Source organism: Manis pentadactyla, chromosome 10 (assembly GCF_030020395.1).
Source record: "Manis pentadactyla isolate mManPen7 chromosome 10, mManPen7.hap1, whole genome shotgun sequence".
NCBI classification, from domain to species: domain Eukaryota; kingdom Metazoa; phylum Chordata; class Mammalia; order Pholidota; family Manidae; genus Manis; species Manis pentadactyla.
Window position 1 is genome coordinate 30,254,074 of NC_080028.1, and position 72,089 is coordinate 30,326,162.

Genomic DNA, 72,089 nt, shown 5'->3' on the forward strand with positions numbered 1-72,089 from the left:
GAATGGATAAAAAAGCAAGATCCATCCATATGCTGCTTACAAGAGACTCACCTCAAACCCAAAGACGTGCACAGACTTAAAGTCAAGGGATGGAAAAGATATTTCAAGCAAACAACAGAGAGAAGAAAGCAGGTGTTGCAATTCTGGTATCAGACAAAACAGACTTCAAAATAAAGAAAGTAACAAAAGACAAAGAAGGACATTACATAATGATAAAGGGCTCAGTCCATCAAGAGGATATAACCATTATAAATATATATGCACCCAATACAGGAGCACCAACATACCTGAAACAAATATTAATAGAACTAAAGGAGGAAATAGAATGCAATGCATTCATTCTAGGAGACTTCAACACACCACTCACTCCAAAGGACAGATCCACCAGACAGAAAATAAGTAAGGACACAGAGGCACTGAACAACACACTAGAACAGATGGACCTAATAGACATCTACAGAACTCTACATCCAAAAGCAACAGGATACACGTTCTTCTCAAGTGCACATGGAACATTCTCCAGAATAGACCACATACTAGGACACAAAAAGAGCCTCAGTAAATTCCAAAAGATTGAAATCCTACCAACCAACTTTTCAGACCACAAAGGCATTAAACTAGAAATAAACTGTTCAAAGAAAGCAAAAAGGCTCACAAACACATGGAGGCTAAACAACACGCTCCTAAATAATCAATGGATCAATGACCAAATCAAAATGGAGATCCAGCAATATATGGAAACAAATGACAACAACAACACTAAGCCCCAACTTCTGTGGGACGCAGCAAAAGCAGTCTTAAGAGGAAAGTATATAGCACTCCAAGCATATTTAAAAAAGGAAGAGCAATCCCAAATGAACGGTCTAATGTCACAACTATCAAAATTGGAAAAAGAAGAACAAATGAGGCCTAAGGTCAGCAGAAGGAGGGACATAATAAAGATCAGAGAAGAAATAAATAAAATTGAGAAGAATAAAACAATAGCAAAAATCAATGAAACCAAGAGCTGGTTCTTCGAGAAAATAAACAAAATAGATAAGCCTCTAGCCAGACTTATTAAGAGGAAAAGAGAGTCAACACAAATCAACAGTATCAGAAATGAGAAAGGAAAAATCACAACAGATCCCGCAGAAATACAAAGAATTATTAGAGACTACTATGAAAACCTATATGCTAACAAGCTGGGAAACCTAGGAGAAATGGACAACTTCCTAGAAAAATACAACCTTCCAAGACTGACCCAAAAAGAAACAGAAAATCTAAACAGACCAATTACCAGCAACGAAATTGAAGCGGTAATCAAAAAACTACCAAAGAACAAAACCCCCGGGCCAGATGGATTTACCTCGAAATTTTATCAGACATACAGGGAAGACATAATACCCATTCTCCTTAAAGTTTTCCAAGAAATAGAAGAGGAGGGGATACTCCCAAACTCATTCTATGAAGCTAACATCACCCTAATACCAAAACCAGGCAAAGACACCACCAAAAAAGAAAACTATAGACCAATATCCCTGATGAACGTAGACGCAAAAATACTCAACAAAATTTTAGCAAACCGAATTCAAAAATACATCAAAACCATCGTACACCATGACCAAGTGGGATTCATCCCAGGGATGCAAGGATGGCACAACATTCGAAAGTCCATCAATATCATCCACCACATCAACAAAAAGAAAGACAAAAACCACATGATCATCTCCATAGATGCTGAAAAAGCATTTGACAAAGTTCAACATCCATTCATGATAAAAACTCTCAGCAAAATGGGAATAGAGGGCAAGTACCTCAACATAATAAAGGCCATCTATGAAAAACCCACAGCCAACATTATATTGAATAGCGAGAAGCTGAAAGCATTTCCTCTGAGATCGGGAACTAGACAGGGATGCCCACTCTCCCCACTGTTATTTAACATAGTACTGGAGGTCCTAGCCACGGCAATCAGACAAAACAAAAAAATACAAGGAATCCAGATTGGCAAAGAAGAAGTCAAACTGTCACTATTTGCAGATGACATGATACTGTACATAAAAAACCCTAAAGACTCCACCCCAGAACTACTAGAACTGATATCGGAATACAGCAAAGTTGCAGGATACAAAATCAACACACAGAAATCTGTGGCTTTCCTATATACCAACAATGAACCAACAGAAAGAGAAATCAGGAAAACAACTCCATTCACAATTGCATCAAAAAAAATAAAATACCTAGGAATAAACCTAACCAAAGAAGTGAAAGACTTATATTCTGAAAACTACAAGTCACTCTTAAAAGAAATTAAAGGGGACACTAACAGATGGAAACGCATCCCATGCTCATGGCTAGGAAGAATTAATATCGTCAAAATGGCCATCCTGCCCAAAGCAATATACAGATTTGATGCAATCCCTATGAAACTACCAGCAACATTCTTCAATGAACTGGATCAAATAATTCAAAAATTCATATGGAACCACCAAAGACCCCGAATAGCCAAAGCAATCCTGAGAAAGAAGAATAAAGTAGGGGGGATCTCACTCCCCAACTTCAAGCTCTATTATAAAGCCATAGTAATCAAGACAATTTGGTACTGGCACAAGAACAGAGCCACAGACCAATGGAACAGACTAGAGAATCCAGACATTAACTCAGACATATATGGTCAATTAATATTTGATAAAGGAGCCATGGACATACAATGGCGAAATGACAGTCTCTTCAACAGATGGTGCTGGCAACACTGGACAGCTACATGTAGGAGAATGAAACTGGACCATCGTCTAACCCCATATACAAAAGTAAACTCAAAATGGATCAAAGACCTGAATGTAAGTCATGAAACCATTAAACTCTTGGAAGAAAACATAGGCACAAACCTCTTAGACATAAACATGAGTGACCTCTTCTTGAACATATCTCCCCGGGCAAGGAAAACAACAGCAAAAATGAACAAGTGGGACTATATTAAGCTGAAAAGCTTCTGTACAGCAAAAGACACCATCAATAGAACAAAAAGAAACCCTACAGTATGTGAGAATATCTTTGAAAATGACACATCCGATAAAGGCTTGACGTCCAGAATATATAAAGAGCTCACACGCCTCAACAAACAAAAAACAAATAACCCAATTAAAAAATGGGCAAAGGAACTGAACAGACGGTTCTCCAAAAAAGAAATACAGATGGCCAACAGACACATGAAAAGATGCTCCACATCGCTAATTATCAGAGAAATGCAAATTAAAACTACAATGAGGTATCACCTCACACCAGTAAGGATGGCTGCCATCCAAAAGACAAACAACAACAAATGTTGGCGAGGCTGTGGAGAAAGGGGAACCCTCCTACACTGCTGGTGGGAATGTAAACTTGTTCAACCATTGTGGAAAGCAGTATGGAGGTACATCAAAATGCTCAAAACAGACTTACCATTTGACCCAGGAATTGCACTCCTAGGAATTTACCCTAAGAATGCAGCAATCAAGTATGAGAAAGATCAGTGCACCCCTATGTTTATCGCAGCACTATTTACAATAGCCAAGAATTGGAAGCAACCTAAATGTCCATCGATAGATGAATGGATAAAGAAGATGTGGTACATATACACAATGGAATACTACTCAGCCATAAGAAAAGGGCAAATCCAACCATTTGCAGCAACATGGACGGAGCTGGAGGGTATTTTGCTCAGTGAAACAAGCCAAGCAGAGAAAGAGAAATACCAAATGATTTCACTCATCTGTGGAATATAAGAACAAAGGAAAAACTGAAGGAACAAAACAGCAGCAGAATCACAGAACTCAAGAATGGACTAACAGGTACCAAAGGGAAAGGGACTGGGGAGGATGGGTGGGTAGGGAGGGATAAGGGGGGGAGGAGTAGGGGGGTATTAAGATTAGCATCCATAGCGGGGTGGGAGAAAGGGGAGGGCTGTACAACACAGAGAAGACAAGTAGTGATTCTACAACAGGTTGCTACGCTGATGGACAGTGACTGTAAAGGAGTATATAGGGGGGACCTGGTATAGGGGAGAGCCTAGTAAACAAAGTATTCGTAAGTATTCGTCATGTAAGTGTAGATTAATGATTAAAAAAAAAAAATGCAGTTCCTATGTGGTGACCTCTAATGAGTTCTACACAATAATATAAAGGACATATAAAAGTGTAGGCAAAGGGTCTGTTTGTGTTTATACAGAGGATCAAAGCCTAATTTGGCTACCCCGAAAATGAACTAAGAAACGATATGAAAGAGAACTTCCAACATCAGCACTCTCGGGAAGACTCATGCCAGAAGATGATCATCAAAAAACCCCAACAATGATCCACGCACTGCTACAGCTGTAGATGCACTCATCCCACCAGCTCCTGGACTTGCCATGGGAATGAAGGAGATATCTAAGCTGGCCTGTGCATACAGTAAAACAACAAATTTGACTGGATCTATACTGTTGGAACTCAACCAAGAATTAGGAGAAGTGCAAATTGTAGCGCTCCAAAATCTTACAACTACAGACTATTTACTGTTAAAAGAACATATGGGATGTGAACAGTGCCCAGGAATGGGTTGTTTTAATTTGTCTGATTTTTCTCAAACTATTCAAATTCAGTTAGATAATAACCATCATATCATTGATAAGTTTTCACAAATGCCTAGGGTGCCTAACTGGTTTTCTTGGTTTCACTGGAGATGGCTGGTAATTACAGGTATGCTTTGGATATGTAACTATACTCCTATTATGTTAATGTGTGTGCGCAATTTAAGTAGTAGCTTAAAATATATACATGCTGAAGTTACTCTACAAGAAGATATGTCAAAGAAATAATCAATCTTCCCATGTTTTCTCCCGCCTGCTACTTCTATAGCTTTTCTTCTTCCTTCCTAATTACAACGAATTCTTAAATAGAATTCGTGCCTCATATCAAATTTACCGAGTATCATAACTCCTCCAAGTGGTAAAGATACCTCAAGACAAATGCTGGGCATAGAAGCCACAGGGCATAAATATGCAAAGAAATAAAAAGCTAACCATTTCAAACAATAAGGCTTCTCTCTCACTCACCAACTTAACATTTCCCTGTGTGGCCCCGGAAGATGACTGGTTAGCCAGAGACGGGTAAGATTCCTCAAGGGAGGAACAACCTAAGACAGGCACAGTCGCTGGGGGGTCATCAGGTGAGAAATTGGGGATCAACAGAGGTGAGGCTTAGAACCTCACCCCCCCTGTTCTGAGAGAAATCTTCTGCATATGTGGATGTTTTATTGCCCTTGTCTAGCTTGGATTAACACATAGTCTACAGGCACACACCTGATCATCTACATTTGCTCTCTTACAACACTAAACTATGTTTTCTACCTTTATGTTGTATCTACCTACCACTTCAGCATCTTATTAAAAATAATAAAGAGAGAAATGTGGTATCCACATATAAATCAAGTATAAAAATCAAATGTGTATTCATATTTGAACTGACTGTTTATAGTTCATAATGCATGAGCAAAACCAAAAGTTTCTGTGATGACTGCCCTTGTACTGTTCACCATGTAACTTATTCACTATGTAAGAATTTGTTCTCCATGTAAGAACTTGTTCGTTATGCTTCAGAAGATTGGAGACTGACGAAAATTAGGCTTGGGGTGGATTAATGATTGTGCATTGAGCATTGACTCCCCTATACAGAATTTTATTGTTGTTAACAACCATTTGATCAATAAAAATGAGAGATGCCCTAACAACAACAACCAAGAAAAAGTACACACTTCCAATTGTAAAATAAATAAGCAACCGGGATGTAATGTATAGCATAAGGAATATAGTCAAAATATTGTAACAACTTGGTATGGTGATAGCTGGTACTTAGAATTATCATGTATATAAATGTTGAATCACTGTGTTGTACACCTGAAACTAATGTAATGTAATACTGTGTGTCAACTACCCTTCAATAAAAAATAATTATCTAAAAAAAAAAAAAAAAAAAAAAAAAAAAAAAAAATCTTCATGTCTGCCTGTGTTTTGCCATAGCGTATTTGTTCTGAATTTCATTCCTATGTATATATGAAGAGAAATGAGTATACTGTCCACCTTCAAAATAAAATGGCCAGTTCTTTTACTAGCAAGACGAGTTTATTCAGGAATAACAAAGGAATTTGGCACAGTTGCAGAGCAAGCAGGTACACACAAGTCACAAAGTGGTCTGCGGCTGCTGCAGCAAGTCACATGGGCGCCCACTAGTGGCAGCAAGGTGCGCGGCACCGGGCATGGCCACCCCCAGGGAGGAAGGAGCTCTCCAAGCTGCCTCCTGCAGGTGTGTCCGGTGTTGCGTTGAGACAGGGCTAAGAAGGCTGGGAGAGCCTTCCTCTGCCGACCAGAAAGCAAAGTCTGACGCTGCTGGGCGGGGTAAGCTGCCGTGACAGCAGTGCCAGGGAAGCAACTCGGGGCTGAGCCACCAGTGAGTGGGAGGGAGCACCTGGGTCCTCAAGAGGGTGCCCGACCTTTTGGCCACGGGAGGGCGGGGGAGGGATCATCCACCTGCCCTTTCTCCTGAGGAGGGAGCTCCATCCAACGCTCGCCCTTCTGGCACCCTTCCCTCTGCTGGCAAGTCTCTCAAACTGCTGCCTGGGTTTCGGGTGCCATCAGGACCCGCAGAGTATGCCTGTCTGCCACAGGCAGCTGGGGTCTCAGCCTCCCAGACGGCTCCGGCTGCCCCTGGTGTCCAGCCCCGCTCATCACCAGAACTCAGTGTAATGTGGACTCCGGGTGCTGGAGCAGATCTCAAGGGCCGGGTGTGCAGAGTCCCTGGGCGCCTATCCCCACCCCACTCTGTTCCTCTTCCTGTGCCTACCCATTACCTTCAAACTACCTTCTGCAAAACTCGGACTTTTCTCCTACAAGACATTTGTCTGAAAGTCATCATCATTATGGACGATTTTTATCAATCATAATCATGGTTGACTTTTGTCAATATCAATTCTTCTTTCAAAACACTTTGTTAATATGTATAATTGCCAAACTTTAGAATTTCACATAAGATAAACATGTACAGTCTTACTTCAACATTTTGTTTATTTTTAATCTATTTTCCAGTTTTGATTCTTTGAGAAGATTTTACCCAACTTATCTATTCCTTTTATTGGCATGTTTTAGCAGGTTTTATAAAATTAGCACTATTCATTTGTGATTTTTCTATGTTTAGGATTCTTATGTCTTTATGATGTAGTGAGTCCCTTATACTTACAATATCTCCCTGATGATCACTAATAATATATCTTCTTCTAAAACCGAATTTCTCTAATACTCATATACTCATTCCAACTTTGTTTTAGTGAGTTGCATTGTTAATTCTTTTCATCCTTTATTTTACTCTATGTGATAACATATTTGTTTGTAAAGACATTTTTAGAAAAAAAAAATATTAGGTTCACAGCAACATTGAGAAGAGGGACTGATATTTCCCATATATACCCTGCATCCACACAGACACGGCGTCTCTCGTTACCTACAGCCCCAACAGATGGTACATTTGTTACAGGATGAACCTATAATATCACTTTATACTTACCCAGGGTCCATAGCTTTTAACATATTTTTAGACATTTTGAAAATATGTTCTGAAAACTATTTTTAAATCAAAAAATTTTGCAAAAATAGTACAGAAATGCCTGTGTACTATTCACCTACTTCTCTGAAATGATACTATTCTACACAGTCAGAGCACAGTTATTAAATCTAGGAGAGTGACAGTGACACAAAACCATTCAGCTTATTTTGATTTTACTACTTTTTACATGTAGTCTTCTCTTGAGGTGAGTTTATTTTTAACTACAACCACTACAATACTAGGAATGGCTAAAATTAATGAAAAGTACAATAACAGTATGGTCAATGTTCCAAAGTAAAATGAATCCCTCATATATTTCAGGTAGGAATATAAAATGGTACAGACATTCTGGAAAACAGAATGGAAAAAACATTTTTATTAAGTTAAACTAACATTTACAACATGCCACAGCAAATCCTCTCCTGCGTGCATGCTCTCATGAAGTGAAAACTTATGTTCATACAAAAACCTGCACATGTACGTTTGTAACAGTTTTAATTGTAATAACTAGTAACTGTAAATAACCTGATAATGTTCCCAACCTGGTAGTATATAGGCAAAACATAGAAAAGCGTTAAGATGGAACACAACTCAATAAGGAAAAGAAGCATTCCTCTCTCTCATTCTTCATATTGCTCACATCAATACCTGAGTAGCTCTACGAATTTCTAAGATTCAGTTCTGCATCCAATGTCTAAAGCAACTAGGAAGAACACTAACTGTCAAGTTACCAGAAAATCATGCTGTAGTAAACTAATTCTCTGCCATCCTCTGACTATGGTCAGCTCCTGAAATATTGGCGATATTTTCTAAAGGTCCTTCTCATGGCTGCTTTCACCTCATTGTTCTTCAAGCTGTAGATGAGGGGATTCACTAAGGGAGTGACCATACCGTACAGAACAGAGAACACTAACTCCAGGGGTGAACCTGAGGTTGGTGTGAAATAGCGAAGGAAAGCTGAGCCATAAAACAGGAGGACAGCAGTGAGGTGGGAGGAGCAGGTGGAGAAGGCCTTGCTTCTACCTGAGGATGAGCTGATACTCAGGATGGTGGAGACAATAAGAGTATAGGAACAGACAATTAGGACACAGGTTACAAGCCCATGCGGGAGGCTGGAGCAGAGCAGAATAGTAAAGTTGGTGGAGACATCAGAGCAGGACAGAGGGAAGAGAGAGGGCAGCTCACAGCTGTAGTGGGGGATGGACTGATCCTTACAGAAGTCCAAGCTCATAGCTGGTAGGATGTTAATAAATGCATCCAGAAACGCCAGGCCCCAGGAGCCCCACACTAGTCCATTACAGAGCTTGTTGGTTACCTTCTGGCCATAGAGCAGAGGGTGGCAGATGGCAACGTAGCGGTCATAGGCCATCACTGAGAGCAGGCAGGCTTCAGTGCCCCCAGAGTCAAACACAAAGAAGACTTGAGCCAGGCAACCCTGGACAGAGATGGTTTTCCTCTGAGACAGGAGGTTCTCCAGCAGCTTGGGCACTGTAGCCGAAGAGAAACAAAGGTCCAGGAAAGAGAGGTGACTCAGAAAGAAGTACATGGGGGTGTGGAGGCGGGAATCAGCCCTGATCACCAGCAGCAGCGTCAGGTTCCCCAGCAGGGTCTGGAGGTAAATCATTAGGAACAGCACAAAGAGCAGGGCCTGGATGTGGGGGTCTGCAGACAGCCCCAGGAGGATGAACTCAGTGATGGCACTGTGGTTCCCCAAAGCCATTCAGTTCCTTTGTTCACTTGGAATAAGAACAGGAAGTGGGCTGAGCCTTCAGTGCCCCTACTAAAGTCCCAAGACGTGCCCATCCTCTCCCTATACAATGTTTTGTTTTAAGATTTTAAACTCCTCACTGGCTCCCTCAGGTATTATTTCTCCCCCAACCATCCCTCCATACACCTCACAGGTCATGAAGCCCTATTGTCAGTCCTCCTGTATTTGAGCTCTTTTCATTATCTGTTCTAAAAGCTATGCCCATCTTCTCCACCTTCTTCAACTGGGCTTGGAGCCCTCAGCTCCATCATCTCTCACACACTCTAGTGTACTTCTGAGAGTGGCTGCCCTCACCCCTTCTCTGCTGTTATCCCTCATTCAATTATTTATTCAGTGTCTCTCCATATCTAATTAGTGCTAAGAGCAAATTGTGTTTGTTTAGATTTCATCATTTTTGAAATTATTGTGGCAGTTATATATATTGTCAGTTTTAATTCTCAGAATCAGATTGAGATGCCAGTGTGTGCAATAGTATGTGTGGATAAGTGGACAGGAATTTGACTGCAATGAGAGAGATTGCTTATTTTACAGGTGAGAATATTGGAGGTGCCTGAAAGAAATCTAACTTCACACCTTAGTTGGTTTTGCATGTATGTGATGTCTCTATGCCCTCAGTCCCTACCCATGGATGTCAAAATACCTCTCAGTCCCTGCCCATGGAATAATTTTGAACTTGTTGCTTGATTTTTAAGAGCCTCCATCATCTAATGTTAACTTCTTTCTCCTGTCAGAACTCCCGCCACTCCCCCAATGGCCTCTCCGCCATCCCAAATGAGGCTCACAAAGAATAATCGCCATTGGCAATGGCTAAAATTCAGTCACTAGAGGTTCGTTCTATTAAAATAAGTGTGGCCCTACAGAAAAATTGGAACAACACTTGGAGACACAGCACATGAATCTGGGTTCACATGTAACTTCTTCATGCGCAGAAGATGTGTATGTTTCCCAAGGCACCAGGCAGTGAGGTTTCCTTTTTGGAAAAAGGAAATATAACAAGTGTTTGCAACTTCATCCACTTAACTCAAAAAGTGCTAGTGACCCAGAAAGTGTTAATTAGTGATTGAGTGAGTGAATTAATAGCAGACTGAGGTCTGGAGACTAAGGAAAGTGAGAACATCTCTTCTCCCAGGAAGGACTGGACAGATTGACCAGAATGGGGGCTTCCATGGGGGCGGTGTGCATTCCTATGTTCATGGTGGCAGGGATCCATAAAGAGGAGAAATAGGAGGAAGCTGATGCTAATAGAGTAGGGAAGACAAATTTTTGCAGTCAATTTCCCACCCCGCAAACCTGCAGTATCTCTTACCCACTTTCCTGGTTCCCCCACCACCTCCCTCAGCAGAGTCCGTAGTTGAGGTCGGCAGTAGTGGTTTTCAATAACATTAGATTCTGGGTCTCAGAAAATAGGATACACGTGGTCCACCATGAACCCGCTATTGGTGTTTACATGTTCTCTGCTCTTCTACTTAGAACGGAAGTTTAAGCCAAAGGAATTTCACTCTGCCTAATCATCCAGGGCCCCAGGCCAGACAGCTTTTGCACAGAAAACAAAGTCTCCGTTATCAATGCTCAATGTCACTCAGGAAAGAGACGCACTCTTCCTGGGCAGCTGAGCACAGAATCCCACCTGATCCAAGGCAGCAGTGTGCTGAGGCAGAGAGAGGTGGACATCGGGAGGCATGGAGGGAAGGAGATTCTGGGCGAAAGTACATACCTTTAGAGGTCAGGAGGAGACCTGAAGAGGAGAGAAGAACAGAGCCAGAAAAAGCTGGGAAAAAGGAAGGAAAAACCTTCAGAGAAATATCTGACCCACCGAGTTGCCTGTTTTTTCTAGTACAGAAGACATCCGTTTCTCTCTCCTGCCCCAGGTGAATTTGTCTCAAGCCACTAATTCTTCACACATAAGGGTACCAGTTCTTCTAAAAACAGCACAGATTATTTTCTTTCTCATAGAACACCACAAATGTGCAAGAAAACACCGTGGACAGACTCTGGATATACTCAGGGAACAATCTCCCTCATCCTCACCTCCCCAATACCTCTCCACACGCCAGTCTCCACCCTGGGAGTGCAGATTCCTCTCACCTGATCCTAGGTCCTGCCTTGCAGATGTCTCTGCATTTATTTCTCACTGTGAATCTAAATAAAGTGCTACAGCTCTCTGCAAATGAGTACTTTAGAATCTAGTCTTTCGGGATGGCATCTCTGTTTAGGTGGCCATGTGTTGGCCACTGGAGCCTGGCCTTTCAGAGACATCTTGCCAATGATGTCTGTTCCCTGGAGTCACAGCCTGAAGTCAGATCCAATTCAATGCCTGTGTAAAATTAACTTTCTAACCCACAGGGAGTTCTTTGGCATGGGGGCTTTTGGAGCTTCTGGGTTGACATCACAGTTTTAACCTTGGGTAAATACTCCTGAAGACCTGTTGCCCTTCAGAGAGGAGGCGGGGCTGGAAGAATTTCCCTGGGATACAAGATCTCATACATAGTAGCTGGCTGCCCCATGTGTGAATTCCCTAGGAGCTGGCTGAGCACCCTCCTTTCATCCATATTATTGTCCTGTGGTCACATGAGCTGCATTTCTGAATATAAAAAGCTTGATGTGAATGAATGAAGCAATGGAAAACACAGAAATCTGTTTGTAGAGATTTTATGGGAAAAGTCTGTGAACCCTCAACCTACCCTCTGGTGCTGAAAAGGGCAGGTGGGAAACCAGCCTTTAAGCTAACACACCTTTCCAGGAAAAGCCTTATCTTCAGGAATGAATTATCATCTAAAAAAAAATGCATCTTCATGGGCAGGATAAACTACATTTTTAGATTTTTTTTGACATGACTATTTGATGAAAGAAATGTCAAAACGTGTTATGATTCAAATAATTAACACACACAGGACTAAGAGGCTGAGTTACTTAAGAAAACAATGGAAAAAATTTTTAATGTTAACAAAAAAAGCATATGTTTCCTTTCCAATATATTCTTAGTCCTGTAAAATAAATTGGAGATTCTCAGTAAGATAACATATGCTTGTACCTGGAAAACTTACCGTCTAGGCAGATCACTCAATTTACTGACCCTGATCACTAAAATGTTATTCTTCAGGAGAATAAATTCTATCCCATTCATCTGTTTAATGTCTGACTTTATCTCACTGTATTGACTGAATGGATTAGTTCAAACATTTTTCTATAGGTGGTCCTTTAAAAATATGCTATCTTGCTGTCAATTTATATTATATGGCACATATTAGACTTTGAAGATGGGTACTACCTTTGTAGGCTGCTCTGCAAATGGGATCTTCTATCTAATGATTTTGGAAACTTTCAAATGATTGAACTTGGTGACAGGATTGGCCTTGTCCAGCTGAGCCGGGTGAGTGACACACTGGCTCATAAGGACCTGTGAGGGATGTTTGGAAAACTGACACAATCTCCCTCTGAGTGATCCCTTCCCACTTCCTGTTCTGGTCACTCAAGTACATATCTTGGGTCTAGATAGAAGAAAAGACTGGTCCTAACTTATAATTTATGACAGAGCTAGGACCACATTTTCTTACAAGATTTTTCTAATTCTCATTATGTTCCTTATGTGTAAAGAGCCAGGTACAGTACCTAGCCTCCTCTAAGTATTTAGATGTATAATTCTCTAATACACTTACATTAGAAAGCTAGTTTCAAATTATGATGTTTTATTGTTGTTGGCAAAGATCATGCTGACTGACAATAGTGGAATTGGAAATACTAGGTAAATATTTGAAACAGACTAAAGAGAGAACATGCAAAAGATAAAGATACATATAGATATAGATATACACATACATACACACACAACTTTTCAGCACATATGTTATCTTCCTCACGCAAAAGCTATTTTCATCACAATTAAGATATTAAATTTTTACTGGAGCCAAAAGAATAAGAATCTGAACTTGTGACGTCTCCCTAAGATAGTAGGGTTTATAAAACTGTTTGATTTCGGGACTTGAATAAGCTCAAAAAAAGCACACTGTCTTCATGGCTTAAAAATACGCTAATAAAAACTTAGTCAAGGGTCATAAGTAAATATTAGGGGCTACAGTTTTATATTGAAATAGAATGTTAAATATGATACTAAAAGAATTAAATCTGGGTTGTAGATGGTGTAGCGTTTTACCTTAATAGCATTTTTATGTGCATTTATTAATAGCTATGCAATTGGCTTTAAAATTAGAGAACTTAACTTCAATTCAGAAACATAAAGAGGTATTTTCTGACTCATGTATGTGAAAGAAATTACTTTTCTTAAGTCCTGTGGTGCCAAGATACCTTCCTAGGCATCTATATAGCAAAGGGCATTTCAATGCCCAGAATGAGCTACAAACACAATTATGACAATGATTATGGCAGAGTCCCTGGCCTACAGAGATTATAACAGTACAATGAGGATCATATGTGTGGCAGGGCAGGAGTGAAGAAGCATGCGACATACTGAAAGGGCAGTGCGCAAATGGCAGTACTGATGCGGACAAGACACTGCTTATCCAACATGTTGAAGATGAGCAGCCACATGCGCAATTTTAACTAAGTTTAAATAGATGAAGAATCATGATTCCTGAATTTAGTAATTTGAAACTGAAATCAATTAGAGATGAGGCTCTAGACATACACTGAGGTTGATATTCTGTGGTTGTATATGTCATGCAAAGTAACTTACTTTCCTTATCAATTTAAGATCTTTGATTTTTTTTCCAGGAAATTTCTGGTAAGCACCAGAATAAGTAAAGAATAAGGATTTGAAGTTTGAAGAACATGGGCATTTTTCTAGATAACATTGTATCACAAGCATAGAAGACAGATTTGAGTGGAGCAGAGCTGTGGACAAGGAGATTGACAAGGTTGATACCTATAACTTAATTCTGAAATAATGAAGGTCTGACTAGGGCTGTGTGAAAGGAAGATAAAACTAAGGAGTTGAGTTCTGTTATAGAATTGAAAGGCAGAGACGGAGTAGTGAAGAAGAGAGAAAGTTTTATTTGAAAACACACCAAGGGAGGAGCAGCCTAGAGTCAAGGTAGACAAAGGCAAGAAAGTGAAGCTCATTGAACTCCTGCTCCACATTGGGCAAATCCCTCGCCAACTCCTAAATTCAGGGTTATCTAGCAACCAGTGCCCACCTGAATCTGCACAGCATGGGAACTGAGTCCTACCACACCAGGATTTGGGAAAGCCACAGAGCACTAGATGAAGTGAGATTATATTCTGAGAATTTCCCAAAGGCAAATATTTTCAGGCAGGCTATGAAAGAGCATGATCTTACAGCTGCAGTCTTGTCTGGTTCACCCAGTGGTGGGAACTTCCAAGCCCAAATCAGAGCTCCCAGCAGCCCCTACCTGTTGAGCTGGAGTAGAATAGGGAGAGTAACACACATGAAGAAAGGGGAGTGCGGCAACCTCAGAGAGTAGAGGTGACTGAGATCCTTAGGGTCTGAGGTTTCATAGGGCCTTTTTAGGTAGGAGTCTGCAGAAGGCATGGCTTATACAGGTATTTATAATCCTTTGAAGTTTTGTCTTAAGAATAAGGTTATTTAACTGACTGTGTTGGTTTGGACTTAATCATTCTTTGTCTCCATAGGCTTATTTTCACTTCTGAGGTCTGTCTCCTGCCCTGGTTACAGAGTTACTTGATTAAGGGGCTAGAAGAAGAGGAAGAACTGCATACAGAATAAATTAAAGAATAAGATGGGACTTTTGCAAGCTAAGTGAATTTTTCAAAGGCATGATCTTATTGGTACAAGGAAGACAAGCACTGAGCTCTGATACTTTTCTTTATCTGGGGATTATCTGGACATTCCAAGTCACTCCTGGCCTTTGAAACTTCAACTGATTAAGTCATTAACTCTGTGGATCTTATCTGGCTCTTTGGTTTATCTGGTTAATTCTTTGAGTCCCTTTTAGTGGGCTCTACTGGCTTTATTCTCTCACCAACCAGTCATGTCTATTTATCTGCCTAAGAGTTCTATCCATTTTGGGATGCTTATGACAAATGAGAGACAGGAGTCAGAGTTACAGTTTTAAACTGAAGGGATCTGATAGAGGCTAGTGCCACTGTGTATCACAAAGATTATTTCCACGAAAGTAGTGAGCTTGAAATCTCAAAACACTACTGCTCCATAATTTCTAAATCTGCTTAATCAAATACAAAACTGAAAAAACCTTTAAAGGAATTTTGTTAAAAAACAAAGTTCAATCAAGCACATTTAAAGATCTAATTGTTACTAAGCAATTCATGAATGGGGCGCATCCTATCCAGCTACAGAGGTAAACAACGAGGAGCTGAACAAAATGGAAGATTTTTATAGGAAGGAGGATGGGGCAAGACGTTATTAACAAAAGAAAAGGAAAGCTTTCAGGCAACATCACCTTCCCTTAAAGGAAACCATGTAAAGAAAGAGATTTCCTTGTCTTTGTGGAGGTGTGGAATGAAAAGGGCCATATGACAGATTACCTCATTGGTGCCGACCAGAAATTTCCTGAAAAAAAAAATCAAACAAAGATCCTAAATGAATTGATAAGAAAGCAAAAGAAATACTCTGAGGACACAGTTAATGTAAAAGGATCTGACCAGTGGAATAAGGGTACACAAGGCATCTGATATCCTAGGGCACTATGGATCTGGATGGTATAACTCTGGAGAGAGGAAATCCCGGGGCAAAATACCTCTAAAACCAAAATCAGTCAAAGGGAGAAATAAAGTTTAAAACCCATTCATTGGTTATAAACTGCAGTCCAGGGCTGTCTCTTTCCTGCTCCATCAAAAGCAAGCAAGACCTCCCCCTACCCCTGGTTGCCATATCCATTGATATGGAGATAGACTTTTCTCCACCCCTGAGGAACACCTGTTAATACACAGATGCACTAAATCCAGACAAGATATTCTGGAACTATTACAATTCTACCTACAGATGGTTAGGGCAGAGGCTGGCAAACTGGCCATGGACCAAATCTGGCTCACTGCCTGTGCTTTGTGAATAAAGTTGTATAAGAATGCTGCCAAGCTCATTCATTTACCTACTGTCTGTGGTTGCCTTTGCAGAAAAAAGGCAGAGCTGAGTAGTGACAACAGGACCTGTAGAGATGTCAAAGTCTAAAAGATTTACTATCTGGCCTGAAGGGCCCCCACCCATAAGATGGCGAACCTCCTGCTTTTCTTCCGAGTCCTCGGTTCAAGCTGGTGCCACCTGAAGCCCAATCACCTCTCTCCCCTCTTCCAATTCCAGCACCTAGCCAATAGCCACCAGCCCCATAGAAGTAACACCACAATCACCCCATGCCCCTTCCTATATAACCCAGCACCTTTCCCTAATAAAGCAGAATTCTTCAGTGAATTGCTGCTGTGTGTCGCTCCTTTCCTTTCATTGGTGCCGAAACCCAGGAGATGGGACACCCCAACTGGGCCCCGTCTTACCCCGATGCCAGCAGCAGCTTGCCCTCGTCCTCTTTTTCCGGTGCTGGCTCATCACACTCGCCACTCCTCTCTGGCCTTTGAGTAAGTTTTCCCTGGAGCGGGCCGCTCTTCCCTGAGATATTGCAGCGCCATTGACCCTGATCACCCGGCAAGGCCCTGACCCTCGGGGACAAGGAGGATATTCTCCCCGCCTTAGGCCTTCACGGCTGCGGGGGACCCTCAGGCCCCTCCTCCAATAGCCATAAACGAGGTGACTCCTTTGCGGATGAGAACGCTCCCTTGCCCCCCCTTCCATTCCTTCCGCAAAAAATTCCTTCCGCCAAAAATTCCTAGTACTAGGTTCCTCATGACTCCGGCACTCTGCCTTCTTAGAGAAGTCTGGGTGACGACCCACACTTTCTAAGAAATTCCGACTCGTATACGAGTTTCCACAGACCACCAAGGATCATCGGGGACGCCCTTTGTCTCCTTGCCATCTGCTCCCAGCCCGAGGATCTCCGTTCATCTTCCCCTGTTTGTCTCCTTCTCTGTCCTTTAGCCATGGGAGCCTCCTCATCCCTCCCTGAAAGTTCACCTCTTGAATGCCTGCTCAAGCATCTAACTACCCTCTCCCTGACACCTGATATAAAACCAAAACTTCTCCGTAAATACTGCTCCCAAGGTTGGCCGACATACCCCCTAGACAATAACAACCAATGGCCCGCAGGGGGAACTCTTGCTTCTAACATCACTCGTGATCTCTTTAACTTCTGCCAGCACCTGAAAAAATGGAAGGAGATTCCCTATATTGAAGCTTTTCGCCTCCTAGCTCAAAATCTCAGCCTCTGCACCACCTGTTCCCTGCCCCAAGTTCTCCTAGCCTGCAAACCGTCTCCCTCGCCTCCACACACTCCCAGTCCCTCTTCAATTACCTTTGACCCGGCCGACGAACCTCTGCCATACAGGCATCCCCCTTCAGCCCCTCCCCCTCCTACAGCCCCTCCAACATCTTCCACCGTCACCGCTGCCTCCACCCCCGCAGAAGCCTCTCGTTCACTCCCTTCCCCCTTCTCTCCTACAACAAGCCCTCCCCCTTCCTCCACCACCGTCTCTTCCCCCACCTCACCCCCCATGCAGTTCAAGCCTGAGCCTTCCAGCCCCCCTCTAACTAAATCCCAGGTGCTTCCTCCACCTTTGCCCCCATCACCTGTTTCTCCCCCACAGACTGAGCCAGAACCCTTCAGTCCCCTTCAGACTTGGTCCTGAGGGCCTCCCAAAATTATTGCCCCCCCCTCCGGGTGGTAGCAACATCCAAAGCCATCGTGCACGTTCACGTCCCTTTCTCCTTAGGAGATTTAGCCCAACTTGAGAAATGCCTAGGTTCCTTTTCCACTGATCCCACGACATATATCAAGGATTTTCAATGGACCCTCCAGTCATACAGCCTCACACATCATGACATTTTCATGCTCCTGGCCAATACCCTCCTTCCTAAAGAGCGTAGACGAGTTTGGGACTTCGCCCAAATGCACACTACCGAAACCCACAGGACTGACCCCACCTACCCCCCTGGACCCACCGCTGTCCCTGAACTAGACCCACACTGGGATTATAACACTGCCGTGGGTCTCCGCTCTTGAAATATTTTTGCCTCCTGCTTAATAGCAGGTCTGAAAAAGGCAGCTCGTAAAGTAGTCAATTTTCAAAAGCTCCAAGACATAATTCAAAGGAGGGAGGAGACTCCCTCTGAGTTCTTAGACAGACTCACTCAAGCCCTATTACAGTATACCAGCCTAGACCCAGAAACGTCTGATGGGAGACATGTCCTTATGGCATACTTCCTAGCTCAAAGCTACCCTGACATTAAAGCTAAATTCAAAAAGTTAGAACAGGGCCCCACTACCCCACAGACTGGGATCCTAACAGTGGCCTTTAAAGTCTTCCATAACCGGGAGGAGGAGAAAGAACGCCGTAAACAAAAGGCTGATCAGGCAAATTTCCAAATGTTGGCCCAGCCGATAAAACCACAACCTGGACAATCCTCTACAAACAAGCCCCCCCCAGGAGCTTGTTTCAAGTGCAGAAAAGAGGGACATTGGTCAAGGGTGTGCCCCTCCCCCAGATCTCCTACCACCCCATGCCCCAGATGCCACAAAAAGGGCCACTGGGGGTCTGATTGCCCAGCCACCTGAAGGGGAGGCTGGACGAACAACCCCCATCCTAAGCACGCCATAGTGGGGCTGGCAGAAGAAGATTGACGGGGCCCAGGGGCTTCTCACACGACCATTTCCATCACCAACCAGGAGCCCAGGGTTACCTTAATAGTAGACAGTCACCCCATCTCCTTCCTCCTAGATACAGGAGCCACCTTCTCAGTCTTACGGGAATACCAGGGCCCTACCACACCTGCCATTACTCCTATAGTCGGGGTAGGAGGTAAACAGATTTTCCCATAAAGCCCCCCCCCTTTTATACACAATCCAAGACAATCCCATACATTTCTCCCACTCCTTCCTGGTTATGACCCAGTGTCCCATCACCTTACTAGGACGGGACATCCTTTCTCTCCTCCATGTTTCCATAACTATATCCACTCCCACAGCCACCAGTACTCCCTTTCTAATGGCCCTCATAGCCAACGACAGCCCTCTACCCAATGAAAGCTCCAGTTCTGCCCTCATACACCCTGTAAATCCAAAAGTTTGGGACATTACAAGCCCCTCCGTGGCTCTATGTCCTCCGGCCTCTATCAAATTACGTGACCCCTCTCAGTATATCTGTCAGGCCCAATACCCCCTAACCACTTCAGCCCTCATAGGCCTTCAACCCATCATTCAAGATCTTATAAACATAAATTACCTCAGACCCACTCACTCCGTTTAATACCCCAATATTAACTGTTAAAAAAACCAACGGATCTTTCCGCCTCGTCCAACACCTTCGCCTCATCAACATGGCCATCGTCCCTATCCATCCCTTAGTCCCAAATCCATACACCCTTTTATCGCAGATCCCTGCCTCGGCCTCCCACTTCTCAGTCCTAGATCTCAAGGATGCATTTTTTTTCTATCCCTCTGGACCTCTCCTCCCAAGATTTTTTCGCCTTCACCTGGACGGACCCATACACAAGACATTCTGAACAACTCACCTGGACAGTGTTGCCACGAAGCTTCCAAGATAGTCCCCATATTTTTGGGCATGTCCTAGCTCAGGACCTCAAACAGTTTCATCATGATCACTCCGAGTCCACTTTATTACAGTACGTGGATGATCTTCTACTCTGCAGTCCCTCGTGGGAACAGTCTCAATTTGACACTGCCTCCCTACTTAACCTTCTAACTTCCAGAGGTTACTGGGTATCCCCTGTCAAAGCTCAAATCTCTTCCCCTCTGTTACTTACCCCGGATTCCTTCTATCTCAACAAAGAAAGTCTATTACCTTAGACAGAAAACGACTCCTCTCTGACCTGCCCATTCCCAAAACCAAGACAGAAATCTTTTCCTTTCTAGGCCTGGCTGGGTATTTTAGAGAGTGGATCCCTAACTTCTCCCTGTTGGCAAGACCTCAGCAAGGGCTCCCCTGAAGAACCATTATCCTCCTCACCCTGACACTCCTTCATTAAGCTCCGTTGAGCCCTTGTGGCAGCCCCAGCTCTCCATTTTCCTGATTTGTCGAAGCCCTTCTCATTATACATTCATGAGAGGTCCAGTCAAGCTCTAGGAGTCCTAGGCCAATATTAAGGCCCATCCTTTGCCCCAGTAGCTTATCTTTCCAAGTAATTAGACCCCACAGTTCAGGGATGGGCCTCCTGCCTACGGGCATTAGAAGCTGGATAGCTCTTGAAGAAGGAAGCTCATAAACTGACATTTGGGGCGCCCTTTACCATTCTGTCCCCACATTAACTAAAAGACCTCTTAGCCTACAAAAGTTTAAAGACTCTCCCTCCCTCCAGACTCCTGACCTTACTGTCCTCTTTCCTCCAAAATCCAGACGTTTCTTTCCTCCCCTGTCCGCCCCTGAATCCGGCCACTCTTCTTCCTCTACCCTAATCTCCTCATACTCCCTTGCATGATTGCCTGGAAGCCCTTCACAACTTCCTTCTGTGCCACTCCACGATCTCCAAAGGAGCCCTCTCACACTCTGACCTCATCTGGTTTACTGATGGGTCCTCCTTTAAACATGAGGGCACCCATTACGCAGGATACACAGTAGTCTCCCTCGAAGATGTCATCGAGGCACGAGCCCTACCCCCAGGTAAAACCAATCAACAGGCTGAACTCATTGCAGCCACCAGAGCTTGCACTCTGGCCCGGGACACGTCTCTCACACTGGACACTAACTCCAAATACGTATTCCACATTCTCTTGTCTCACGCGGCAGTATGGAAAGAATGAGGCCTTCTCACCACAAAAGGAAATTCCATCAGTAATTCAGCCTTAATTACTAAACTTCTTGAGGCTTCACAACTCCCACACCGACTGGGCATAGTCCACTGCAAATCACATCAAAAGGATGACTCCCCCATTACAAGAGGTAACAATAAAGCTGACAGAGTAGCCTGGTCGATTGCCCTATCAGAAGAAGCACCAGACAGCGATCCAACTGCCCCTGCGGTTTTAGCCTTATCACAAGACACCCTCTGTTCCCAGGACAGAGAGCCTCTCTTCCGCCTCTTACACGATTTGTTCCATCCTAGCCCCCAATCCTTAATCCATTTTTTACAATCCTTTTTTTCTCTCTCTCTCCTGAAGACAAAACCCTACTTGATCAAATCACCCGCAGGTGCACCATTTGCCAACGCACTGACCCTAATACCCCCCTCAAGGCCCGACCCTTCCCGGCTCATCAAGCAAGGGGTAATGTCCCCACTGCAGACTGGCAAATAGACTTCAATAACATGCCCCCCGTACAGTGTACCAGATACCTACTCGTGTTAGTAGATACATTTTCAGGATGGGTCGAGGCTTTCCCCACCACTAACAAACGAGCATCCTCAGTTGCCTCTATCCTCCTCACCCAGATCTTTCCTAGGTTCGGGATGCCCACTTCCCTCCAATCAGATAACAGCCCTGAGTTCACTGCCCAAATCATTCAGAACCTCTCCAAGTCACTCTCACTCCTCTGGCATCTACACTGTCCTTATCAACCACAGGATTCGGGAAAAGTAGAAAGAGCCAATAGGACTCTAAAAGACATCCTGACAAAACTATCACTAGAACTACACCTTGACTGGGTTCGCTTACTTCCCTTAGCTCTACTCCGTATTCGGGCCCTCCCAAAGAAACCTTCCCTCTTGCCACCCTTTGAGATCATGTACGGCCGCCCAATTCTACCCCCAGGGCTCCCTTCCCGCAAAGGACAGATTCCTCCCAATATAGCCCTTCTGCTACTATCTCTCTTCCACACTGAATTGTAGAAATATAAGGATTGGCTCCTTCCTGATCCATCCGCCTCCCCAAATCCTCCTATCTTACAGCCCAGCCAACTAGTGTCTTATAAGCCGCCAGAGGATTGGCCCTCTCTCACCCCAAAATGGGAAGGTCCACACCCAGTTATTCTCTGCACCCCCTCAACCTCCAAGCTCTTACTGCCTGATAACTCTGTCACACCTTGGATTCATATCTCCAGGTTGAAACCAAACACCCAGGACCCACCTTCTCTGGACACTCAAGACCCATCGGTCACAATCCAGAGTCCTTTGGATACAGCTCAAGATGCTGTCTACTCTACCACGCCTCATCCCTCTGATCCCTTGAAACTCTGCAACTCCCGTTCACCCCCTTTGCCATCCATACCCGAATCATGACTTTTTCCTCCTTTACTGCTCTCTTGCTTTTTTCCCTCATTCCTATTGTCTTCCCCGCCACCCCAGCCTCCTTTGTATGACGATTCAAAGTCAGACAGACTTACACACAGCATCAAACAAAAGTTACTACCCCCATTGCCACATCAGACTGCCCTCTGAAAGGCTGCTCCGAGCCTTTATACCTCCACTTTCCTCCCTCCACCGAAGTGTTCACTAGCAGCTACCTTTGTTCTCCCTACCTCTGCTTCCTCTATGACCAAAAACAAGCCTATTGCAGGCAATGGCCAGACACCTACGGGGATGTCCCTACTGGTCGCATCATTCACTACTTGGGTAACTCCCGGTACCAACAGTATTTACTCCTCCAACCGTTTCATAAAATATCCCAACAGCTCATTCTCCTTATCAATCCCAGATCCCTGGAACTCTCAATGGGCCACCGGAGTCACAGCCTCAGTTTACTATGGGGGTCCTCGACCCCCCACGGTACCCTTCATATCTCTCGAGAGTATATTCCCTCTCATTCCCAGATCTCTCAAGTTGCATCAGACATCGGACATTCCGAAAAAGTTATTGTCCAAACTCTTGATGGCGCCTCTTCATCTTCTTACCCCCACTCCTACTCTTGGTTAAAGCTCATTCAAGACACCAACATCTTTCTCAACCACACCCTCAACACCGCCAATTGTTTCTTGTGCGCATCACTACAGCGCCCACTGCTGGCCGCCGTGCCCCTTAATATTTCCAACTACTCCTTCCATGCAGAAGGACAACCCTGCCATCCCCTGGCAGACATACCCCTATGGGAACCAGAATATGCAAATAATCTCACCATCCACCACTGTGTAGGCCCAACCCCTCCCCCCTCCAGCGCACTTCACTGTCTCTCTATCTACACCCCTACCTCCAGCTCTAAGACTTTTACACAACCAGGCACTTCTTTTGATGTAATGGCAGTCTTTTCAACTCACTGCCTCCCAACTCCAATATACCCTGCATTCTCGTCACCCTAATACCAGCTTACACTTTACAGCATGGCAGAATTTCATGAGCTCTAACCTCCCTTGCCCTCGTGCACAAAAAGGGCTGCTTTACTTCCCATCATGGTCAGTATCTCTTTGACCACCTCAGCCATTGGGGCAGGGTTTTCGGGAGGAACATTGGGTCACTCTCTATGGGCAATTAGAGATCTCAACGCCAAACTTGAGGGAGCCCTGACATCCACTGCTAATTCCCTGGCCTCTCTCCAAAGACAGGTCACTTCGCTAGCTAAGGTCACCCTTCAAAACTGGCGGGCCTTAGATCTGCTTACAGCCGAGAAGAGCAGCACCTGTGTCTTCCTTCGGGAAGAGTGCTGCTATTACATCAACGAATCCGGCATTGTGGAAACTGACATTACCAAACTCACCGACCTTGCCTCAAGCCTCCACTCTGCTTCCAATTCCAACCCATTCTCTTCAATACTAACAAACCCCTTCCTCACCTAGCTTTGGCCCATTGCAGGCCCTATAATAATCATTCTTCTCGCCTGTCTCTTCTTGCCTTGTATAGTAAAGTTTATCAAATCCCAAGTCAGTAAAATCTCTAATCAAACTTTCAACCAGCTTTTACTCAGGAACTACCAGCTTTTAGCCACAGAAGATCCCTCACCCTCACGTAACCTCCTCACCACACGCTGAGATGGACCCCTCTCTCCGCTGGAAACTGTTCCTGGAAACAATGGCCGCAGACGCCTGGCTTCTGGCACCCGTAGCCTCTTGGCACCATTGGAATCAACAAGTCTTCGACCTATGATTACAGGGAACCTTCAATGATTTCCAACCTGAAGAAGTCCACATCTACTCGTCCTTACTGTGGGGAGTCCTATCAACCCTTTCCTCCCAGTCCTCAAGCCCTCACTCCCTTCTCTGCCCCCGTTCAGCAGGAAGTAGTCAGAGAGAAAGCAACATCCACAACCCCATAGAGGAGAAAGGGGGGAATGAAGGGCCCCCACCCATAAGATGGCGAACCTTCTGCTTCTCTTCTGAGTCTTCGGTTCCTGCTGGCAACACCTGAAGCCCAATCACCTCTCTCCCTCCTCCTAATCCCAGCACCTAGGCAATAGCCTCCAGTCCCATAGAAGTAACACCACAATCACCCCATTCCCCTTCCCATATAACCCAGCACCTTTCCCTAATAAAGCGGAATTCTCCGGTGAATTGCTGCTGTGTGTTGCTCCTTTCCTTTCATGGCCCTTTACAGAAGAAATTTGCCAACCTCTGGTGTTGAGCTACATTGCCCAACATGGTAGCCACTAGCCTCATGTGTTCATTTCAGTGAAAAATAATTGAAATTAAATAAAATGAAATTTTCCACTCCTCATTTGAATTAGATATATTTCAAGTACTTAAGAGGCTCCACACAACTGGTGGTGACTTTACTGTACAGGCCACATGTAGAACATCTCCATGATTACAGGAAGTTCTACTGGATAACACTGGTCAAAAACACAGATGGACGAGTAGCACTGGGCACAGAACCTTGGGTCCACATTGGGAGACACACAGGTTCCTTCCTCCTCCCCTTTCTTGTACCCCTTTCCCACCTAGTTCCCTCAAATCACTTTCTACAGAATTCACATCCCACCACCTCCTTGAATTTTCAGAAGCTGAACAAATCATCTAGGAACAATTCAACAAGAGGACGTTTCCTTAAAGAAGAAAGTTTTTCTTAATAATCACCTCCTTTACTGAGATAATCATTTCCACAGCATATACACAGCCTCGGTTATATGCACAGACCTATGAATGTATGTGAACTTCTATATTCCAAGCAACATTGGTGCTTTTCAAAGCCCACTCTGGATATCTCATTCCCCACCTCCTCCTTTTAAGCTTTTGATTAGCCTATTGTTTTCCCCAGCTGTTATCCATTGCCTTAGGCAGCGGTGATGTTTCCTAATTGCCTCTGACGTTCATCAACAGACATTCCCAAGGAATGTACTGTTCAAACTTGGCCACAAAGCCTTGCAAGTGGGGTCTTTTAGGGAATCACCAGACAGCTAAAATAATGACTTTTGACCACAGTGGGGGTCTGGGTGGGTCTTTGAAGGAGAACCAACCCCATTCCTCCAACTCCACAGGTTGCTGGCCTGCTGAATTTTACCATAATAAGGGATGTCACTTTTCACATCTACTGCAGAGCTGCAAAGGGTTAGATGAGAATAGAACAAATCAAAACACCACAAATGTCTCTGTTCTTACCAAGATTCAGCCAATTTTCTTCATTAAATATTACAAGAATAGCTTCAAACCTTTGGTTAATTTCCAGGGATTTGAAAGAGTTGATTTTGACAAATTTTGCCTATCCTCTTTGTTTTTATGAAAGAGAACTTTAGGAGGTCCTTACTCCACCATTTTAATAGGCTTTCCTCCTCAAGTATTTTGCATATATTCCCTTTGAATTCCTTGACCTTGGTACATTTACTAAGTAGTTCTAATAGTTTGTAAACTTCTTTGGATTTTCTGGATACTCAATAGACTCATCAGTAAAATTAAAACCTGTTTTTACTTTTTTCTTTTTCACTTTAATACTCTCTACTTTTTTTCTCTCTTTATTGAACTAAATATAGATTCCAGGACAATGTTGAATGGAACTGGCAGTGGTACAATTCTACTCTTGCTCTTATTTCAATGCTTCACAATCAAGTATTATATTAACCAAAGTTTTGTTACAAATACCCTTCATGAAATAGCGGGGTTGTTTTCTATGAATAGTTTACTGAATGTATGTTTTATTTTCTAAATCATGAATTGGTGTTGAAGGTCATCCAAGGATTTTTCAGCATCTCTAAATGACTTCTTCTGCTGTTTACTAAGTGTTATATTGAATTATATTGATTAATTTTGTTAAGTTATTTGGTGTGGGTAAAAATACAATATTTCCAGAATCGCTCACCTGGCCTTAGTGCAACTCCATATCAATAGGTTTTTCAAAAGCGTAGGGAGAAGTAGTCCTTCCTCATATCAATAGGTAATTACAAGGGGGAGTGAGAGTGTATCTGGACTGGAGAGGTTAGGTGGGGCCATTTTGTAGCAAGTGGCAAGAGACAGAGGCGAGCAGAAGTGGACAACTACTTGTAAGCATTAAATTGGTTTCTCCCACTTTATATCTCTCTTTGACTGATTTTGGATTCAAAGGTAATTTATCTCAGGCTGGGAACATATTTTTCCCCGGAGTTATACCAGAAATGAGTCGGCAGGACCTCTGAACCCCATATCAGTCTTCATGGGTGCAATGCTTGGGCAGGCTGCCCCTTGAGACAGTGCAGAGACACCCAGAAACCCCTATGTGGATGGTGGGAGGCCCCAGTGGCTGCTGTGGTAAGGGGTGCAGCTTTACCCAAGGGCCTCCTATCTGTGGGGCTTCAACTTGGAGAGCCCCTTGTGGAAAACTGGTCTAGGGTAAAACACCTCCTAGATGGGTGGGCTCTTCCCCAGAATTGGGGAAGTGTGGAGACACCAGAAGCTGTGGAATTAGCCCTCAGTGAGATAGAAGATTGCTTAGAGGTTCTGAGCGGCCATGTAGCAACTGGGATTTTGGGATGTTTGTATCTCAAGGTAGTGGAAAGGGATATCAAGGAGAGAGACAAACTTGGGGGCTGCTTGGAGGAGCTGGGTACCCAGAAGAGAGACAGTAATTCAGAAGTCATGTTGCTCTACAGGAAGATACATCAGCAGTGAGGGAGGAGGCAGCAAGAGAATCTGCATTGAGGAGGCCATAGGGGAGGTGAAGGAAGGAGAGTTGCCTTCAGCCCCAGACATGGTAGGAAAGATGTGGGGTGAGTATGAGCGGGGGGAGCCAGGAGAAGAACTGTTGACAGAGGAGGCACCAGCCTCTCCTATATTAAAGACCCACCCAGGTGTAGTTAATCAAATAAAAATTCAACAACCATTGACTCCTCACAGGGAGGTGCACCTCCTTCCCCAGGTTGAGGAGCACTCCATGCTCTGGCCCTATACCCATGATGAGCTGGTGGACATGAGCATCTGGTTTCAGCAGAAGCCATCAGAACCTCTTCCTACATGGCTTCTGCATCTCTGGGATATGGGGGTGGAAAACATTGGTATATCTGGTTCTGAAATAGGTAGACTGGCTACATTCAATTTCATGTAATGCAAACAAGAACAGGCTTATCACAACATTTAATTTTGTTTTTAATCTATTTTCAAGTTTTGATTCTTTGAGAGAATATTAGCCAATTTATTTCTTCCTTTTTTGGCATATTTTAGCAAGTTTTATAAAATAAGCACCACTCATTTGTGATTTTTCTATGTTTAGGATTATTATGTGTTTGTGATATAATAATTCCTCTACATCTATGTTATCTCCCTGTAGATCACTGATAATATATCTTCTTCTGAAGCTGAATTTGTCTAATATTAATATACTCGTTCCAACTTTTAGTTTGTGATACATTGTTAATTCTTTTCATCCTTTATTTTTACTCTATATGATACTATTTTAAGACTTTTTTAGAAACAATATTTTGTACTCAAAGCAAAATTCAGAGAATGGTACAGAGATCTCCCATGTACACCCTGCCTCCACACAGACACAGCCTCTCCCATTATCTACAGATGCCAACAGACAAATACATTTGTTACATGATGAACCTAAAGGATACATAATAGTCACCCAGAGTCCATAGTTTATAACATAGTTTTAAATGTTTTATTCTGGAAAAAATTTAGAGATCAAAAACTTTGCAAAAATAACACAGAAAGTGCCTGTGCACTATTCACGTAGTTTTCTTAAATGACATTTTTCTACAATGTCAGAGAGCAGTTATTAAGGACAGGAAAGTGACAGAGAATCAAAACTATTAATATTATTCTTACTTCATCAGTTTTCACATGTACTCTATTTTTGGGGTATAGTTTATTTCTAACTACAACCACTGCACACTTAATTAAAAATAGCTAAAATTAATAAAAAATATAATACCAATATGGACAATGTTGCAGAGTAACTGAATCCTTCATATATTTCTGGTGAGAATGTAAAATGGTACAGGCATTCCAGAAAACAGATTGGAAAAACAATTGTACTAAGTTAAACTTATATTTACAACATGTCACAGCAAATCCCCTCCTAGGTATATACTCTCAAGAAGTGAAAACATGTTCACACAAAATCCTATACATGACTATTCATAGAAGTTGGATTTGTAATAACCAGTAACTACAAATAACCAAAATGTTCCTAAACTGAATAGAAAAATAAACATGGACCAGGATTACGATGAAACACTTCTCAGAAAGGAAAAGAAGCATTCCTCTCTTTCATTCTTGATATTGCTCTCATTGTCATCTGGGTAGCACTATGAATTTCTAAGATTCCTTTCTTGGATCCAATATCAGAAGCAATCAGAAAGTACACTTACTGTCAAGTTACCAGACCATCTTGCTGTAGTGAGCTAATTCTCACCCATCATCAGACTATGGTCAACTACTGGAATATTGGAGATATTTTCCAAAGGTCCTTCTCACAGCTGCTTTCACCTCCGTGTTCTTCAAGCTGTAGATGAGGGGATTCACTAAGGGAGTGACCACACCGTACAGAACAGAGAACACTAACTCCAGGGGTGAACCTGAGGTTGGTGTGAAATAGCGAAGGAAACCTGAGCCATAAAACATGAGAACAGCAGTGAGGTGGGAGAAGCAGGTGGAGAAGGCCTTGCTTCTACCTGAGGAGGAGCTGATACTCAGGATGGTGGAAACATTAAGAGTATAGGAACAGACAATTAGGACACAGGTTACAAGCCCATTCAGGAGACTGGAGCAAAGCAAAATAGTAAAGTTGGTGGAGACATCAGAGCAGGATAGAGGGAAGAGAGAAGGCAGCTCACAGCTGTAGTGGGGGATAGATTGATCCTTACAGAAGTCCAAGCTCATAGCTGGAAGGATGTTGATGAGTGCGTCCAGAAATCCCAGGCCCCAGGAGCCCCACTCTAGCCCATTACAGAGCTTGTTGGTTATCTTCTGGCCATAGAGCAGAGGGTGGCAGATGGCAATGTAGCGGTCATAGGCCATCACTGAGAGCAGGCAGGCTTCCGCGCCCCCCGTGTCAAATACAAAGAAGACTTGGGCCAGGCAACCCTGGACAGAGATGCTTTTCCTCTGAGACAGGAGGTTCTCCAGCAGTTTGGGCTCTGTAGACGAAGAGAAACAAAGGTCCAAGAAAGAGAGGTGACTCAGGAAGAAGTACATGGGGGTGTGGAGGCAGGAATCAGCCCTGATCACCAGCAGCAGCATCAGGTTCCCCAGCAGGGTCTGGAGGTAAATCATTAGGAACAGCACAAAGAGCAGGGCCTGTACGTGGGGGTCTGCAGAAAACCCCAAGAGGATGAACTCAGTGATGGCCAGATGGATTTACCATGGAATTTTATCAGACATACAAAGAAGACATAATACCCATTCTCCTTAAATTTTTCCAAAAATAGAAGAGGAGGGAATATTCCCAAACTCACTCTATGAAGCCAACATCACCCTAATACCAAAATCAGGCAAAGACCCCACCAAAACAGAAAACTACAGACCAATATCCCTGATGAATGTAGATGCAAAAATACTTAATAAAATGTTAGCAAACCGAATTCAAAAATATATCAAAAGGATCATACACCATAACCACGTGGGATTCATCCCAAGGATGCAAGGACAGTACAACATTCAAAAATGCATCAACATTATCCACCACATCAACAAAAAGAAGGACAAAAACCACATGGTCATCTCAATAGATGTGGAAAAAGGATTTGACAAAATTCAACATCCATTCATGACAAAAACTCTCAGCAAAATGGGAATAGAGGGCAAGTACCTCAACATAATAAAGGCCATCTATGATAAACCCACAGCTAACATCATACTAAGCAGCGAGAAGATGAAAGCTTTCTATCTGAGATCGGGAACACGACAGTGGTGCCCAGTTTCCCAGTGTTATTTAATATGGTACTGGAGTTCCTAGCCACAGCAATTAGACAAAAACAAAGAAATATAAGGAATCCAGATTGGTAAAGAAGAAGTTAAACTGTCACTATTTGCAGATGACATTATATTTTACATAAAAAACTCAAAAGACTCCACCCCAAAACTTCTAGAACTGATATCAGAATACAGCAAATTTGCAGGATACAAAATTCACACACAGAAATCTGTGGCTTTACTATACACTAATAATGAACCAATAGAAATAGAAATCAGGAAAACAATGCCATTCACAATTGCATCAAAAAGAATAAAATACCTAGGAATAAACCTAACCAAAGAAGTGAAAGACCTATACCCTGAAAACTATAAGACACTCTTAAGAGAAATTAAAGAGGACACTAACAAATGGAAACTCATCCCGTGCTCCTGGCTAGGAAGAATTAATATTGTCAAAATGGCCATCCTGCCCAAAGCAATATACAGGTTTGATGCCATCCCTATCAAATTACCAGCAACATTCTTCAACAAATTGGAACAAATAGTTCAAAAATTCATATGGAAACACCAAAAACCCCGAATAGCCAAAGCAATCCTGAAAAAGAAGAATAAAGTGGGGGGAATCTCTCTCCCCAACTTGAATCTCTACTACAAAGCCATAGTAATCAATACGATTTGGTACTGGCACAAGAACAGAGCCACAGACCAGTGGAACAGAATAGAGACTCCAGACATTAAACCAAACATATATGGTCAATTAATATTTGATAAAGGAGCCATGGACATACAATGGCGAAATGACAGTCTCTTCAACAGATGGTGCTGGCAAAACTGGCAGCTACATCTAGGGGAATGAAACTGGACCATTGTCTAACCCCATACACAAAAGTAAATTCAAAATGGATCGAAGACCTGAATCTAAGTCATGAAACCATAAAACTCTTAGAAAAATACATAGGCAAAAATCTCTTGGACATAAACATTAGCAACTTCTTCATGAACATATCTCCCCAGGGAAGGAAAACAAAAGCAAAAATGAACAAGTGGGACTATATCAAGCTGAAATGCTTCTGTACAGCAAAACATACCATCAATAGAACAAAAAGGTATACTACACTATGGGAGAATATATTCATAAATGACAGATCCAATAAAGGCTTCACATCCAAAATATATAAAGAGCTCACACACCTCAACAAACAGAAAGCAAATAATCCAATTAAAAAATGGGCAGAGGAACTGAAAAGACAGTTCTCCAAAAAATAAATTCATATGGCCAAAAGACACATGAAAAGATGCTCCACATGACTGGTTATCAGAGAAATGCAAATTAAAAGCACAATGAGATATCACGTCACACTAGTAAGGATGGCTACCATACAAAAGACAAACAACAACAAACGTTGACATGATTGTGGAAAAAGGGGAACCCTCCTACACTGCTGGTGGGAATGTAAATTAGTTCAACCATTGTGGAAAGCAGTATGGATGTTCCTCAAAATACTCAAAATAGACTGCCATTTGACCCAGAAATTCCACTCCTAGTAATTTACCCTAAGAATTCAGCACTCCAGTTTGAAAAAGACAGATGCACCCCTATGTTTATCGCAGCACTATTTACAATAGTCAAGATATGGAAGCAACTTAATGTCCATCAGTAGATGAATGGATAAAGAAGATGTGGTACATATACACAATGGAATATTACTCAGCCATAAGAAGAAAACAAATCCTACCATTTGCAACAGCATGGATGGAGCTAGAGGGTATTATGCTCAGTGAAATAAGCCAAGCAGAGAAAGACAAATACCAAATGATTTCACTCATCTGTGGAGTATAAGAAAAAAAGAAAAACTGAAGGAACAAAACAGCAGCAGAATCACAGAACATGAATGGACTAATAATTACCAAAGGGAAAGAGACTGGGGAGAATGGCAGGGTAGGAAGGGATAAGGGTGGGGAAGAAGAAAGGAAGTATTATGATTAGCATGTATAATGTGGGGTGTTGGGGAAAGGGGTGGGCTGTGCAACACAGAGAAGACAAGTAGTGACTCTACAGCATTTTGCTATGCTGATGGACAGTGACTGTAAAGGGGTTTGTGGGGGGACTTGGTGTAGGGGAGATCCTAGTAAACATAATATTCTTTATGTAATTGTAGATTAATGATAACAAAAAAGTGGGTGGAATTACTCCCTTATAGGATAAAAATAACTGCAAATCAACAATTAATGCATGCTTTACATATTCTTAATTTTTATCTTTTAAAGGGTGTTGGATGATCAGCTATGGAAGTATATGTTTCCAATAATATTTCTTTTTCTTAAAAAAAAAAAGCAGGAGGGGGAGCCAACATGGCTGCCTGAGTAGGACAGTGGGAATCTCCTCCCAAAAACATATATATTTTTGAAAATACAACAAATACAACTAATCCTAAAAGAGAGACCAGAAGATACAGGACAATAGCCAGACTACATCCACACGTGCGAGAGCCCAGCACCTGGTGAAAGGGATAAGATGCAACCCCCAGCCCGGCGGGACCAAGCACACATCCCCCCAGCTCCTGGCAGGAGGGAGAGGGAGCCCAGGACTGCTAAACACCAAGCCCCAGCAACCCGCACCAGAGCGCAGACACAGTACATGCGTGGAGGACTGCAAACTGGGGAAACAGGGCAGCAAGACCTCTGAGCGGGTGCCGAAACTGATGCCCCTGTGACAAAGAAAAGCGAGTGCATTTTGAAAGTCTTAAAGGGACAGGGACTTAACAGCTAGACGGAAACAACACAGGTCACAGCCCAGTGGCTGGAATTGCAGGGAAAACCGGGCACTCTAACCCCCTGGGCAACAGCTCTGAGAACCCTCACGGAGGCAAACAGCCAAACAGCCACCCCGCCCCACGTCCATTACCCCTCCAGGCGCTGAGAAAGTGGAGAAACAGCCTAAGGCAAACCACGAACACAGAAAGGGAGATCACTCCATATCAGCCGGGCAAGACACAAAGACCCAGCCTACAAGCAATTACCCAACACAAGCCACTAGGGGTCGCAGTTGTCCCAGTAAAGAAAGGCCAGTAGCAAGTGAAAAGTTTGGCCCTAACAGCTGACAGTCAATAGCAACTGTCAACATGAAAAGGCAAAAAATTATGATCCAGACAAGATTAACCCAGACAGCTTTGACATCTGCTACATCTTCCCCTGAGAAGGAACCTGGGGAGATAGATTTAGCCAGCCTTCCTGAAAAAGAATTCAAAACAAAAGTCATAACCATGCTGACGGACTTGCAGAGAAATATGCAATAACTAAGGATGGAGAATTCAGAAATAAAACAAGCTCTGGAAGGACTTCAAAACAGAATGGACGAGATGCAAGAGACCATTAATGGACTAGAAAACAGAGAACAGGAATTCAGAGAACCTGATGCAGAGAACCTGATGCAGAGAATTCAAAACAGAATGGACGAGATGCAAGAGACCATTAATGGACTAGAAAACAGAGAACAGGAACGCAGAGAACCTGATGCAGAGAGACATAAAAGGATATCCAGGAATGAAAGAATTTTAAGAGAGCTGCGTGACCAATCAAAAAGGAACAATATATGCATTATAGGGATATCAAAGGAGAAGAGAGAGAAAAAGGGATAGAAAGTGTCTTTGAAGAAATAATTGCCAAAAACTTCCCCAAACTAGGGGAAGAAATGGCCTCTCAGACCACAGAGGTACACAGAACTCCCATGACAAGGGATCCAAGGAGGGCAACACCAAGACAATTAATAATTAAAATGGCAAAGATCAAAGACAAGGACAAAGTATTACAGGCAGCCAGAGAGAAAAAAAAGGTTACCTACAAAGGAAAATCCATCAGGCTATCATCAGACTTCTCAACAGAAACCCTACAGGTAAGAAGAGAATGGCATGACATACTTAATGCAATGAAACAGAAGGGCCTCGAACCAAGACTACTGTACCCAGCACGAATATCATTTAAATATGAAGGAGGGATTAAACAATTCCCAGACAAGCAAAAGTTGAGGGAATTTGCCTCCCACAAACCACCTCTTCAGGGCATCCTACAGGGAATGCTCTAGATTGGAGCACTCCTAAAAAGAGCACAGAACAAAACACCCAACATATGAAGAAGGGAATAGGAGGAATAAGAAGGGAGAGAAATAAAGAATCATCAGACAATGTTTAAAATAGCTCAACAAGTGGGTTAAGTTAGACAGTAAGATAGTAAAGAAGCTATCCCTGAACCTTTGATAACCACAAACTTAAAGCCTACAATGGCAATAAGTTCATACCTTTCAATAATCACCCTAAATGTAAATGGACTGAATGCACCAATCAAAAGACATAGTCAATGAATGGATAAAAAAACAAGACCCATCTATATGCTGCTTACAAGAGACTCACCTCAAACCCGAAGACATGCACAGACTTAAAGTCAAGGGATGGAAAAAGATATTTCATGCAAACAACAAAGAGAAGAAAGCAGGTGTTGCAATTCTGGTATCAGACAAAACAGACTTCAAAATAAAGAAAGTAACAAAAGACAAAGAAGGACATTATATTATGATAAAGTGCTCAGTCCAAGAAGAGGATATAACCATTATAAATATATATGCACCCAATACAGGAGCACCAACGTATCTGAAACAAATATTAACAGAACTAAAGGAGGAAATAGAATGCAATGCATTCATTCTAGAAGCCTTCACCACACCACTCACTCCAAAGGACAGATCCACCAGACAGAAAATAAGTAAGAATACAGAGGCACTGAACAACACACTAGAACAGATGGACCTAATAGACATCTACAGAACTCTACATCCAAAAGCAACAGGACACACATTCTTCTCAAGTGCACATGGAACATTCTCCAGAATAGACCAAATACTAGATCACAAAAAGAGCCTCTGTAAATTCCAAAAGATTGAAATCCCACCAACCAACTTTTCAGACCACAAAGGCATAAAACTAGAAATAAACTGTACAAAGAAAGCAAAAAGGCTCACAAACACATAAAGGCTAAACAACACGCTCCTAAATAATCAATGGATCAATGACCAAATCAAAATGGAGATCCAGCAATACATGGAAGCAAATGACAACAACAACCCTAAGCCCCAACTTCTGTGGGACACAGCAAAAGTAGTCTTAAGAGGAAAGTATATAGCAATCCAAGCATATTTAAAAAAGGAAGAGCAATCCCAAATGAATGGTCTAATGTCACAATTATCGAAACTGGGAAAAGAAGAACAGATGAGGCGTAAGTCAGCAGAAGGAGGGACATAATAAAGATCAGAGAAGAAATAAATAAAATTGAGAAGAATAAAACAATAGCAAAAATCAATGAAACCAAGAGCTGGTTCTTCGAGAAAATAAACAAAATAGATAAGCCTCTAGCTAGACTTATTAAGAGGAAAAGAGAGTCAACAGAAATCAACAGTATCAGAAACGAGAAAGGAAATATCACGATGAACCCCACAGAAATACAAAGAATTATTAGAGAATACTATGAAAACCTGTATGCTAACAATCTGGGAAACCTAGGAGAAATGGAAAACTTCCTAGAAAAATACAACCTTCCAAAACTGACACAGAAAGAAACAGAAAATCTGAACAGACCAATTAATGGCAATGAAATTGAAGCGGTAATCAAAAAGTACCAAAGAACAAAACCCCCGGGCCAGATGGATTTACCTCGGAATTTTATCAGACATACAGGGAAGACATAATAATCATTCTCCTTAAAGTTTTCTAAAAAACAGAAGAGGAGGGGATACTCCCAAACTCATTCTATTGAGCTAACATCACCCTAATACCAAAACCAGGCATAGACTCCACCAAAAAAGAAAAATACAGACCAATATCCCTCATGAACGTAGATGCAAAAACACTCAACAAAATATCAGCAAACTGAATTCAAAAATACATCAAAAGGATAGTACACCATGACCAAGTAGGATTCATCCCAGTGATGCAAGGACGGCACAACATTCAAAAGTCCATCAACTTCATCCACCACATCAAAAAAAAGAAAGACAAAAACCACATGATCATCTCGATAGATGCTGAAAAAGCATTTGACAAAGTTCAACATCCATTCATGACAAAAACTCTCAGCAAAATGGGAATAGAGAGCAAGTACCTCAACATAATAAAGTCCATCTATGAAAAACCCACAGCCAACATTATATTGAACAATGAGAAGCTGAAAGCTTTTCCTCTGAGATCGGGAACTAGGCAGGGATGCCCACTCACCCCACTGTTATTTAACATAGTACTGGAGGTACTAGCCACGGCAATCAGACAAAACAAAAAAATACAAAGAATCCAGATTGGTAAATAAGAAGTTAAACTGTCACTGTTTGCAGATGACATGATACTTTGCATAAAAAACCCTAAAGACTCCACCGGAAAACTACTGGAACTGATATCGGAACACAGCAAAGTTGCAGGATACAAAATCAACACACAGAAATCTGTGGCTTTCCTATACACTAACAATGAACCAACAGAAAGAGATATCAGGAAAACAACTCCATTCACAATTGCATTAAAAAAAATAAAATACCTAGGAATAAACCTAACCAAAGAAGTGAAAGACTTATACTCTGAGAACTACAAGTCACTCTTAAGAGAAATTAAAGGGGACACTAAGAGATTTAAACGCATCCCATGCTCGTGGCTAGGAAGAATTAATATCGTCAAAATGGCCATTCTGCCCAAAGCAATATACAGATTTGATGCAATCCCTATGAAACTACCAGCATCATTCTTCAATGAACTGGAAAAAATAATTCAAAAATTCATATGGAAGCACCAAAGACCCCGAATAGCCAAAGCAATCCTGAGAAAGAAGAATAAAGTAGGGGGGATCTCACTCCCCAACTTCAAGCTCTATTATAAAGCCATAGTTATCAAGACAATTTGGTACTGGCACAAGAACAGAGCCACAGACCAATGGAACAGACTAGACAATCCAGACATTAACCCAGACATATATGGTCAATTAATATTTGATAAAGGAGCCATGGACATACAATGGCGAAATGACAGTCTCTTCAACAGATGGTGCTGGCAAAACTGGACAGCTACATGTAGGAGAATGAAACTGGACCATTGTCTAACCCCATATACAAAAGTAAACTCAAAATGGATCAAAGACCTGAATGTAAGTCACGAAACCATTAAACTCTTGGAAGAAAACATAGGCACGAACCTCTTAGACATAAACATGAGTGACCTCTTCTTGAACATATCTCCCCGGGCAAGGAAAACAACAGCAAAAATGAACAAGTGGGACTATATTAAGCTGAAAAGCTTCTGTACAGCAAAAGACACCATCAATAGAACAAAAAGGAACCCTACAGTATGGGAGAATATATTTGAAAATGACACATCCGATAAAGGCTTGACGTCCAGAATATATAAAGAGCTCACATGCCTCAACAAACAAAAAACAAATAACCCAATTAAAAAATGGACAGAGGAACTGATCAAACAGTTCTCCAAAAAAGAAATACAGATAGCCAGGAGACACATGAAAAGATGCTCCGCATCGCTAATTATCAGAAAAATGCAAATTAAAACTACAATGAGGTATCACCTCACACCAGTAAGGATGGCTGCCATCCAAAAGATAAACAACAACAAATGTTGGCGAGGCTGTGGAGAAAGGGGAACCCTCCTACACTGCTTGTGGGAATGTAAATTAGTCCAACCATTGTGGAAAGCAGTATGCAGGTACATCAAAATGCCCAAAACAGACATACCATTTAACCCACGAATTGCTCTCCTAGAAATTTACCCTAAGAATGCAGCAATCAAGTATGAGAAAGACCAATGCACCCCTATATTTATCGCAGCACTATTTACAACAGTCAGGAATTGGAAGCAACCTAAATGTCCATCGATAGATGAATGGATAAAGAAGAGTGGTACATATACACAATGGAATACTACTCAGCCATAAGAAAAAAGGGCAAATCCAACCATTTGCAGCAACATGGATGGAGCTGGAGGATATTATGCTCAGTGAAATAAGCCAAACGGAGAAAGAGAAATACCAAATGATTTCACTCATCTGTGGAGTATAAGAACAAAGGAAAAACTGAAGGAACAAAACAGCAGCCGAATCACAGAACTCAAGAATGGATTAACAGGTACCAAAGGGTAAGGGACTGGGGAGGATGGGTGGGTAGGGAGCGATAAGGGGGGGTGAAAAATGGGGGTATTAAGTTTAGCATGCATGGGGGTGTGGGAGAAAGGGGAGGGCTGTACAACACAGAGAAGACAAGTAGTGATTCTACAACATTTTGCTACGCTGTTGGACAGTGACTGTAAAGGGGTATATAGGGGGGACCTGGTATAGGGGAGAGCCTAGTAAACAAAATATTCATCATGTAAGTGTAGATTTATGATTTAAAAAAAAAGCAGTTCCTTTGTGGTGACCTCCAATGTGTTCTACACAATGATATAAAGGGCATATAAAAGTGTAGGCAAAGGGTCTGTTTGTGTTTATACAGAGGATCAAAGCCTAATTTGGCTACCCCGAAAATGATCTAAGATACGATATGAAAATGAACTTCCAACATCAGCACTCTCGGGAAGACTCAGGCCAGAAGTTGATCATCAAAAAACCCCAACAAAGATCCATGCACTGCTACAGCTGTAGATGCACTCATCCCACCAGTTCCTGGACTTGCCATGGGAATGAAGAAGGAGATATCTAAGCTGACCTGTGCATGCAGTAAAACAACATATTTGACTGGATCTATACTGATGGAACTCATCCAAGAATTAGGAGACGTGTAAATTGTAGCACTCCAAAATCTTACAACTACAGACAATTCACTGTAAAAAGAACATATGGGATGTGAACAGTCCCCAGGAATGGGTTGTTTTAATTTGTCTGATTTCTCTCAGACTGTTCAAGTTCAATTGGACAATATCGACCATATAGATAAGTTTTCACAAATGCCTAAGTTGCCTAACTGGTTTTCTTGAGTTCACTGGAGATGGCTGGTAATTACAGGTATGCTTTGGTTATGTAACTGTACTCCTATTATGTTAATGTGTGTGTGCAATTTAATTAGTAGTTTAAAACCTATACATGCTGAAGTTACTCTACAAGAAGATATGTCAAAGAAATAATCAATCTTCCCATGTTTTCCTCCGCCTGCTACTTGTATAGCTTTTCTTCTTCCTTCCTAATTACAACCCTTAAATAGAATTCGTGCCTCATATCGAATTTACCGAGTATCATAATTCTTCCAAATGGTAAAGACACCTCAAGACAAATGCTGGGCATAGAAGCCACAGGGCATAAATACGCAAAGAAGTAAAATCTAACCTTTTCAAACAATAAGGCTTCTTTCTCACTTACCAACTTAACATTTCCCTGTATTTCCCCGGAAGATGACTGGTTAGCCAGAGACGGGTAAGATTCCTCAAGGGAAGAACAACCTAAGACAGGCACAAGCGCAGGGCGGCAATCAAGTGAGAAATTGGGGATCAGCAGAGGTGAGGCTTAGAACCTCACACCCCCTGTTCTGAGAGAAATCTTCTGCATACGTGGATATTTTATTGCCTTGTCTAGCTTGGATTAACACATAGTCTACAGGCACACACCTGATCATCTACATTTGCTCTCTTACAACACTAAACTGTGTTTTCTACCTTTATCTTGTATCTACCTACCACTTCAGCATTTTATTAAAAATAATAATAATAAAGAGAGAAATGTGGTATCCACATATAAATGAAGTATAAAAATCAAATGAGTATTCATATTTGAACTGACAGTTTATAGTTCATAATGTATGAGCAAAACCGAAAGCTTCTGTGATGACTGCCCTCTAATGTTCACCATGTAACTTATTCACTATGTAAGAATTTGTTCTCCATGTAAGAGCTTGTTTGTTATGCTTCAGAAGATTGGAGACTGACGCAAATTAGGCTTGGGGTGGATTAATGATTGTGCATTGAGCATTGAACCCCCTATACAGAATTTTATTTTTGTTAACAACCATTTGATCAATAAATATGAGAGATGCCCTCAAAAAATATACATATATATATATATATATATATATATATATATACACACTTATAATTGTAAAATAAATAAGTAACCGGGATGTAATGTATAGCATAAGGAATATAGTCAAAATATGGTAACAACTTGGTATGGTGATAGCTGGTACCTAGAATTATCATGTATATAAATGATGAATCACTGTGTTTTTCACCTGAAACTAATGTAATACTGTGTGTCAACTACCCTTCAATAAAAAATAATTATATTAAAAAAAAACGAATTGAGGTTCTAGACAATTTTCTCAGTGCTAACTGCATTGGGAATGTTTCATAACTAAAAGGTACTGTAAGTTTATACCAAATTAATAATGCAACAAAAATTGGTGCTAGGATCTGTATCAAAATAATAATTATCAGATGTATTGCTTTGTCCCTAAATGAAGTAAATATGAGCCAAAGTAAACAAGTAGCTCTTGGTTTTTCTTTAGCATTTCAAAGGAAACAGGCTCTTTTAAGATATTTTGTCATATCTTTTATGAAGAAAGAAGCTCTTCCCTATTCTATTATTCAACCGTTTGATGAGATTCTACCTCATTTCCTAGTCATCTTCTGCTTGCTCTCTGCTCTGTGAGATGTTGTAGACCTTTTTGCAACATTCTTTTCAGAGCAGCTTTTACTTCCTTGTTCTTTAAGCTGTAGACAAGAGGATTCACTAGGGGGCTGACCACACAGTACTGTATGGAAAAAACCAACTCCAGCGGGGAACTTAAGGTTGGCATGAGATAGTGGAGGAAAGCAGATCCACTCCTCCTGCAGTGAGGTGGGAGGAGCAGGTGGAGAAGGCCTTGCTTCTGCCCATGGTGGACCTGATGCTCAGGATGGCTGTGACAATGCGGGCATATGCGAAGAAGACCAGGAGTAAGGTCCCTGAGGCGTGCACAATAGCAGAGCACACGAGCACTGCAAAGTTGTTGGAGACATCAGAGCAAGATAGAGAGAATAGAGATGGCAGCTCACAGCTGAAGTGAGACATCACATGAGCCTCACAGAAATCCAAATCCCAAGCCATGAGGATGTTCACGAGACCATCCAGAAATCCCAGGCCCCAAGACACCCATAACAGACCCCCACAGAACGGTTTCCTCATCACCTGGCCATAGAGCAGCGGGCGGCAGATGGCATTGTAGCGGTCATAAGCCATGGCAGAAAGCACGAAGGCTTCAGTCCCTGCAATGGAAAATAGAAGAAAAGCCTGAGCGAGGCAGCCCTCTACTGAGATTGCTTTCTTCTGAGACAGGAGGTTCTCCAGCATCTTGGGCACAGTGACTGAAGTTTAACAAAGATCCAGAAAAGAGAGGTGACTCAGAAAGAAGTACATGGGTGAGTGAAGGTGCAAATCAGTCCTTATGACCAACATCATCATCAGGTTCCCCATTATGGTCAGGAGGTAAATATTCAGGAACAGGGCAAAGAGCAGGACCTGGATGTGGGGGTCGGCAGGCAGCCCAAGGAGGAGGAATCCCGTGATGGTGCTGTGGTTTCCTAAGACCATGCTGGGAGATGTTTTACTGGAATGAAAGCAGACAGATGCATGGGTGTTCACCTCCACCTCATGGCACCTTAGACTTTCCTTTTCACTCAGTGTATGCATACATCTCTCCTAGCCTGCTCATCTTTCACATCGATTTTTCAAGAATCTACTTTGCCTGCTTTCCTAGAATTCTTTCATCACTTAATTTCTAACTGCACAACTCCTCAACCCTGTGCTCATCTATGCTCTTTCCACTTCTGACCCCTCTACCTTAAATATCTTTGGAGAACTTCATATAATTTTTCAGTCTATTCCATGACATTTCATTACCTTGAACTGTCCTACTCATGAAATTAAATCCTATACACTTCCTGGAGAATTGATTCTACTGGTTTCTGGTTTAAGCTACACAGTGTTTTACTCTTCATTCAAAAGTTTGAAATAGTCCAATATTTCTTAATGATAACATGCTATGTTTATTGTATTTTTACTCTTCGTGTGTCTCTACTACATTTAGTTATTAGAATCAAGGGCCAATTTTGAAACACACGTGGGTGGAGGTGTTGGGGGAGGGAATGAATTAAAGAAGGAGATTCCTAAATTATCTTTTTAACAGTAAAAAAAAAAACCCTACTGAGATTAATAAAACTTTTTCAGTTCCTCAGTTTGAACACCCAAGATTTGCATCCACTCAATATGACCTATGACCAGAACTTTGTCTATGGTGCTGTTTGCAACAGTGCCTCCTAAAGGGTGAACTTCTCTGTTTTGCATTTACAGATCAGGCAATCTCTGTAGAAACTGGCTTCTCTACCTGCAGAAATCCTGTCTTACTAGGTCTTTTTTTGGATCCTGTTTATGGGTATTTTAAACCCTCTCCATGTGGTTCTGATGAGCCTCCGTTGCAGAATCGGAAATCTGTTGGTCCTACTAGATGCACCCTGTTGCCTTCATTACTTTCCGATTATCTGCCTGGATTCCAGGTGATTCCCTGTTGAAATTTTTCTCTTCAGATCTTGACTGAAATCCTTTAGACTCTTCAATACTCACCGTAATTCCTTCTTCTGCTGTTGTACATCTGTTTAATTATCTCCTTTGCAAGCCCAGACTATGCACAGTAATGACACCTAGTAGTTCTTTGGTGCCAGTTATATTGAGGTATATAAACAATCAAATGTTTGGCTTTTTCTCTACTTGAAGATCACAACAAAACTGTGTGAGTTGCATTATTGAAATTTGAGAATGAGGAAATTGACACTGAAATGTTGTCCTAACTTGTTGGTGTCGAGAGAGTAAGTAGATTAGCTTTACATTTGTCCCAGGTCTGTGAAGCTACCATGTCTGTAATTTTTAAGCCCTGACTGTCTGACACCCATTTTCTTTTCACATCTGCATCTCTCCATTCTGTGTTCTCATTTATCCTTTATTCTATAAATTGTTTTGGACATTCATTTGGACAGATATCCTGATCTGGCTTTTAGTACGATGTGTTATTAGTAGTTCTTTTTTCTCCAAACATTCTTATGGAGAATAGATTTGGTATTTAGTCATGCATATTTTCTTCAGTCTTGAATACACAGCATAAAGGGAGGCATCAACGGGTCCTTAATATCTGGTGAAATGTACAAAGAATGAAGCAAATATGACATGTTATATGTGTTTTTTTAGTGGCATACTCCCTGGTTGAACTCTAGTTTCAGAAATATGGAAAACTTAAGGTTGACTGGGTAGTGAGGAGGAAGGAAAGACTGTGAGGGATTAAGGGGTTTACTCTGTAGTGACTGTGAAGGCAGACAGCTCATCTTCTGTTGTAATAATTGGCAGCTAAGGATTCCTTCCCGTCAGTGAGCAGCTAACACCTACTGGCTCATTTCTGTCCACATGTGGAGGGCTGCTTAAAACCATGACACTTACTCATCTATATATTAGATAATTTATCCATTCTTTCATCCCTTTATTTAGTTACAAAATATTTCATTTATCTCCTCCATATTCAGTCATCTCCATCCATGTTTCCATTCATTCATTCATTCATTTATCAATCACATCATCACTTCTCACTTATTTAAATATTCAAAGTATTATAGGTCTACTTTGTGCAAGATCCTCTACTTAACCAGACTGCATAAGTAACCTTACTTAGCCTTTGTTGAACTGTTGTGTGAACACACTTATTTGTCCTATTTTTTTAGCTGTATTTTTTCAGCATCCAGGGTTGAAATCTCATATTGGCTAAATTTTATTGTACTCACCTTGAAATTTCAGATTCTATTCCTTCATGATTTCTCCTTCTTGGTATGGTAACTGCTTACGGTCATCCTCATCTGTCAGCTAGAAACTCTGAATTCCCCAGCTTTCCCCCGGGATATTTCACCAATTTCATGTCGTTCTTGCTCAAAGAAGTCACCATAACAAATTCCATTCCTGCTGGGCCAGCCAAGGCCCGCTTTGCCTAACTTTCCTTTCTCTTCTTCTTTCTTACTTTGACAAGTTCCCATACTCTCACCCCTAATCATATCCCATATTCAAATTACCTCTCTTACCTGGTGAGTACTTCACAGCCTAGTGTGTTGGCCCAAAATAAATCTGATTCTGCATCAAAGATGAATGACCGGATGGAAAAGTCAATTTTCTCATCTTTTGGTTTGTAAAATCTTGTCTAAATAAACAATTTCTTTCATTCTTCAGTAGTAAAAAGTCAATCCCATTCATTCAATTTAACTGGAAAATTTCTCAAAATTTGCAATTCACTTCCTGATTTTGGTCAGACATTTGCTCTGTATTCACTCTCTGGTTAATGTCACCAGGCTACAACCTATTTTTGTTTCTAGTATTTAGCTGAGAAAATTCCAGCATATCCAAAGAATTTTGGAGAAACTGTGGGTTAGAGTTCCAACATAAAAATCCTCTGTTCTTTGCTGACTCCACACAAGCTGTCAGCAAGACAGGTGAATGCCCACGTTATGAGATTTCCATGGTTTACTCCCCCTGGCTCCCAACATAGATCCTCTGACTGTGTCCAACTGAAAATGGGGCTTCACTTCATCCTTGCAGTGGAAAGTGAGCACTAATTTCAAATTCTCTTCACTTACCTGGAGAGAGGGAACACAGTGGCTTGTAGTTAATTGGAGTTGAATGCCTGCTTTGAAATTCAGAAAGAGGAGAAGTGAGGGAAGTTTGGGTGCTTGTACAGAGAAAAGCAGAAGGTAAGAAGAAGGTTGAGCCCAGGCTGGTTGTCTCAACAAAATACTTATTTCCCAATTTTCCTGGGTAGCTGTGCTTGAGCTCCTCTCAGATAAGTCACCTCAAGTTTTTTGCATATATTAATTCCAGATATCACCCTAAAGAGAAGTGGAGCAAGACATTGCATTTTCTGGGTGATTGAAAAAATAATCACAAATAATTATCACCTTCTATCCTTTCAATTTGGCTCAAGTTTATACTACTGTTTAATAAGAACTCTTTTTACCTAGATTAACATTTGCCCAAATGTAAACTTTAGTAAATTCTGAGAGACAAAGAATAACAATGCCATTGTATATCATTAACTTGTTTAGATCCAATAATCTTATATCATTTCCAAGAAAAAGTCTCACAATTTACATACTCAGTGCAATCCCACAGAAAATAGTTGTTAATTATGTAAGTACTGGATAAACAGATTAATGAAGACAGGATGAGACAGAGATTTATTGCTGGAAGGCAGACATGGTCTAGGTAGATACTATTAGGGATGTGAGATACTCAGAAGAGCGTTAACACCTTTGATTTCTGAAGGCCACCTGAAATGGGAAGGGCCACAGGGCTTGTAGTTTGAGTGCATGGAAGGCAAACTTCACACACCTCAGTATTTCCCTTTGAATCTTCTCTAGATTCTGCTTTTTCTCTTCTCCTTTAATGACTAATATTTGTGAAGGCCAGACTTGATAGGGTGGTTAATAACAGACAAGTAAGTATTTTCAGTACCTGTGTTTGTGATCTATTTATGTGTTTAGGGAAGGAAGGGGACCTCAGACCACTTAAGTATACCTACTGGATGTGCTTTCCCACTCCTCAAAAGGCTGGGAACCTCTTGGCTTCTGGTGTCAGTTTCCCAGATCACTGCAGTTTCCACAGCCAGTGCACAGGCAACACTGAAGAGCAGAGAGAGAGTTTATTTAGTAGGTGCTGAAAACAACTGAGGACAAGGGCCTCCAAGGACAGAAACATCCATAAAGTTTGTCTGGATGTCTGGAACTCAGTCTGCAGCACAAGGAAAGGATGGTGAGAGAACTCAAGAAAGGAGGTGCCTGAGAAGCAAGACCCCAAAGGCTGTGTGGGTGGAAGTAAGCAGAAATTGGATGTCTGCATGTGGGAATGAGGGGAACCTTTAGAAAAATCATGGAGGTCTGAGATTTTCTGGCACAAATTTTATCCTTTGGCTCAAGTCTTACCATGATATGAGAAGTCATCTTTCATCAGGTGATCACAGTGTGCAGTTAAACCAATATTTCTGTAGTCTAATTTCAGGAAGCATCCATGTTGTTTTCCTGTTTACAAGTATCAGTAAGGAAAGACAATTGACCATCTCAGATGGATAAGCCTAAGGACACTTTTCATCTGTCAAGTGCACAAGAGTCTATACTTGCTTTACCTGCGTCTGTGACTCTATTTAAGGGCAAAGAATATCAGTGAAGCATGTGACCTTCAGATACAATCTAGCTTAAGGGACCCAGATAGTTTGATGGAGCTGGTGTAACTTAGCAGGTCCAAAAAGCTGTATTCCCTCAGGTCATAGTCTAAGACAAACCTTAAGCTCATTAACAAGAAGAGAGAAGTTCATAGAAGTCTTAGGGGATTTCATGATATAGGCTATAGAACTGCAGGTTGAAGCTTTTCTGTAAACCCTGGAGACTTATGGGCTTTGAAAGTAGACCAGCTGGGAAAGCTTTTCCTTTTGGCCGCTTACTGGGGAGACACCTTGTTGGAAATGATGAAGGAAGGTGTATAGTGAGACTTAACTCACCTGACAGCTTGCTTCCCCATCGCACAGGGAACTGTATCTCTAAACAGAATTGGGATGAACATTTTGATGATTAAATATATTTACAAAATCAGAAACAGTTACTTATGCATCTATCCACTTTGCCTTGGCTGCCCCTGTGAAACCTCATGCTGTCCTAGTGCGGCAAAGAGCAGCTGGTGGCACAATCACAGGTTCCAGCCTCTCATTCTCATGGAAGCATCCTCATCTCCGGGGATGAGTTGCTGGACCACAGTGAGAAGGTACTCAGCTTATGTGAAATTTTTCCCTTAAAACCTTTTTATTTTTATTTGAAAATTTTAAATTGATATATAATTAACATGGGTCTTTGTGGAAGTGTATTGAGTACACGTTTATAACATGTTGAATTGATACATTTGTGTATTGCAGGATGCCTGCCATTATAGCATTAGCTAACATCTCTATCATGGCACATAAATATGATTTCTTTTTTTGTGTTGGGAAATAGGAAGATATAAGCTCAGCAAGTTTGATGTTTGTTTATAATCATTCTGCTGTATTTTAGATCTCCAGGAATTATCTATTAAGTGGAATGTTAGAGAAAACTTCTGTCCTTCACTGTAGCCCCAAGGAGTCATTGTTTTTTGGCCAGATCAGATACACACTAAACTTAAGTTAACCAGTAATTTGCATTTCCCAGCTGGTCTGGATTTCTCACTGTGTTCTCCTCCTCTCTTACTCTTGTTTTTCACCAATCCTCCCCTTTTCCTCCTTAAACTATGTCTTCTGCTCTAGTTCTTAGCATCTAGTAAATTGTCTGCCTTATGAAGTAGTCTTGATATTTCCTTGTGTCACTTTCTATTAGATCTTAGAAACTTGCATCTGGTGAATCCAAGGTGGATCCTCCTGCATTTCGGTTGGCTTATTTCCCTTTGGATGCTCCCACCTTTTTAGGCCTGGGTCTCTCCAAGCCGAAATACTTGATAATAGTGTGCATCTGTTCCACCGGTTGTTGAATCTTCCACAGATTGAAGATGTAACAGGTTTGCTTTATGCTCTCTTCTGTGATGATTAGGTGACTTTATTCCATGTAGTTCAATGAACTGCATAGCAAAGGGAAATAAGGTAGGATTAAGCCCCATCAAAGTTGCAAAAAGACTATTCAAGAAACATGGCTGCATTAATACAATCATTTGCTGTTTTGTTTGCTCCTAAAACAGAGTGAATTTGTTCCACCTTTCTCAACATGATCCCCAAACAGCTATGTGAATTGCTATGAAATTTCTCCTACGTCCAACATCATGACATTAAGAAAATGCTCTTAGTGTTGGTTAACAATAGATCATGTTGTAGTAAAAACCCATCATCTTCTGTGTCTGGTCACCTATATTGGAGATATTTTCGAAAGGTTCTTCTCAGAGCTGCTTTCACCTCATTGTTCCTCAAGCTGTAGATGAGGGGATTCAGTAAGGGAGTGACCACACTGTACTGTATGGACACGATCAACTCCATGGTTGAACCTGAGGTTGGCATGAGAGAGTGAAGGAAACCTGAGCAGTAAAACAGGAGGATTGCAGTGAGGTGAGAGGAGCAGGTGGAGAAGGCTTTGCCTCTACCTGAGGAAGAGCTGATACTCAGGATGGTGAAGGCGATAAGGGCATAGGAGAATATGATCAACAAATAGGTTCCAAACCCATACACAAGACTGGAGCACAGTAAAACAGTAAAACTGGTGGAGATATCAGAGCAGGACAGAGGGAAGAGAGAGGGCAGCTCACAGCTGTAGTGGGTGATAGACTGATCCTCACAGAAGTCCAAACTGATAGCCTGTAGGAAGTTGATGAATGCGTCCAGAAAGCTCAGGCCCCAGGATCCACACACCAGACTATTACAGAGCCAGTTGGTCATGATCTGTCTGTAATGCAGAGAGTGGCAGATGGTAACATAACGGTCATAGGCCATTACTGAGAGCAGGCAGCCTTCAGTGCCCCCAGTGACAAACAGAAAGAAGACCTGAGATAGACAGCCCACCACAGAGATGGTTTCCTTCTGAGACAGGAGGTTTTCCAGTAGCTTGGGCACAGTGACTGAGGAGTAGCAAAGATCCATGAAGGAGAGGTGACTCAGGAAGGAGTACATGGGTGTGTGGTGGTGAGAATCAGTCCTGATCACCAGCAGCATTGTGAGGTTTCCCATCAAAGTCAGGAGGTAAATCACTAGGAACAGCACAAAGAGAAGGGCCTGTATGTGGGGGTCTGCAGACAGCCCCAGGAGGATGAACTCAGTGATGGTGCTGTGATTCCATAAGGCCATTTGGAGAGACTGTAGAGTAGAAATAAAAAGAGGAACAGAGAATGACTTCAGCAAAGTGATGGAGTGTGGAGCTCCAAGCTCCTGTTCCTTTATAGAAACATCAAAAACAATCAGACAGTCAAGCACCAACTTTGTAGGTTTTCTGGGAAACAGTCAAAGATTTATAGTAACCAAGTGAACACTCAATAAAGAAAAGTGCAACTTAAAAATAGTAGTACAGCATTGTGTAGTTTTTATTTTTCCTTGCCTATGCTCTTCCAGTCTCTCTGGCCATACTGAAGATGACAGTCCAAGTTCCTAGCACAGAACACTGGACCCAGATCTGGAGGGAGCAGAGTGGACGTTATTCACAAATTATTGTGTTTGCTGTTCTAATTTGTCTGGGGACTCCTGGAGGACTTATGCAAGACACTTTGTTTCATTTTCACATTACATGAAAATCACTCAGGGATCAAATTTGGCACACATTGTTTGAAAACATCATAAGGCTAACAAAAACCTATAGCTGCCTTGGGCAAAAGATTATGGCTGAAACATATAATAGAGCACCTACAGCCTGGAAGGCAAAACTAGGGAGAGAGTTTCTTTGGGAAATTACAGTGCTCAACAGTGCCTGTGTGTACTAGGGAATTTAGAAAGCTACACAGTAGCCCAGTTTCTCTCTTGCTCAAAGAAGACTCAAGAAGATCTTACATTTACACTTCTGGCTGATTTTTAGTTTCAGTGCAAGCAGGAAGTGAAGTTGAAGGCAGAACTGTTAACACTCTGGGAAAATGTTGAGTACCTCAGCACAGATCCGGTTTGCGAAGACCTGGAGGGTTGTTTCAAGTTTTTTAAATTTTTTATCTCAGGAAATCTCTGGCAAAACACTGGTTGAATTCAAGCTCAATGAAAAGAGACTTCAGTAAGCACATAGCACAATATATAATCTTTACAAAAATAGTTTGGAGAAATAACTAAATAAGAGGACTAGAGCTTTCAAATATCAAAACAGAAAAGAAGGAGAATCTAATTTCCAGAGTCACCACATCACAATATACAAATGTGTAGTGTTCAACAAAATATTACAAGAGATATAAACAAGAAAGTATGGCCCATTCAAAGGATAAAAGTAAGTTGACAAAACTGTCTATAAGGTAGCCTAGATATTGTTCTTACTAGACAAGACCACCCTCCTCCAGCTTTATTGAGATGTATATTGGTCACCTTTACCTTAATATAAAAAAAGATAAAGACATCACAAGATAAGAAAATTACAAATATCCTTTTTGAATATGGATGTAAAAAGCTCCAAGAGAATATTAGCAAACCAAGTCCAACAGTGTATTGGAAGATTTTTACTCCATAAACAGGTAGGATTTAATCCAGGAATAGAAGTGTGATTCAATCTAAGAAAATCAATAAATGTAATACACAATATAAATACAACAAAGATAAAAATAGCTCATCATCTCAGTTGCCAAGACAAGGCATTCAGAGATCTTTTTATGTTATGAAACACTTAGAAAACTAGGAAAAAAGGGAAATTGCTCAACATGGCAAAGAGCATTTTGGAAAAGAAAAATGAAGTTTGCATAGTAGTCTTCATAATGGGCAATTCTTCATAATAGTGAAAGAGTGAAAGCTTAACCCATAAGAATTGGAACAAGACAATGATGTCTACTCATTGTACTGTAAGTTCCTGTTAGAGAAATAAGACAAGAAAAAGATAGAAAGGCATTCAAATTAGAAAGAAAAAGAAACTTTTATTAACAAATGACGTGATTTTATAAATAGAAAATCCCAATGAACAAACACAAAATTGCTAGAGCTAACAAAAAATTCAGCAATATAGCAGGAAAGTTCAGCAAAGAGTAAAGAGCAAATATAAGAATAGGTTGTATTTTCATAAATAATCAGTGAACAATTTGGAAAGTAAATCAAGAGCACAATTAAAAAAATAGTATCCAGTAAAGTAAAATATTTATGAAAAACTTAAGGAAATGGAAGATTTGAACTCTGAAAATTACAAATAATGCTGAAGAAATGAAAGATCTAAATAAATTTAAAGATAGTCCATATTCATGGATTGAAAGGCAATATTGATAAGATTTTCAAACTACCCAATCAATATAGAAATACCCAATGTGGTTTTTTTTTTGCATGAATGAAAAATCTGACACTCAAATTCATATAGCATTAGAAGGGACCATGAAAAGCCAAAACAATCTTGAAGAAGAATAACTCATTTGAAAGGCTTGCACTTCCAGATGTGAAAACTTACTACAAAGCTATGTTAATAGAAAACAGTGTAGTACTCACACAAGGATAAACATATAGACCAAAGAATAAAGCTGAAAGTCCAGAAATAAACATATACAACTTTAGGATAAACATACAGACCAAGGAATAAAGCTGAAAGTCCAGAAATAAACCCATACCACTATGGCTAATCACTGGTACTTAGACCATTCAATAAAGGAAGAAGTGTCTCTACAAAAAATGGAGCTGAGGCAAGTGGAAGTCCATGTGCAAAAGACTGAATTTGACCCCCAATCTCATAACATATTGAAAATTAACTCCAAATAAATCAACAACCTAAATATGGAAGCTAAACCCATGAAACTCTTAGAAGAAACCTAGTCTTTCACATTCTTGGATTTGGCAATGATTTCTTTTATATGCACCAAGAACATGAATGACAAAAGAAAAGTAGATAACATTGAGTTCATCAAAATTAAAAACTTTTGTTTATCAAAGAACACTATCAAAATAAAAAGACAATCTACAGAATATTTGCAAATTGTATGTCTGATAAGCATCTACTATCCAGAAATAACTCTGACAGATCAACAAGAAAATGCAAAATATCCAATTATGAAAAGGGCAAAAGTCACAGACATTTTCCAAAGAAGATATACAAGGTTGCCAAAAAGAACATTAAAAGATACTCAATAGCCAGAGTCATTTGGAAAATGTAAACCAAAAACGATAATGAGGTACTGCTTTACATCCACTGAGGTGGCTGTAAGAGGAATTAACCGAAACCCAATAAGTAACAAGTTTTGACATGAATTTGGAGAAATTGGAAACCTTGTACATTGCTGTTAGAAAGCAAAATGGTACAGCCATTGTTGAATACAGTTTGATGATCTTCAAAAAGTTAAACAGAATTACCATAGCACTGCACTCCACTCCTGGGTATATAACAAAAGTATTGAAAACACGTACTTAAAGAAATACATATACACCCATGATCATAGCAGAGTTATTCAAAACAACGTTAAGGTGGAAATAGCCCAAAAGCACATCAACAGATAAATGGATTAACAAATTGTTGTATTACACACAGCGGAATATTATTCAGTCATAAAATAGAATGAAGTATTAATACATGCTTCAATGAGGATGAAACTCCAAAATATTAGGCTAAGTGAAAGAAGACAGACAGGGAAGTCAGGTATTGTATGATTCCACTTATTTGAAGTATACAGAATAGATAATACAGATAAAATCCATAGAGACAAACAGAGATTGGTGGTTGCCAGGGTCAGGGGTAGTTGGAGTGAAAATGCTCAGTGGTCTCACGTGTTACTTTGAAGTGATGGTAATGTTTTGAAACTGACAGAAATGGTTATTGAACAACATTAGTAATAAAAGCTATCCAATTAAAAATAGTTACTTTTGCCTCATGTAAATTTTGTTTCAGTAAAATACTTACTAAAAACAGCAACAAAAGTGAAAACTCTATGGACCAACTTAATTAAGAGAATGCAGAATCCCAACTAATTTAGCCTTCATATGTGCCTTCACTCATTCTTTAGAATCCTTTCTTTCTGTGGTAATGATCTACTTCAACCCTTAACCTTGGGTCAACATCAGTGTGATAACTCTTTGGTGGATATTCTATCTCTGAGAATTCTGGAGAAATTAACATGTATTTCCAAATTGGATGATGACCTATTTCAGACTCTTTCTCTTAGCTGAAACTGTGCTCAACTATTATCTGTATACATTGAATATTGTGGTGGACTGCCTAGACTGAATGTTCCAAATTTGTCTTCTTTCTGCATCCTTCAGAATTTTACCCCTATTCAAAACCCACCCAAGGTGAATAACTTCTTATTGGTATTACTTTTGCCTTTCTTTAGCTTTTTCACATGGTAATTTCACATACATTGCCTATTTTATCTTTGGGACAAGATTAAAAGTTGTAGACATGAGCATGTGTTCAAGAACCAGCACGGGAGTGTGTCTGTATGTGTTTATTTCTTTGTCTCTCATGTGACGAGGTGGTAGAAGAAATGAGAGAGGAACTTGCTGAATAGATTTTACAGAAGAGAAAATTGCGTATCAGATGTGATGTAACTTGTCTGCATTGCCAGTTTGAAAAGCCAGTATTTGAGTTCATTATGTAGGGACCCAAGGCAAGAGGTCTTTCTGCCAAGCACTATCTTTCAATGAAGGCTTTGCAATGAATATCCTCAATCATGGGGCATTTATGGATCTTTAAGGTTATCCACATTTTTAATAAGACTCACTGCTAAGCGCAGACTAGTGTACTTACCTCTGAGCACCCCATGGACATCCTTTCTTCCTGCCTTTCCTCAAACATCTCTGGATGCTCTGCTTTTCAATCCAAATCCCATTCCTATTTTAACTGTCATCTTGAACTCTTTTTAGATATTCCTTGGTAATTTCCTTCTCCAAACTTACCATAATATGTAATAGGCAAAATATTGTTTAGTGAGAACGTGATAAATTCTAGGCTTTGGTTTTTAATTCTTAGAAAAATACTGGGCAAATCATTATGTCTAGACTTTTAAAATAAGGAAAGTATTTGGATATTTTCCCAAAAATCATCAGCATGAGTACAATTCTGAACTCTATTTTAAAAAGGCAAGTTTTCTGTCCTATCCCTTCCTTCTGAAGAATGTTTAGGATTTCCTCCTAAGTATGACATAAAGTCTCCCTGCAGTATGATACAATTCATCAGCTCACATTAAGTAACTCTTCCCTAAATGCTATCTCATGAATCACTCTCTTGATCTTGTAGTTAGTGTTAAAATATATCTCATTTATTTCTTTCTTTTCCCCTCCAATGACATCAAAATGTCTTCAGAACAGTGGCCATGCCATTTAATATTTAGTACCCAGAACATCTGGCACAGTGACGGGAAATGCACATGAGTGTTTATTCATCTTGCTCAATGAAGAAAGCAAATAGTGGTGTGCATTGTACAGACTGTGTAGTTAATTTTTTTTGGAGAAGAGCTCAAGCCCATAAAGCTTGATAAATATTTAGGACTAAGGTGAAGTGCAAGGGAAAAGGGGAAAAGAGGTGTGTGTGTGTGTGTGTGTATTTGTGTGTGTGTGTGTGTGTGTTTACCTGAGCCATGCATCTGAGGAGGTACTCCACACCCAAATTTTGACCATACTAGAAAAACTGTTAACCTATGACACTTAAAAATGGTTAAAATGGTAAGTTTTCTGTCATGTATATTTACAACAACAATACTAGAAACCATGACATTTAACCTATAACCTCCCTCCTACACACCAATTCACCCATCCATCCATCCTCCACTTATCCTTGTCCATTGCCTTGTCATCTATTCCTTTGTAATTCAAATATTCAATTTCACAATCCCTCTTTCCATTTCTATAGAAGATATCTTCTATGATTTCTCCATAAACCCATTTTTTCAGATGCCAAATTTTCACATAACTGCCTGTATATGCCAGGCTATGCTAGATATATAGAGGACACAACCTCTCTGTTCCTCTGTTCAACTGTCATATGAATAATCTTTTTTTCTCTTTGACTTTTTGCCACTCTTTCCCTGCATTCAGGGATTTATTCCCTCAGCCTTTCCAGTGCCCACTTTCAACCTGGTTTGTGTCTATACACGAAGGCTCTGCCTATTCATGAAAACTATTACCTGGATTGGTAACATCACACAGTCTTCTGACTGGTCCGTTTATAGCTCTAATCTGCCCAGGCTTTGCCGTGGTACCACAGAGGGTGACCTTGGTTTTGCCTGAAGAACTCACGACAAGTAAAATGCTATAGAGCTGCCACCTTCCTAGTTCTTGTTCTTTCTGGTCATTCAAACTTTTGAATATTGAGTATTTAAAATATTCCTAGATTATGGAACCTTGTTAAGTTTGGTTTACATCTCAGGTCTTCCTATTCGGATAATAATGCAGCATAAGTGGTTCAAATCAACTCAAGATCAGCACTAAAGGGGAACAGTAAGCTGGACAAAATAAATTTTGAGAAGCCTCCTTATCTCCTTATTTGTCAAATCTTGTTGAAAGCAAACATCTTTGCTGACACTTATACCAGTAAAAACAAAATGAAGCAATAAAGGAAATTGAGGCCACTATAATCAAGAAAACGAACATTTTTATATTTGGAATTTCTGTGGGAATTAGGCAGATAATTGCTTTCATTCTTCCACATTTACTCCTTCAGCCCCTGGTGCTCACTTACCTCTGCAGAGAGAGATCACAGTATTTTCAATTCATACTGAAGTTTGGGTGACTGAGCCCAGATCCAAAGAGGCAGAAGGAATGTACTTCATCTTTACAAAGACGAAAGCAAGGGCAACATAGAAGTTAGTGCCGCTCCTAATGGGAAGCTGGGATTACAAATCTGTATAAGTTGCAGTATGAGAACACATCTGTCCAAAAACACCCTACAGATCAGCAGGATGTTGAATTTTGGGGTTTATTTGGCAGGTCATTCCATCCCACTATTTTCTCCACTAGAATGAGTATAGATTTAAATACAGGTTAGCACTTCAAGCTCAGCTCAGTTTTAACACCTCTGTACCTAATGAGTAATGGTGGTGATGGTGCTGATGATGTGAAGATGATGCTGGACACCCTGTCAGGACCTTACATGTATTAACCTACTTATTTCTCAAGTAAGTCTTACCTGATGGAGGTCATTGTCTTCCTTTATTATTTTACTTTTTTAAAAACAGATGAGGAGGCATAGAAGCCACAGTGCATAAATCTGCAAAGAAGTAAAATTCTAACCTTATCAAAGAATATTGCTTCTCTCTCACTTACCAACTTTACATTTCCCTGTATGGCCCAGAAGATGACTGGTTAGCCAGAGACGAGTAAGATTCCTCAAGGGAGGGAAAACCTAAGGCAGGCACAGTCGTAGGGGGCCATCAGGTGAGAAATTGGGGATCAACAGAGGTGTGGTTTAGAACCTCACAACCCCTGTTTTGAGAGAAATCTTCTGCATCTGTGGATGTTTTGTTGCCCTTGTCTAGCTTGGATTAATAGTTAGTCTACAGGCACAGACCTAAACATCTACATTGCCCTCTTACAGCACTAAATTATGTTTTCTACCTTTATCTTGCATCTACCTACCACTACAGCATTTTATTAAAAATAATAATAATAATAAGGGAGAAATGTGGGATTCACATATAAATCAAGTGTAAAAATCAAGCGAATAATCATATCTGACTTGATTGTTTATAGTTCATGATGCACGATGAAAACTGAAAGTTTCTGTGATATGACTGCCCTTGCACTGTTCACCATGTAAGAACTTATTCACTATGTAAGAACTTGTTCACCATGTAAGAACTTGTTCGTTAAGCTTCAGAAGATTGGAGACTGTTGAGAACTAGGCTTGGGGTTGATTAATGATTGTGCATTGAGTCCCTTATACAGAATTTTATTGTTGTTAACAACCATTTGATCAATAAATATGAGAGATGGCCTCTCAAAAAAAAAAACAAAAAAACAGATGAGGCACTGAAGAAAGGCAGTTAGGCAACTTGCCCAAGGTCACAAAGGCTCCAAGTACTGGAGATGAATTTGAGCTCCGGGGTTTGACATGTGCTGACCACACCCTTTCCAAGGTTACAGGTGGATGGGAAATATGCCTTGAGAGTGAGACCTAGAGCAAGAGATTCCTATCACTTTGCTGGGCTCCAATCTATTTCAAGTAAAACTGTTAGTTAATTTCACAAGTTCCCATCACAGTGGGATCGATGGGTTAATGAGAGGGGACCAGAGAAGTTTGGTGTTCCTCTATTCACTGATCATGGGACAGGGCGCTACATGACCCAGGAGGGGATAAGTGGGTGGTCAGAGGCAGGATTAATCCCACGGGTGTCAGGGAGGCTCTGGAACTAGAGGAAGGGATGAAAGTGGACAAATATGTAATAAGAACAGCACTACGTTTAGTTTTTTCTTTAATTTTCATAGGCTTCTGCCTGTCTCCTGTGTGCTACAGCACCTACATCAGTTTGGTCAGTTTTGAAGGAGAGAGTTGGTGATAGCAGAGAAGGGAACTTTCTATATACATGTGAATGGGCCATGAACAGGAGCAAATATCCATCTGTTCTCATGTCCTGTCACCATCCCTCCCTGACTGTCAGCCTAGCTGATGTTACCCTGCTTTCATTGTATTCCTAGGGCTACTGCAGAGTTTCAACCCAGAATGCATGAAACCTCCATGCCCACTGCAGTCACTTAGGACGGTCAGGATTTCCCATGTAGCTGCTTAGAGAGGTGAGCACACAGACCCACTGCATGGAGTGTGTGAAGTCTGCCCCAAATTGGGGCTCAGTCTCCAGCACCTAGAATGTCTATGGAAAGGCCCAGGTGGTCTCAGAGATCCAGAAAGAGGTCATATGAGGAGAGGGAAGGAAGAGAGAGAGGGAAACCAGAGAATCTGGAAATTACCAAGCTCTGGCATTTTGTGGCTGGGAACACTTCCTACTGTTCTGATCTTGAACCTGAGGCTTAGAGGTGTCTGTGTTCATGAAGACCAGTAGTTTGATAAATAAATTACAGGACTTCAGATGATTGATTTCTCTTGCTAGGCCCCATGAGAGTGCTGCAAAGTATTCCCCAAGAAGCTTCAGGACTCTCATCCTAGGAGCTCTGGCTTGGTGCTGCTTTTCTGTCCCACTGGCCACCAGGATTCTCAAACCCTCTGCAAAGTTGTGGGGAGCTTTTTTGTGAGTCTTTCGACCAGCCACCTGGGCATCCTTTGTTTTAGTTTCCTGTCTGATTCTAAATACTATGCTAGGAGAATCTGTACGTGAGTTGTTCCCAGATATAACCCTTCAGAAGGGCAGGTACAGACTGGGCAACCTGTGACGGGCTGGCTGAGCATGGCAGGTCAGGAGATGGAGGAGCCTCTGTCCTTAATTCTCTGGAGACATAAGTTGAAGCCTAATTTTAGACTCATACACAAACACATTTTTAAAAACTCAAGGGATTCTACTTCGTGTGTCCTTTGCAAATTTTGTGTTGAAGCTTTGACTTTGATGAAACTCTCAGGTGTCCTGTGAGCTTTTAAAGGAGACAGGTGGGTGGTACCATCCTTGTGAGCTTACTGTCAGGATATCACACTTGGGGAAGCAAAGGAAAACTGGCCATTGACCTTTAACTGACCTTCAGGTTATTTCCCTTTACCCACATGGTTTGAATTCATACACATCTCTCAGATGAATATTTTAGTGATCACTGTGTCAACAGAAAGGTTTTCAGGGAAAGCGCTGAATGTGGGTCATGAAAGCCAAGGTGAGAGATGGTGTTAAACTGAACCATCAGCAGCGACACCCACAGCAGCTTGATTCTGAAGGATTAGAAATGCAAAGTACCTGTTATTTTAGACTTACAATATATTGTCTATAGAGAACGGCAAGCATTAGTCAGACTGAGGATGACCTAGATGTGCATTAATGCCAAAAACTGGTGTTTACAAAATTTTGGAAGAGAATGAGACCAGAGCAACAGTAAAGTAATAGTCAATGCTTATTAATTTCTTAACAAATTCCAGGCACTGTTCTCCATGTTTTTGACCTGATAATTCCCCACAACAATGTTAAGAGGTGGAACATTTTATTACCCTCATTTTACAGGAGGGGCGACTGAGGCACAGTGGAATAGTCTAGTTTACAAAGTTATTCAATGGTGGAGTCAGTGTTCAAATTTATATAATAAGATTTTCAAAGTTTGCTGCTTGTAACCAAGCTAAACAGCCTCATAGAAGGAAATTTAGTTTAAGGTTTATGATATACATGTTTACAAGTACAAAAGGACCTGTAGATTGAAGAAAGAAGGGGAGACCGATCCAGCAAAGTCAAGTGCTATGAAAGAAGGCTGGTCTCCTGCTATATGTTTGTCTGTTTGTTCCAATAACACTGACTTTTTTTATTTGATAGACTCTAAAAGAGTAATATTAATTAATGGTAAATGGATACTTAAGAACAATACCAAGACACACAGGAAGGAAAGACCTCTGTTTCAAGAAAAGTCTGCCCATTATGAACCAGCAGAGAGGATGTCATTAGTCCCAGAAGTTGGATAATCATTCATCGAAGCACAGATTTTACAAGTGATTGTCTTAGGGATCTTTGCTGATTTCATACCTGACCTTTTGGGCCAAGTGTCTTTTCTCTTCCTTGAGTTTTAAATTCCTGCTCTTATGTTCCAAGATCAGCAATAAGGTTTGAGCCTCAAAACCCTAGGCCCCCATCTTCAAACCTAGTAACAGCAGAAACCCAGCCCATGTTCTCCTTCTCCCCTTGAACTCACTGTGTGGCCCCAGGAGTGCTGTGTTATTTCTAGGCATTTTAATTAATAAACTTCTATTTTTCCAAAATAGGTGTGTGTTCCTGAAAGGTCTCTTGCAATCTGAAGAACCACAAGAGCTGGTCCAACCACAACATTGGTAATTGATAAGCTGAGACCAGCACAAAACAGTAGTACATATGCACTGATGGGTAGCACATTATGAACAAGGAATTAAGAATAATTCAATCTATCCTCCTGAAATCCTAAATCAGGAAAAACGGAAAAAGGTGTGAAGGAAAGAAAGGAGAAACCGATGGAAAAGGGGAGGGGATGGAGGAGAAAACTCTTTGGAACAACTGCTAGATAAATGAGTGAATGGAATAGGGAAACATTGGTGATATTCAATAGTAGGGAAATTGTTAAATAAATGATGACTGCCGTTCTTTGTTCTGGATAAAATACATTAGAGACCAAATATTTTTTAAAATAAGAGTGGTTGTTTATGATAAACAAAATTGCTTATGAATTATAATCATAGCTATCTATAAGCAGGCAGCCTAGAGACATTTCTTATAGTAAAATTGGACTGATATAAAGCTAAATGTTAACAGTGGTTTTTACTGTGCAGTAGAAACATTTCCCTGTTTTTTTAAAATTCATTTTATTATCATTAATGTACAATTACATGAAGAACATTATGGTTTCTTGACTTCCCCTTCACCAAGTCCCCCCCACAAATCCCATTACAGTCACTGTCCATCAGAGTAGTAAGATGCTGTAGACTCACTACTTGTCTTCTCTGTGTTGCGTATCACTCCCTATGTTCCCCCCCACATTATACATGCTAATCGTAAGTCCCCCTTTCTTTTTCCCTGCCCTTATCCCTCCCTTCTCACCCCTCCTACCCAATCCCTTTCCCTTTGGTAATCGTTAGTCCATTCTTGCATTCTGTGGTTCTGCTGCTGTTTTGTTCCATCAGTTTTTCTTTGTTCTTATACTCCACATATGAGTGAATTCATTTGGTACTTGTCTTTCTACACCTGGCTTTTTACACTGAGCATAATACCCTCTAACTGCATCCATGTCGTGGCAAATGGTAGGATTTTTTTTCTTCTTTTGGCTGAATAATATTCCATTGTGTATATGTACCACATCTTCTTTATCCATTCATCTATTGATGGACACTTAGGTTGCTTCCATTTCTTGGCTATTGTGAATAGTGCTGTGATAAACATAGGGATGCATCTGTCTTTTTCAAACTGGGCTGCAGCATTCTTAGGGTAAATTCCTAGAAGTGGAATTTCTGGGTCAAATGGTATTTCTATTTTGAGCTTTTTGAGGAACCTACATACTGCTTTCCACAATGGTTGAACTAATTTGCATTCCCACCAGCAGTGTAGGAGGGTTCACCTTTCTCTCCAACCTTGCCAACATTTGTTGTTGTTTGTCTTTTGGATGGTAGCCATCCTTACTGGTGTGAGGTGATACCTCATTGTCGATTTAATTTGCATTTCTCTAATGACAAGCAATGTAGAGCATCTTTTCATGTGTCTGCTCACCATCTGAATTTCTTATTTGGAGAACTGTCTTTTCAGCTCCTCTGCCCATTTTTTAATTGGATTATTTTCTTTTTCTTTGTTGAGGTACATGAGCTCTTTATATATTTTGGATGTCAACCTTTTATTGGATCTGTCATTTATGAATATATTCTCCCATTCTGTAGGGTACCTTTTTGTTTTATTGATGCTGTCCTTTGCTGTACAGAAGCTTTTCAGCTTGATATAGTCCCACTTGTTCATTTTTGCTTTTGTTTCCCTTTCCCAGGGAGATATGTTCATGAAGAAGTCACTCATGTTTATGTCCATGAGATTTTTGAATATGTTTTTTTCTAAGAGTTTTATGGTTTCATGAGTTACATTCAGGTCTTTGATCCATTTTGAATTTATTTTTATGTATGGGGTTAGACAGTGATCCAGTTTCATTCTCCTGCATGTAGCTGTCCAGTTTTGCCAGCACCATCTGTTGAAGAGACTGTCATTTCCCCGTTGTATGTCCTTGGCCCCTTTATCATATTTTAATTGGCCATATGTGTTTGGGTTAATGTCTGGAGTCTCTATTCTGTTCCACTGGTTTGTGGCTCTGTTCTTGTGCCAGTACCAAATTGTCTTGATTGCTTTGGCTTTGTAGTGGAGCTTGAAGTTGGGGAGCGAGGTCCCCCCAACTTTATTCTTCCTTCTCAGGATTGCGTTGGCTATTCAGGGTCTTTGGTGTTTCCATATGAATTTTTGAACTATTTGTTCTAGTTTGTTGAAGAATGTTGCTGGTAATTTGATAGGGATTGCATCAAATCTGTATATTGCTTTGGGCAGGATGGCCATTTTGATGATATTAATTTTTCCTAGGCAGGAGCACGGGATGAATTTCCATTTGTTAGTGTCCTCTTTAATTTCTCTTAAGAGTGTCTTATAATTTTCAGGGTATAGGACTTTCACTTCCTTGATTAGGTTTATTCCTAGGTATTTTGTTCTTTTAGATGCAATTGTGAATAGAATTGTTTTCCTGATTTCTGTTTCTAGTAGTTCATTGTTAGTGTATAGGAAAGCCACAGATATAGCTGTGTGTTAATTTTGTATCCTGCAACTTTGCTGAATTCCGATATTAGTTCTAGTAGTTTTGGAGTAGAGTCTTTCAGAATTTTATGTACAATATCATGTCATCTGCAAATAGTGACAATTTTACTTCTTCATTACCAATCTGTATTCCTTGTATTTCTTTGTCTTGTCTAATTGCCATGGCTAGGACTTATGTTGCATAACAGTGGGGAGAGTGGGGAACCCTGTCTTGTTCCCAAACTCAGAGGAAAAGCTTTCAGCTTTTCACTGTTCAGTATGATGTTGGCTGTGGGTTTATCATGTATGGCCTTTATTATGTGGAGGTATCTGCCCTCTGTACCCATTTTGTTGAGAGTTTTTATCATGAATAGATGTTGAATTTTGTCAAATGCTTTTTCAGAATCTATGGAGATGATCATGTGGTTTTTGTCCTTTTTGTTGATGTGGTGGATGATGTTGATGGATTTTCAGATGTTCTGCCATCCTTGCATCCCTGGGATGAATGCCACTTGGTCATGGTGTATGATCCTTTTGAAGTATTTTTTAATTCGGTTTGCTAATATTTTATTGAGTATTTTTTCATCTACGTTCATCAGGGATATTGGTCTGTAATTTTCTTTTTTGGTGGGGTCTTTGCCTGGTTTTTGTATTAGGGTGATGTTGGCTTCATGGAATGAGTTTGAGAGTATTCCCTCCTCTTCTATTTTTTGAAAAACTTTAAAGAGAGTGGGTATTATATCTTCTCTGTATGTCTGAAAAAATTCCGAGGTAGATCCATCTTTCCAGGGTTTTTTTTTCTTGGGTAGTTTTTTGATTACTGCTTCAATTTCTTTGCTGGTAATTGGTTTGTTTAGATTTTGTGTTTCTTCCTTGGTCAGTCTTGGAAGGTTGTATTTTTCTAGGAAGTAGTCCATTTCTTCTAGGTTTTCCAGCTTCTTAGCATGTAGGTTTTCACAGTATTCTTTCATAATTCTTTTTATTTATGTTGGTTCTGTTGTGATGTTTCCTTTCTCATTTCTGATTCTGTTGATGTGTGTTCATTCTCTTCTCCTCTATAAGTCTGGCTACAGGCTATCTATTTTGTTTATTTTCTCAAAGAACCAGCTCTTGGTTTCATTGATTTTTTTGTATTGTTTTATTCTTCTCAATTTTATTTATTTCCTCTCTGATCTTTATTATGCCCCTCTTTCTGCTGACTTTAGGCTTCATTTGTTTTTCTTTTTTTAATTTTGTTAATTGTGACATTAGACTATCCATTTGGGTTTATTCTTCTTTCTTTAAATACACCTGGTTTGCTATATAGTTTCCTGTTAAGACTGTTTTCGCTGCATCTCACAGAAGTTGGGGCTTTGTGTTGTTGTTGTCATTTATTTCCATATATTGCTGGATCTCCATTTTAATTTGGTCATTGATCCATTGACTATTTAGGAGCATGTTGTTAAGCCTCCATGTGTTTGTGAGCCTTTTTGCTTTCTTTGTACAATTTATTTCCAGTTTTATACCTTTGTGGTCTGAAAAGTTGGTTGGTAGAATTTCAATCTTTTTGAATTTACTGAGGCTCTTTTTGTGACCTAGTATATGCTCTATTCTGGAGAATGTTCCATGTGCACTTGAGAAGAATGTGTATCCTGTTGCTTTTGGGTGTACAGTTCTATAGATGTCTATTAGGTCTAACTGTTCTAGTGTGTTGTTCATTGTCTCTGTGTCCTTACTTATTTTCTGTCCAGTGGATCTGTCCTTTGGAGTGAATGGTGTGTTGAAGTCTCCTAAAATGAAAGCATTTCATTCTATTTCCTCCTTTAGTTCTGTTAGTATTTGTTTCACATATGTTCGTGCACGTGTTTGGTTCATATATATTTATAATGGTTATATACTCTTGTTGGACTGAGCCCTTTATCATTATGTAATGTCTTTCTTTATCTCTTGTTACTTTCTTAGTTTTGAAATATGTTTTGTCTGATACTAGTACTTCAACACCTGCTTTTTTCTCTCTATTGTTTGCATGAAATATCTTTTTCCATCCCTTGACTTTGAGTCTGTGCATGTCTTTGGGTTTAAGGTGCATCTCTCGTAAGCAGCATATAGATGGGTCTTGTTTTTTTATCCATTCAGTGACTATGTCTTTGGATTGTTGCATTCAGTCCGTTTACATTTAGGGTGATTATCAATAAGTATGTACTTATGCTTTATCCGGCTTTAGATTCGTGGTTACAAAAGATTCCAGGTTACTTTCATTACTATCTAAGAGTCTAACTTAACACACTTGGTATGCTGTTACAAACATACTCTAAAGGTTCTTTTCTATTTCTCCTCCTTTTTCTTTCTCTTTCATTCTTTATATATTAGCTATCAGATTCTGTACTTTTTGTCTATCCCTTGATTGACTTTGAGGATATTTAATTTAATTTTGTATTTGCTTCATAATTAGCTGTTTTACTTTCCTTACTGTGGTTTTATTACCTCTGGTGACAGTTATTCAACCTTAGGAACACTTCCATCTATAGCAGTCCCTCCAAAATAGACTGTAGAGATGGTTTGTGGGAGGTAAACTCTCTCAGCTTTTGCTTATCTGGAAATTGTTTAATCCCTCCTTCAAATTTAAATGTTAATCTTGCTGGATAAAGTACTCTTGGTTCCAGGCCCTTCTGCTTCATGGCATTTAATACATCATGAAACTCCCTTCTGGCCTGTAAGGTTTCTGCTGAGAAGTCTGATGTTAGCCTGATGGGCTTTCCTTTGTATGTGATCTTATTTCTGCCTCTGGCTGCTTTAACAGTCTGTCCTTATCCTTGATCTTTCCCATTTTAGTTACTATGTGTCTTGCTGTTGTCTTCCTTGGGTCCCTTGTGTTGGGGGATCTGTGGATCTCCATGGCCTGACAGACTAAGTCCTTCCCTAGATTGGGGAAGTTTTCAGCAACTACCTCCTCAAAGACACTTTCTATCCCCTTTTCTCTGTCTTCTCCTGGTGTCCCTATAAAGCAAATATTGTTCTGCTTGGATTGTTCACACAGTTCTCTCAATATTCTTTCATTCTTAGAGATCCTTTTTGCTCTCTGTGCCTCAGCTTCTTTGTATTCCCCTTCTGTAGTTTCTATTTCATTTATTGTCTCCACCACCATAACCAACCTGCTTTTAATACCCTCCATCGTACTCTTCAATGATTGGATCTCTGATCGGTATTCATTCCTGAGTTCTTGGATGTCTTTCCGTACCTCCATTAGAATGTTGATGATTTTTATTTTGAACTCCCTTTCAGGAAGAGTCACGATGTCCATATCATTTAAAGCTTTCTCGGGAGTTGTATTAGTAATTTTACTCTGGACAAGGTTCCTTTGCTGTTTCATGTCTGTATATGGCGCCCTCTAGTGTCCAGAAGTTGTATTATCTGGAGCTGCTCAGCCCCTGAGGCAATGTCGGGGGTCTCAGGGAAGCGGTACTGGTACGTGGGGGGAGGAAAGAGCTTTTCCCCACCTCCTGGCTGCTGTGCCTGTCTCTACTGCCTGAGCCAGTGGGCCGGGCATACAGTATAAGTTTTTGTCCCAGAGCAGCCAGATATGGATCCCTACTTTCCACAAGCAGCCGGAATGCCAGTCTCCCCAGGAACTCTCCCTGTATTAACTTTCCAACCTGATAGTCATGCGAGTCTCATGAAAGCACCATGAAATGTAGGTTTGTGCTCCCAGAGCAGTACTCCAGAGATAGGTATTCAGCAGTCCCAGGCCTTTCACTCTCTCAATGCTCCATTTCTCTTCCTCCTGCCAGTGAGCTGGGGTTCGGGAGGGCTCGGGTCCCACAGAGACACAGCTCTGGTAAGTTACCCCCTTCGCTGAGGTCTGCTCTTTTCTCCAAGTGTGTGCAGACTGACGAAGTTCTCTTTCCTGTTGCTCTCTCAGGATTAGTTGTGCCAACTATATTTTCTAATTGTATCCAGTTTTAGGAGGAAGCCTCTGTCTCTCTTCTCAAGGGGCCATCTTTAATCCAGTCCCAGGTTTCTTATATCTTTATGATGCATTAAGTCCTTTATACCTGCCATATCTCCCTGTTGATCACTGATAACATATCTCCTTCTGAAGCTGAATTTGTCTGATATTAATATGAGCATTCCAACATTTTTAGTTTGAGTTTGCAATGTTAATTCTTTTACATCCTTTACTTTTCATCTATGTGATAGCATATTTTTTAAATTAAGACTTTAAATAGAAAAGGTTTAGGTTCACAACAAAATTGAGATGAAGGTACAGAGATTTCCCCTATACACCCTGCCCTCCACACAGAGGCGGCCTCCCCCATTATCCATAACCCCCCAACAGACAGGTACATTTGATACATGATGAATCTACAAGGACACATTGTGATCACCCAGAGTCCATACTTTTTAACAAATTTTTAAAACCTTTTGTAATGACAAAAGTTAAAAATAAAAAATCTTCAAAAATAGAACAGATGGTCCTTGTGCACTGTTCACTTAGCTTTCCTAAATGACATTATTCTATACAGTCAGAGCACAGTTATGAAATGCAGGAGAGTGACGGTGCTGCAAAACTACTAAGCTTATTACGATTTCACCATTTTTCACATGTACTGTATTTTTGGGGTATAGCTGATTTCTAACTACAACCACTATGCACTTATTAAGAATGGCTAAAATTAATAAAAAATACAACACTAGTATGGACAAGTTGCAGAGTTACTGAATCCCTCTTACTTTTCTGATGGGAATGTAAATGGTAGAGCCATTCTGAAAAACAGCTCAGAAATGTTTTTATTAAATTAAACCTACATTTACCACATACCACAGCAAATCCCCTTCTGGGTATGGATGCTCACAAAGTGAAAACTTATGTTCACACAAAAACTTGTACATGAATGTTCAGAGCCGTTGTAATTGTAATATCCAGTAACTAAATAACCCAAATGTTCTTGGCCTGGTAATAGATAAATGGACCATGGAAGAGCCTTATGATGGAATACTACTCAGCAAAGAAAAGTAACAGTCCCCTCTCATTTTTGTTATTGCTCTCATCGTCATCTGCCCACATTATGAATTTCTAAGATTCCTTTTTGCATTCAATATTAAGTTACTATCTTCCTGTCAAGTTGTCATACGTTCTTCCTATAGTAAACAATTTCTCCGCCATCCTCTGACTGTGGTAAGTTACCATAATATTGGAGATATTTTCCAAAGGTCCTACTCACAGCTGCTTTCACCTCCTTGTTCTTCAAGCTGTAGATGAGAGGATTCACTAAGGGAGTGACCACACCATACAGAACAGAAAACATCAACTCCGGGGGTGAACATGTGGTTTGCATGATGTCACGAAGGGAAACTGAGAATTAATACTGGAGGACAGCAGTGACGTGGGAGGAGCAGGTGGAGAATGCATTGGTTCTACCTGAGGAGGAGCTGATGCTCAGGATGGTAGAAACAATAGGAGTATAGGAACAGACAATTAGGACACATGTTACAAGCCCATGCAGGGGGCTGGATCAGAGCAGAATAGTAAAGTTGGTGAAGACATCAGTGCAGAACAGAGGGAAGAGAGAGGGCAGCTCACAGCTGTAGTTGGGGATGGACTGATCCTTACAGAAGTCTGAGCGCGTCTCTGGAAGGATGTTGATGAATGTGTCCAGAAATCCCAGGCCCCAGGAGAACCATACTGGTCCATTACAGAGGTTGTTGGTTATCTTCTGGCCATAGAGCAGAGGATGGCAGATGGCAACGTAGCGGTCATAGGCCATCACTGAGAGCAGGAAGGCTTCAGTGCCCCCAGAGACAAACACAAAAAAGACGAGCCCGGCAGCCTTGGACAGAGATGGTTTTGCTCTGAGACAGCAGGTTATCCAGCAGCTTGGGCACTGTAGCCGAAGAGAAACAATGATCCAGAAAATAGAGGTGACTCAGGAAGAAGTACATTGGCTTGTGGAGGCAGGAATCAGCCCTGATCACCAGCAGCAGTGTCAGGTTCCCCAGCAGTGTCTGGAGGTAAATCATTAGGAACAGTGCAAAGAACAGGGCCTGGATGTGGGGGTCTGCAGACAGCCCCAGGAGGATGAACTCGTTGACGGCACTGTGGTTCCCTAGGGCCAATCGGTTCCTTTGTTCCTTTGGAATAAGAACAGGAAGTGGACAGAGCCTTCAGTGCCACTGCCAAAGTCCCAAGATGTCCCCATCCTCTCCTTATACAATGTTTCATTTTATCAAGATTTTAAAGCTCCTACCTGGTTTCCTCCAGGCATATTTCTCCCCCATCCCACCCACCATCCATCTCTCATTTCCTAAACCTCTATAATCCTTGTACTAAATTTGACTTCTTGTCACTATTCTGCTCTAAAAGCCATGTCAGTCTACTCCACCTTCTTCAACTGGGCCTGCTGCCCTCAGCTCCAGCATCTCTCATGCACTCCAGTGTGCTTCTGAGAGTGGCTGCCCTCACTCCTTCTCTGCTCCCATTATTCCTCATTCTTCAGTTGCTTATTCAACGCTGCTCCGTAATTCATTAATGTTTACTAAGAGCTAATTGTGTTTGCTTAGATTCTATCCTTTACTTGGCAGTTATAGATACTGCCTATTTACCTTTTAGGAATCAGAGTGGCCAGTATGTGCTAATTATGTGTGTGGAGAGGTGGACAGGAATTCAGTAACAATGAAAGAGAATGTCTGTTTTACAGGTGAGAATATTGGAGGTCTATGAAAAAAATCCAATTCCCCACCTTAGTTTGATTTGTATTTGTGAGATGTCTCAGTGCTCTGAGTCCCTGCCCAAAGAATAAATTGAGACGTTCTGCTGGATATTTGAGAGGACCCATCATCTAAGATTAACTTCTCTTCCTGTCATATTGCCCACTCCTCTCTCAATGGCCTCACCGCCATCCCAAATGGGGTTCATCCAGAATAACTGCTGTTGGCAATGGCTAAAATTCAGCCACTAGATGTTCGTCCTATTACTGTAAGTGTGTAGGTACAGAAAAGTGGTAACAACTCTGGGAGACACAGCACATGAATCTAGGTTCACAGGTAACTGCTTCATGCACAGAAGATGTATACCTTCCCAAGACGTCAGGCAGGTTATGTTTCATTTTTGGAAAATAAGAAATATGACAAGTGATTGCTCGTTGTTCCACCCTGCTCAGAAAGTGCTAATGAGGGCTTAAGTGAGTGAAATGATACCTGATAAAAGTCTGGAGGCTAAGGAGGGTGACAACACCACAGCTCCCAGGAAGGACTGGACAGAATGACCAGAATGGGGCTTCCAGAGAGATGGTGTGCATATCTCTGTCCATAGGAGCAGGGATCCATAAAGAGGAGAAATAGGAGGGAGCTGGTGCAAATAGAGGAGGAAAGACAAAGTTTCATGCAGTAGATTTCCCACCTCCCAAAACTGCTGTGGCTCTTACCGACTCTCCTGGTCCCTCACCACCTCCCTCAGTAGAGTCTGTGGTTGAAGTTGGCAGTGGTGGTTTTCAATAACATTAAACTGTGGGTCTTACCAAGGAGTATAAGCATGTGAAACCAAGAATCCATTATCTGCTCTGGCATGTTCTCCCCTCTTCTACTAAGAATGGAAGTTGAGGTGAGGGATTTCACTCTCCCTAATCCTCCAGTGCCCAAGACCAGGCAGCTTTTGTGCACAGAAAGCAAAGAGCCTCTTTTGCCAATGATCAGTGTCACTCAAGAAGACCCTCTCCAGTGCAGACTCATCCCCAGCTCTCTATTCAACCCTAATTCTGAAGTTTATGTCTCCTTTTTATCAGTGGACGTTGATTTTTTATTTATAGCTTAGATTACCCTTTAAATATTAGATCAAGATAAGAATTGAGGTCCTGCGGAGCTAACATGGCAGCGTGAGTAGGACAGTGGGAATCTCCTCCCAAAAACATATATATATTTGAAAATACAACAAATACAACTAATCCTAAAAGAGAGACCAGAAAACACAGGACAACAGCCTGACTACATTCACAAGTGCGAGAGCCCAGCGCCTGGTGAAAGGGGTCAAATATAGGCCCTGGCCTGGCGGGACCCGAGCACACCAACCACCAGCTCCCGGCGGGAGGGAGAGGGAGCACAGGACTGCTAAACACCCAGCCCCAGCCACCCGCACCAGAGCGCAGACACAGTGCATGCGTGGAGGGCTGGAAACTAGGGATATAGGGCAGCAAGACCTCTGAGAGGGTGCCGAAACTGATGCCCCTGTGACAAAGAAAAGTGAATGTTTTTGAAAGTCTTAAAGGCACAGGGACGTAACAGCTGGAGAGAAACAACACAGGTCACAGCCCAGTGGCTGAAAAGTACAGGGAAAACCGGGCACACTAACCCCCTGGGGAACAGCTCTGAAACCCGTCACAGAGGTAAACACCCAAACAGCCCCCCCATACATTACCCCTCTGGGCTCTGCAAAAGCAGAGAGACAGCCAAAGGCAAACCCCGCCCACAGAAAGGGAGATCCATAAATATCGGCCAGGCAAGACACAAAGATCCAGCCTACACTCAATTACCCGACACAAGCCACTAGGGGTCGTAGTTGTCCCAGTAAAGAAAGGCCAGTAGTGAGTGAAAAGTTTGGCCCTCCCAGCTGACAGTCAATAGCACCTGTCAACATGAAAAGGCAAAAAAATATGATCCAGACAAGACTAACCCAGGCAGCTTCGGCATCTGCTACATCTTCCCCTGAGAAGGAACCTGGGGAGATAGATTTAGCCAGTCTTCCTGAAAAAGAATTCAAAACAAAAGTCATAACCATGCTGATGGACTTGCAGAGAAATATGCAAGAACTAAGGAAGGAGAACAAAGAAATAAAACAAGCTCTGGAAGGAATTAAAAAAACAGAATGGATGAGATGCAAGAGACCATTAATGGAATAGAAAACAGAGAACAGGAATGCAGAGAAGCTGATGCAGAGAGAGATAAAAGGATCTCCAGGAATGAAATAATTCTAAGAGAGCTGAGTGACCAATTGAAATGGAACAATATCTGCATTATAGGGGTACGAGAAGAAGAAGAGAGAGAAAAAGGGATAGAAAGTGTCTTTGAAGAAATAATTGCTGAAAACATCCCCAAACTAGGGGAAGAAATGGCCTCTCAGACCACAGAGGTACACAGAACTCCCATGACAAGGGATCCAAGGAGGGCAACACCAAGACACTTAATAATTAAAATGGCAATGATCAAAGACAAGCACAAAGTATTACAGGCAGCCAGAGAGAAAAAAAGGTCACCTACAAAGGAAAACCCATCAGGCTATCATCAGACTTCTCAACAGAAACCCTATAGGCCAACGGGAATGGCATGATATACCTAATGCAATGAAACAGAAGGGCCTCGAACCAAGACTACTTTATTCAGCACAAATATCATTTAAATATGAAGGAAGGATAAAACAATTCCCAGAAAAGCAAAAGTTGAGGGAATTTGCCTCCCACAAACCACGTTCACAGGGCATCCTACAGGGACTGCTCTAGATGGGAGCACTCCTAAAAAGAGCACAGAACAAAACACCCAACATATGAAGAAGG

The 72,089-nt window shown here is 41.1% G+C and overlaps 3 protein-coding genes and 1 pseudogene across 3 annotated transcripts; all 4 read right to left on the minus strand.

Annotated features, from left to right (window-relative positions):
• Positions 1-8,370: 8,370 nt before the first annotated feature.
• Positions 8,371-9,309, minus strand: LOC118934902 (olfactory receptor 8S1-like). Its single transcript, XM_036930842.2, has one exon. It carries the CDS (start codon positions 9,307-9,309, stop codon positions 8,371-8,373), a length of 939 nt encoding a protein of 312 aa, XP_036786737.2.
• A 19,758-nt stretch (positions 9,310-29,067) lies between these two features.
• LOC118928464 (olfactory receptor 8S1-like) lies at positions 29,068-29,991 on the minus strand (the record flags this gene model as incomplete). The annotated part of the gene is made up of 1 exon (XM_036917734.2): positions 29,068-29,991. A coding segment is annotated over one exon (924 nt), but the record flags the coding sequence as incomplete, so codon positions are not given.
• An 11,203-nt stretch (positions 29,992-41,194) lies between these two features.
• Positions 41,195-42,144, minus strand: LOC130679229 (olfactory receptor 8S1-like; annotated as a pseudogene).
• Positions 42,145-48,487: 6,343 nt separating this feature from the next.
• Positions 48,488-49,420, minus strand: LOC118928463 (olfactory receptor 8S1-like). Its single transcript, XM_036917733.2, has one exon. It carries the CDS (start codon positions 49,418-49,420, stop codon positions 48,488-48,490), a length of 933 nt encoding a protein of 310 aa, XP_036773628.2.
• Positions 49,421-72,089: the final 22,669 nt, after the last annotated feature.

What these genes read in the sequence shown, in the direction of transcription:
- LOC118928463 (XM_036917733.2), bottom strand. Translation starts at nt 49,420, where the DNA reads ATGGCCTTATGGAATCACAGCACCATCACTGAGTTCATCCTCCTGGGG.
- LOC118934902 (XM_036930842.2), bottom strand. Translation starts at nt 9,309, where the DNA reads ATGGCTTTGGGGAACCACAGTGCCATCACTGAGTTCATCCTCCTGGGG.